The sequence below is a fragment of the Syngnathus acus genome, chromosome 23 (assembly GCF_901709675.1).
Source record: "Syngnathus acus chromosome 23, fSynAcu1.2, whole genome shotgun sequence".
NCBI lineage: Eukaryota > Metazoa > Chordata > Actinopteri > Syngnathiformes > Syngnathidae > Syngnathus > Syngnathus acus.
Window position 1 is genome coordinate 5911281 of NC_051107.1, and position 68604 is coordinate 5979884.

The 68604-nt window shown below is 50.8% G+C and overlaps 4 protein-coding genes and 3 long non-coding RNA genes across 10 annotated transcripts; 6 read left to right on the forward strand and 1 right to left on the reverse strand.

Annotated features, from left to right (window-relative positions):
* The first annotated feature begins 2194 nt into the window (after nt 1-2194).
* Nucleotides 2195-38342, forward strand: syt1a (synaptotagmin Ia). Of its 2 annotated transcripts, none has more exons than XM_037243422.1 (11): nt 2195-2309; nt 10845-10900; nt 18413-18555; nt 28564-28745; nt 29564-29736; nt 31175-31291; nt 32777-32944; nt 33244-33411; nt 34292-34409; nt 35168-35301; nt 35379-38342. In XM_037243422.1, the coding sequence occupies exons 4-11, from the start codon at nt 28574-28576 to the stop codon at nt 35583-35585; spliced, it is 1257 nt and encodes a 418-aa protein (XP_037099317.1). In that variant the 5' UTR covers nt 2195-2309; nt 10845-10900; nt 18413-18555; nt 28564-28573; the 3' UTR covers nt 35586-38342. The 2 variants fall into 2 exon arrangements, with proteins under 2 accessions (XP_037099317.1, XP_037099316.1); XM_037243421.1 differs by having other exon boundaries at nt 2196-2309; nt 31166-31291.
* Nucleotides 38343-38944: 602 nt separating this feature from the next.
* On the forward strand, nt 38945-41391 carry LOC119117252 (NADH-cytochrome b5 reductase 3-like). The gene is made up of 9 exons (XM_037243447.1): nt 38945-39112; nt 39380-39505; nt 39652-39724; nt 39799-39905; nt 39979-40108; nt 40390-40473; nt 40553-40638; nt 40706-40805; nt 40874-41391. The coding sequence occupies exons 1-9, from the start codon at nt 39092-39094 to the stop codon at nt 41044-41046; spliced, it is 900 nt and encodes a 299-aa protein (XP_037099342.1). The 5' UTR covers nt 38945-39091; the 3' UTR covers nt 41047-41391.
* Nucleotides 41392-41527: 136 nt separating this feature from the next.
* On the forward strand, nt 41528-48651 carry LOC119117277 (fibroblast growth factor 6-like). 3 transcript variants are annotated; one of them, XM_037243486.1, is made up of 5 exons: nt 41528-41995; nt 44659-45287; nt 45528-46161; nt 46224-46327; nt 46621-48651. In XM_037243486.1, the coding sequence occupies exons 3-5, from the start codon at nt 45846-45848 to the stop codon at nt 46795-46797; spliced, it is 597 nt and encodes a 198-aa protein (XP_037099381.1). In that variant the 5' UTR covers nt 41528-41995; nt 44659-45287; nt 45528-45845; the 3' UTR covers nt 46798-48651. The 3 variants fall into 3 exon arrangements, with proteins under 3 accessions (XP_037099381.1, XP_037099380.1, XP_037099382.1); XM_037243485.1 differs by having other exon boundaries at nt 44659-46161; XM_037243487.1 differs by lacking the exon at nt 44659-45287.
* Nucleotides 48652-48829: 178 nt separating this feature from the next.
* fgf23 (fibroblast growth factor 23) lies at nt 48830-51442 on the forward strand. Its single transcript, XM_037243434.1, has 3 exons — nt 48830-49457; nt 49534-49637; nt 50435-51442. Exons 1-3 carry the CDS (start codon nt 48899-48901, stop codon nt 50882-50884), a joined length of 1113 nt encoding a protein of 370 aa, XP_037099329.1. The 5' UTR covers nt 48830-48898; the 3' UTR covers nt 50885-51442.
* Nucleotides 51443-52911: 1469 nt separating this feature from the next.
* On the forward strand, nt 52912-54528 carry LOC119117307. The gene is made up of 3 exons (XR_005096473.1): nt 52912-53297; nt 53646-53707; nt 53788-54528. It is a non-coding gene; the product is annotated as an uncharacterized LOC119117307 (long non-coding RNA).
* A 12354-nt stretch (nt 54529-66882) lies between these two features.
* LOC119117312 lies at nt 66883-67372 on the reverse strand. Its single transcript, XR_005096479.1, has 2 exons — nt 67193-67372; nt 66883-67127 (listed from the first exon to the last, which is right to left on the reverse strand). It is a non-coding gene; the product is annotated as an uncharacterized LOC119117312 (long non-coding RNA).
* A 51-nt stretch (nt 67373-67423) lies between these two features.
* Nucleotides 67424-67669, forward strand: LOC119117322. The gene is made up of 2 exons (XR_005096489.1): nt 67424-67507; nt 67539-67669. It is a non-coding gene; the product is annotated as an uncharacterized LOC119117322 (long non-coding RNA).
* Nucleotides 67670-68604: the final 935 nt, after the last annotated feature.

A 68604-nucleotide genomic window follows, 5' to 3' on the forward strand; every position in this document is an offset into this window, starting at 1 on the left:
GCTATTTAAATGTTGCTGCTTTTGTTTGGCGGCGGCGGCGCACGTGGTCATCACCGCAGCGCTTAATTAGGAGCCAGAAATTCTTTCTCTGCCGTCATAACATTAGGTACACGTGGGTCGGCAACCTGGAGCCGCACGGCGTGTTACCGCGCTCGCCTCCAGCTGCACTCTGCGTGTCACGTGACCCCGCCCGACTAAAAATAAACCCTACATCATGAGGCTGAGTGAAGGTGATGCGCCTTGCGTGGCACACCAAAAGATGGAATGATTCGGCCTTGAGAGCCTTTGAGAGTGACTGTCGTGCTCAGCTAATTGACTCCTGAAAAATGGGAATGTTAAAAAATGCATAAAAAAAAAAAAAAAAAAGATAGAATCAAGATGCAACAATAATCCTCCAGAATTCTGTGCTGATTAAATCAAACAGGCCGCAATCTCCTCTGTGTGACCTTGTTGGGAGCATCCTGTCATATTCTGCCCCGAGGCATCTTGTTGGCACCGTGACGATACATCACCTCAAGGCCGCTCGCCCAGAGCCAACCTAGGAGGCGTCGTTATTTTTATGTTGGCTTCATTGACACACAGCTCCCTCATGTAGTAATTAAAAACTGATTTTTTTCCCAGCCCTCTAAAACGCAGCTCACGGCCCCCCGGTGGTCCGGGGCCCCTAGTTTGTCTAACTGCCCGTGTTGACACCACAGACCAGATAGCATCGCCGCTTGCTTGTTCAGTCAGAAAATGTGCTCATGATCTCCTCGACTCTTTTTTGGTCTGACAATAGGAGCCATTAACTGGTGCAGCTGGGGGTATTAGGAATAAAAGAAAAGAAATATATGCTGTCATTTCTATTTGTGCGCAAATGTGAGCAGTGGCAGCGTTAATTGGATTTATTTAGAGGGGGAATTGCATTGTATGTCTGCTATTGTTGAACTGACATGAAGACTTGGGAAATGAGGTGAAGTGGTCATTTGCATTCGCGGAAAAGTCTTCTCTGCTATGGCGTTCGGCGAGAGAAGAGGCAACAGTAATTCCCCACGAAATTTCTGCACATGACATTGTTCTGTTTCTATTGCTTGTGCCTTTTACACGGAATCTTTTTAAATGTACGCTACATAATACAAAATGCGCGGTTGTGTTGTTTGTCCATGACTTGCCGTACAAGCGTTGGTGCGCATGCGCAACAAGCGTCCAATTTCCGATATGGAGATTCCAAAATGGCGGACGCACATGTTGTGTATTACAGTACAGCGTGGACTCAATTAACGTCTTTTGCTATTTTCTTGACGTTTAAAGTTCATATGTTATAAATAATAATCAACCTAGATATGCCTTTTGATCCTCGTTTACACTCCTTTCGCCGTGGAACTTTGTTCGAAGGTAAGTTACGCTAATCAAGTCTGCCTGATTCCCTCATGATTGATTGCCTCATTATTTTGCAAATGTAATTAAAGTGTCATTGGGCTTGATGTCACGGTGATGATGGCTTCATTTTTTTTTAATCGTTTTTCCTATACCATGAAATATAACAAATGCCGAATGTGTTTTTTTACGTGTAGGCTGTCATGGTCACTTTTTGTGCGGGCTCGTGTCTTGCTAACCTTTGCGTCAAGCCGAGTGCAAAACTGCCGTCCGAGCACATTGTTACGACTGCAAATGTTGTGTTGCTATAAATAGTCGATTGATTATTTGACTGTGGCTACAGAGCTGCCTGCCTGACCTTTCTGAGCGCTGTGACAATCTTTTTTTTCTTACAGTCGTTAGCTGCCACAAGCCATCATTATACGTTGTATAATAATAAAAATATTGAATATTGTCGATACTGTATTATGTAATTGATGTCGCTTCTTCATCTGACCAGTTCCTTAGGTACATAAGTCTCCTAACACGATTTTGATTGACATTTTTTTTGGTGCGGTTGCCATTTTGCAGCTTCCCAGGTCACCACGGTGATGCAACGACCTTGCAGGTGGTTTTTCTGTTGCTTCTCTGGAGAAATGAGCCTGGGCCTCACAAACATGTTCTTACAAGTCCGCTATGACAGGTGAGGGAGGGGTCGGGGGACTCTCACATCCTCCTCTTGCAACCAATCACGGCTGAGCGCTCGCTGCCGCGGGATGCTGGAGGGATTCCGAGGAACCGTTCTCCGAGTGTCGTCATCATCGTCGCCGGCGACAGATCATCATCCAGGCGCCGCCTCCGAATTGCCCGCCCTCCCTCTCTCGCTCGTGTCCCATCTCGGCGCATTGCTGCCTCTCCAACTCCAGATGCCTCCGCCTCCCTGCAAGGAAGGTGCGCTCACCGCCATCTGTCAGGTAAGAGCAGCGACCACTCCTTTTTTTTTTTTTTTCCCCCTCCCTCTGCGCAGGAACTCGCGGAAGGTTCTGTCCCCATTGGCTTGTTTTCCCGACCGGTGTTGTTTTGTGTGCGTGCGGTCGTCTCTGGTTGCGAGGGGAAACCACGGTGTTGCTGTGTGTTGGATGAATGGAGAGGGAGGAGGGGGAGGGCAGCTTTCATCTCCTCAATCCCATCAAATTGTCTTCTTGTCCTTTTTTTTGTGCTTTTCCCAGGAAATGCTCAGTCGATTCTACTGTACTTTTCGCCCGCACGAGCGACTCGAGTGTAGTTTTCACTTTTGAAGGTGTCGTAGCGAGTCGTGGTCCTCCTGTGCCCAAGTCGAGTCGCGCAAAAGCGCTTGAACTTTGGCGTTTCAAAGTCCACTAGCTTAATGACTTCTCCCTGCCTCCCTCCCGGAACGCCCTCTTGCTCCTCTTGAGATGATGCAACATCTCGACGGGGAGCCGAGAGAAGGTGAGGAGGAGGAGGGAGGGAGGGAGGGAGGGAGGGAGGAACGCTGTCCAGGTGCAGCTGTTTACCGCCAGCCTCGGGAATACATTAACCAGGAAGCTCCCCGCTGGCCCAGCGTTACCAGGTGACGGACGCAAAAGAGCGTCCGGAGCCCGGCGCTGACCCCTCCCCTCCCCCAGACTATGCCTGTGTTGACGTTCTTGGAGACCGTGCAAAAAAACTCCCAGAAATCCCAAATGTAACATTTCATTTGAGCAAAATTGACTGCCAGTCAAGCAGAAATGTCTCACAAAATTGATGCGCTTTTGGCTTGATTACCTTGACAAGAATCAAATATTTGATATGGATGAAATTGTTCCATTTTCACCATTGGAAATTTAAGAGGAAAAAACTAGATGAGGTATTTATGTCTATAAATGTCCACCCCCCACGCAAGCCAGCGCTGTTGTTGAAATTCCCCGCTTGCTTCCCACATAAGTAGTGCCGCTGACGCTTTCTTAGCAGCTGTCATTTGAGCATCTTCCTTAAGAGGAAATTGCTTGTGGCCCCAGCGCATTTCTTTAATATCCTGAGACAGCGTGTGTGTTTATTAGAAGATGAGCGATTGGCCTGCGCACCCATTCAAAAGCGCGTTCTGGAATATCGTTGTACACGGCTGCTTCTGAAAGTCAACTCTGTTGTGATCGCACCAGCGTGCCGCCGGCCGCTCAAACTTGCCTCCGATATGAACATCCTTGTTTGTCGCCATGGCAACCAAGTCTCCCGCCGGGCTGTGGGTTGTCATGCCAGCCGCGCCGTGCCGCTGCCTCCCCGCCTCCCTTTTCTGTAGCCGGGTCGGGATTGTCCAGCTCGTTTTTTTTTGTTTTTTTAGGGGCAGCCAGATGTGTTTTCATCCCAAACATGTCCACCCAGTTTGACGGCAAAACACTTATTAGCGCGCGCTCGGGCTAATAAGGCGTAATCTGCTTGCGTTTGATATCAAGCATCTCGAGATTCACAGCTAGCACCCGGCTCGGCTCGGCCCGGCCCGGCCTCGGGCGCAACTTGCCATTTTCGCGCTGCCTTATTTACTGTTGTGCTAAGGAGCCGGCGCGCTGATAAGCGCGCAAAATTCAGCATCGCTTCTTATCTCCTAAATGAGCGTGTTACCTTGACGGCTCCAGGAAGAGATTGCGCTCCACTTTCTAATCAGCCTCGCGCCTGACTGCGTCTTCAAACGGTGGCGACGACGAGCCGGCCCGTCAATCACGTGCACCCCTCCCACACGCGCATGATCTTGAAAAGAGAGACCAAAAAAAGGTTAGCGTCTCGAGATCTATTTTGTTGAAAAAGTCAGATTAAAGAATTTAAAAAAAAATTAGGACAAAAGGTTAGTTTTTGTGTCAAAAAAAAATTGTAGAGGAAAAAGTCACACTTCTAGTTTTTTTTAATCAAGTAGCTCCCACAGTGCTGGCGTGATTTGTGTAGCCTGTTGAAGATTTTTGCTGATTGAAAAAGCGGGGCCAATCAGAGGCGGCCGCTGTCAATCAAGCGCGTCCCCGGAAGCCGACGCTAATTGCGTATGCAAATGAGGCGAGCCGAGTGACTTTGCATCGGCTCGGGGCTTTTGCTGATTGCCTGATAAGCGCCAATCTCCTTACGCCGTTTGCCGCCGTTGACGAGGAAATGGTAAATGGCCTTCAGTCATCCACATGGATTGATTAGACTTGGGTGCTAAAAAAAACATGAAGGCATCTGCCGCGTCCCGCCCCCTCTTTGACTCGCCACGTCGCAGGCAAACACGGCGACTCAGTCCCCGCGGCATCTTCGGCTTCGGGGGTCAGCTCGGAGCAAGCGGCTGTTTACACGCCTTCTTATCTTCTTCCTCTTCTCCGCGTTAGATTGACATGGCCAAGTCGAAAAGACGAGTGCCGCGTTGAGTGCACTTGGTTGTGGAGGGGAAGAAAAAATAAATAATACACCTGTCAGCATTCGTCATGACCATCACTAGTATCGAAAGAAATTCTGGAGCTGCTCACTTTGCTGTTTGACTTCCGCTTTAAGAATCTTATGGCCTTTTTTGGAGCCAAAAAGAGTGAATGCGAAAAATGTATTTTACCGGATACTTCCCGACTCCCTTGCACCAGCATCTCGCTTCGAATTGCCGACACCGATAAATCGAGTCAGCTCGGCCGTCAGGATGAAAAGCTAAAATTCGCCGTGCCATCAAAAATGTCAGCGTGCAGGGACGTCGATTCATGAAGCACGATCAAAAAAAAAAAAAAAAAAGGCATCATCGCCGGTCTGGTGTCATCTCGGTGTTCGTTTTATTTGACGTGTCGCGGTTGCTCGGCGGCAGAACAAAAGCTGCTCGCGCGCACAATGTTGAGTCAATTATGGAAAGAATTAGAATGTAGCCATCAATTATCAATCGGCGAATAATAGGACGGCGCCGGCGTCATTCCAAACGGGCTCGCAAAGCCGCAGGCTAAAAACCCCGCGGCCCCCGGAAAAATGTCAACATTTCCATTTTCCGCCTGCGCGGCGGGCTGAATTTCAAGGGCGTGCATTTTCAAGTGCCCCTCCCCGCCCCCCCACGGAGACGACCTTCACGCTATCACTCGCTTTCCCCGCATCTTCACAGGCCAAAGTGTGCACGCGTGAATCAGCACCTTTCAAATGCTGCATTTCCATGACAACTCTCTCTGCTGCAACAAACAAAAGTCAAATGCAGACCGTGGAATCGCTAAAAAACAAAACAAAAGCCCCAATAAAAGCATCCCGCCCTCGTTTCATCCGCCGTCGAATGATTTCCCGGGGCCCGTTCCGCCCAATGTTCATTAGGCGTAAAAAGTGAAATGAAACGCGAGTCAGGTGCGACCGCTATTCACCGCGCCGCTAATGAGCTCGACCGGGCCACATCAATGCGGTTCCGCTTCACCTCGCAAATTTCCGATTGTGTCCCCGGATGGGTTAGCCGACACAAAAATCGCTCCAAGCGCTTTGGATAATCTCCAGCAACAATGGAAGGTTTTCTGATGATTGTCGCTCGCTCGCTAGGTTGTTAGCTAATATTGGACATAGCCAAGCGACTAGCTTTCATCTGGCATCAAGCAACTTGACTTTTGAAAAACGGTTTGGACTATAAGTATGACTCTACAGTTCTAACTTTGATTCGCTAGCCGAGCGGCGAGCGCACACCGGCGACTGCGCGGCTCAGATTGGCTTTTTATCTGCTCCCCAACACGCCCCCCTCCCCTCCAGAATCCATACGTGAGCGCATCGATCTTCTCCACTTAGCAGCGCGGCGTACAAGTGTTATCTGCGGTCGCGCTGAATTGAGGCACTCAGACGCCCGGCATAGATTTTCCCAGGGTTCAAGGTCACCTCGAGGTGCAACGATAAAACCTGAGGACAAGTACTTTTTTCCTAGCTAACGAGGAGCTCGTTTTTTAACAAGCTGCTCAGGATTGCGGCCAAAGGAGGAAGAAAAGGGCAATTTAGAATTCACTCGTTTTCCAAAACATCATTCTTACCATCTCGGAAATATTTTTGTGAGCGTGGAATTCTTCAGAAAATCATATTAGTCTCAAATAAGTGAAATTGCCTCATTTCCACGAGCCAGCTTACGGGCTTGGGCCATTATCGCCGGCGATCGGAGCGTATGGATCCGGCGGATCCGCTAAACAAATCACGTCATGCCGAGTCGCGTTTGGCCCGTTGACGTTAAGCAAACGTTTGACGGCGCGCGGCTGGGCTCATCGTGTGCGCACGCACGCACGCACGCACGCAGCGTGTCTGCATCCATTCGCCTCACTTAGCGCTAATGGCGTGTATTGAACAACAAGCAGGCGTGCTCCAAACACAAGCCGGGGCCAAACAAGCACGCCTAATAGAAGCCGAGCGGACGGGTCGCACAACGTCCCGAGCCGTCCGGCTAATCGGCCTCGATGGGAGACGTGCGCCGAGCGCCGTCCCTCTTTGTAGACCGTTAAAGTGGATATGGATGGCAAAAAAAAAAATGGCGTGGCAATATTAACCTCTCGACTGCTTTATTTTGCCGTCGAGCGCCAAGTCGTGTTTACGAGCGACCCGTTCCGCTAGTTTATTGAAACGCTTATTGGCACGCAGACGAGGAACTCAATGGAATATTTATTGCGCGCCAGGCGGTGGGCAAACGGTGGCATAACAAGTGTGTTAATAATTAAAAAGGGCAGCAGGCAATGCAAACATTTGGCAGCCGGCGGTGCTGAAAGTGAACACGGTCCATTCCTGGGCCCAGCCGCCGCTCTCTTTTGAGTCTGTAAAGGTTAAGACCCATCCTCCGTTTGCCCTTTGCACTCACCAAGATCTCCCGTTGACCATAAATCAGAATAATCCTGGTAAGCTACGCTAACGCTAACTAGCTATCTGTTTGTCAGCGCACTTGTGTAGAAGCTCCAATGTCATTCAGACAAAATCTTGATTGTTTTCCATTTTTGAAATGATGGATTCCCGTGACGATAATGGCCGCCGCTCGGGCATAATGCGTAAGTAATAAACGCGTCTCGGCCAGCTGTTGTCGGTCCCGGGGGAATGGGAGGGCGCTCGAATCGGGCGGGCGCTCATCTGGAGAGTCGGCGGCGGACTTCTGGCTCGGCTCGGCGGCGCTAACTCGGCTTTGACCTAAATTTCGCCGGCCCGGCCGCCGTATTTGTCACGCCATCGATCACAGCTCGAGTTTTTTCCTCATCGGTCTTGGCGTCAACCTTTCCCGCCGGCCGCTCGATCGGCGATATCAATCACCCGTCAATGCGTTTCAAAAGTGACAGCGCCGGTGCACATCTGTATTTGTGACCTCCATCACGGCTGACGCGGCTCCCGGCAACAATCCCTAATGATTATTTATAATCCTTTCTTTGTATATCATTTTAGGCAGAGTGTCTCGTTTTAAGCAAATAAGCGGAACGGACATGCGGCGGCGCCCGAGGCGCGGCGCTAAATGCATTCAAATGCGCTAGCCAAGTGGAACAAAGTCAAGTTGAACACAGTCGATCTGTTGACACGAGAACTTTGCCAGCCTGCAGAATCTCGGAGCTAATATTTGTCAATTAATAGTCGCAAGAAACTTTGCACCAAATCCTTGTTGTTTGTTGGAAACCACTGGAATCACACGCTAACTTGCTAGCTCGTCAGCCTTGACCGATTGTGCGCCGCCGCGCTGTCCCGTGGAGGCTTCAAAAGAAATACAAAGCATCTTGCGGGTACAGTAGCAAGCCCTCCTTCCATCTCAGCCCTCTAATTTCCGCATGCAAATGTTTCGGCTGGGTGGCCGGCGCCGCATAAATTACATTTGCATGCCGTTGGGCGCAGGACACGGCAGAATTACAATTGAGGAGAGCCGAGGCTGATTGCACTCAGCTCTTTTTTTTTTTTTTTGCTCTCCATAACGCTTAGCGCCGGCTGCTGCGAGGACACCCTGCCAGTCTAGGAGCCCCCCCCCCCTTATTTGTAACGCTGCGGCTAAGTAGGCAGGCGGAACGTTTGGGGAAATAACGGCCATGTTGGTGTGACCCACCGGGCGAGGCACCTTTTTGCTTCCATCACAGAGACTTGGACCACTTTGATTGGCGGCCATTAACCTCCGGCCCGCGCTCTCTCATTCATCCGCTGCTTTTTTTCTCTCCTCTTGCCATCAAAGGAGAAATCCGAAAAAGGGAAGCGACGTCGTCTTGACATGTCGGCTGGAGTCGTCACGATGTCGCTCTGCTTTTTTGTCAGATTTGATGACCGGGCGGCGGCGGCGACAGCGACTCTTTTAATGAGGCGGGAAAGGTCAAAACGTGACGCTCGCTGGAATAACCAATGGGCTCCTGTGAAAGAAAGAAGTCCACCTGGCTAACTTTGATGTTTCCATTTTGAAATGGAGCTTTTGAAGCCGAAGATTGCCGATTTGCGAGCAATCTTTTTTTTCTTTCATACTTTTTGAGCCTCTTTTTGATGAAACGTAAACACGCCAACAGATCGAGCACTCTGACGTCGGAGCTCGCAACAATTTGGATGTAAACATTGAAAAGTCTGTTTTCCGTATGTCTCCTTGAAGCCGAAAGCAGATGCTCCCAAATAAGGTTTGCGTGCAGGCGTAATTGAATTGTCGTGTACTTTGAAGCCAAATGCGCCCCGGCGCTCGGGGCCGTGTGCTCGTCACACAAACTCGATTAAAGCGAGTCCAACCGGTGGCCGGCGAGCCGCTTCTGACGCACAAACGTCAGTCGGCCCCGCGGCGTATTTTTAGCATTTTCCCGAAAGCAAATCAGATTTTGTCGTACGACTGACATTTAGTAGCGTGAGCGTGCTAATTTCCACCCAACAAATATGCAAATTGTCTTCAAAACAAGCCATTAGGAAAAACGACTTCATTATGTGTGACTTCAGAATGAAACGGAGAAAATTGACTAATGTTGATAAATGTCAACCTACGCGTCCTTTGAACAGTCACAGAGTTCCATTTTGATAAAAAAAAGGATGCGCAGGTGAAGCAGCATGTGGCTCAAGTTATTTTTGGATGCCCGATTGACTGCCAGCAAGTTGTTTAACGCTTTTTGCGGTTTCTCGCTGCGATTTCTTCCCAACACCTGCGAGTTGGACCACTTTGAAAAGAAAGCGGCTTTTTGATGAATGCCAGGCAGAAAGTGGGTCGCCCTCCCCATGGAGGCATCGTGTGCAGTCATGCTTGTCTCCTCCAATAAACCAAAAGGGTGGGGGGCAATTTCTAAACTACAAGTTTGCTTTTCCATGACAAAAAGCCACAATTGAATAATAGTCCAGTCACATGTTGACTTTTTGATTTGCATGTGTTGATTACAACATCCGTGCACAAAATTCACTCCTGTTTTTTCTTCCCTCCTTTTTTATTTGCCTTTTAATGTCACCTAATTTAGCGAAATGACAACGGCGGCATAATCACAGCATGCTTTTTTTCCCCCCCCCATTTATTTATTTGATTCATTATTTTTAGGGGGCGATCACGACAGGTTTTCACATCAAGGCAGATTAATATTGAGTGGCAGGCTCGGCTCCACCACTAAATTAAAAAAACAAACAAACCAAAAAAAAACAATGGAAAATAGTGACTAATTCCCGTCACCCCAAACGAGCAAAATTATTCATGTCGCCTCGCCGCTAATACCCCGATGAGAGAACGGTGAAATACTAAGAAGGCTTTTATGCTAGCTTAGCAGGAAAAAAAACTGGTTTTTGCGTGACCTACTTTGTAAAGAGTCTTGGATGCGCTCCGCTTGCTCGTCCCGCCGAAGCTTTCATTTTGCTCATAAGCGACTCAACCATCTGTTTTTATCTCATTTGTCTGCCTCTAATTGGCGTCACTTTTACGGTAATTGCCTTCGAGAGGCGCCCGACTCCTCAACGATTGCTTATCAGACAGCGGGGCCCACACGCAAAACAAAGTCGCGTCTGGAGTCAAGTCGACGGACATAATGGAGGCCCCGCTCGGACTCCATTGTCGCAACGAGCCCAGCGTAATGTTTGCTGCGTAAACACGGCGGGCGGGCGGGCTCAGGCTTCTCGTGGTATGGCGGCGGCTTCATCACGAAGCGCAAACATGCGAGGAGCGCCAACAAGCGGACCTGGCTTGCCAGTCGACTTGGAAGGCAGCGAGGAAGTTGCACCCGCCAAAAGAGACAATGGGAAGACGCCAGCCCCTCCCTACCCGGTGTAATATCGCCACGCCGGATATTATGGCCAGCGTTGAACGCGCGGCCCGCCATTGTTCCCGTCCGCTCCTTCCTGATCAACAGATGCCGAGATGAGCCGACGCCTCGTATTGTCATTCCTCATTTTCCAAGCGGACGAGCTCATCCGTCAGACCCTCCAAACGGTGGCGGGAACATCCCCCAAACGTCGCGCTCCCGGCGACACTACCGCCGCTCGCGCTCGTTAGAAGGAATTGATTGCGTTAATTAGCCCATCCCGTCTGCCTTCGGGCCCAACGAGTGTTATTTAAAACACGAGCGCCCTCCTTGCACCGACTTCATCCTGAACCGCTTTTCCTTTGTGTCTTACAGCAAAGGCCTCTGTGAAGCCGGACCAGAAGGACCCCGCCCGACCCAGTCAACAAACGGTGAGTGGCTCATTGAACATGCAGACCCGGTCCTGTCGCTCGGCCTTAACGAGATCCGGAGGCGGGCGATCTCATTTGCCGCACGCAACACGGGGCCGTCGCGCAGCCATTCACACTGCGTCCGTTTTTTCACTGATTTGAAAGTTTTAGTTTAGATCCAATTTGCAGCGTAATATTCAAGACCGAGGCTGCGGCGCGGCAAAATCGCACGGCCTCGGCGGTCAGTCAGACGCCGTTGAGTGATTTGCAAGTGTACGCCGCCGTTCCCTTGATTTGCCACGTAATATTCAGCGCCGCGGGATGGCTCGGCCGCCGTGATTAGGTTAGGAAGCCGTGGCAAAATCGATCATTTTAAGCGACTTTAGCAAATTTAAAAACTATACTCCACACTCATAAATTTGCATTCTCAACACGGCCATTTCGAAACGCGCATAGTCGTGGTCAGAAAAAGCACAGAGAATGCATAACAGAATGGCAGCGCTAGCAATGCTAAGCTAGGTTTTATTTTTGCTCGTCTTTTGTCCATTTGTATTTTGATTTTTAAATTTCTTCTGGTCTCAAATCCAATTAATTGCAAGTGTCAAGTCTCGGTGCAGCTTTTTGACGTTTTGTCTTTCGCCGCTTGGGTCACAAACGACTAATTATCACTTTCTGACGCGTCGGGCTGTCATTTGTGATTGATGCGCAACGTGCGCGCTCGCCGCGTAGCTACCTTCATCCGGAAAACACCTCGGCCAGCTTCCATTAGCGTGCATATTAATCACCCGCCCGGCTTGCTAGTCCAACTTCCACGTTGAGCAAAACAATCTTGAGCTCTGTCACGAGCATCTTTTGGCCCGTGGTCAGCGTGTGGAAATGAAAGTCGCTGCCGCGTCTCCCTGTGCCCCCTTTTTAATCTCGCCACGCCGCTATTTCATTTCCTGCCCGCTTGGATGAATCAAAGCCATCTCGTGTGACTGTGGCACGCTTTACATTCCTAATCCACATGATGGCACCAGCTCGTGTTATCTCGGCCAGATAAACCAGCACCTGCGTCAGTCCTAGAAAGTAGAGCCTGCCTCTGCAACTCCGTCTTGGGTCGTGAAGGCTTCGAGTGGTTGCATTTTAATCGGGCTGCAATGAGGACGGCGATTCCTGGTCACTTGTCCGTGCGTGGTGCTGGAGGCCGCCGTCGTTCTCTAAGCATCAAGGCGTGACGCTGACACAGTGAGAGAGGACAAGGCTTGTCCTAGGGGACGGTCACCCCCCCCCCCCCCCCCCCCTTCCCTCGTGGTTGTCTGATGTGTCCCCTGTGAGCCAAAGCGTCTCGGACACATTGCGGTCGCCCTGAGCTGGAGGAGATATGACAAACACAAAAGGTCGACCCTGCTTGCCGCCGCCGCACGACACCCGACGCCGAGCTCCGCGCTCGCCCGGCTAACGTGTTCTTAGCTGGCTCGGTTCAACAGCTTATCGTTCGTTCAGCTTGCGTTACAAAGCGCATTTCATACACTAGCTAGGAAATAAAAAACGCGACCTTCAATGGTTCTCGTGGAGGCCGAAGCGGGTGGGCGGGGCCCAATCTCTTCGGCGGGAGCCTGCTTTAAGTCGGCCGGCAGCAAAGAGACGCGGCGTGTTTGTCTTTTCGTTCTTGAGATTTGCTGAGAGGCCGGTCCGGCACCAGAGCAGCTTGAGTGATGCGGCGCCAACTCGCCACAAAGCAGCACGACAACCTTGAACGGGACGACAACGGCCGAGATGCGCTCAATGCCCAACCGCAATCGGGGAGAGAGCAGAGATCTGGCGTTGGGGGGGGGGGGATTGGGGTCCCGCGCCAAAGCACGCAGATGCTTGTTTAATGTGGCGCTGGCCGCCGCTCGGCTGAAAATAATGGAACACGGCCTCGTAATTCATGTTGTCTGTTTGCGGCGTGGCGACGGCGGCCAACCTTCTGCCTCAAAGCAGCGCCGGCCCTCCTCTTCCTTTGTTTTCATCCGCGCCGACACCTCCGCATCGAAACGGGCCTTGTGAGAGTCGACCGTCGACGAGAACGCGCCGTCGGCCCGACTTGCGAGCCGTTGGCGTCACGCCGGCCCGGGTTGCCGCGGCAACTGAAAGCGCGCAGTTATTTCGGCAAAGTGCGTCAGGTTTCTCGCACCTTCCGGAAATAAACTCGCGAGCTGCGTCGTCGCCAGATGAGCGACGCCGACGACGGCATCGTAAATTATGAAGAATCTTTTGAAGAAATGATGCCCGCAGCAGTGACTAATTGAAAGCAAAACAATCAAAAAGCTTTTCCAATCTGCAGAAAAGCCAGAGAAGGTGCCATTTGAATTTTTGCGAGCCTCTCATGACATATTTGTCCGTGCGTGACTGAGAAGGTGCCAGGCGAGCTGCAAGTGCCTTCTTGAAAACGGAGGCGGAGCTCTTCACTTTGATCTGAGAGTCGCTTCATTTAGCCGACCGGAACCCGGCACGGGCCTCTCGCGCGCTTTTTACCGCCGAGTCTTTGTGACCTTGGCGGGACCTCCAAACATCCCGTCCAAATTGCCACGCTTCCCTCCCGTGACCCTTTGGCTTACTCCGAAACGCTGACCCGACACTTTTACAGCGCCAACAGGAGGTTACAGACCCGTCTTGGCACTTCTCATAATACGCCCTCGCAAAAAAAAAAAAATACTGTCTGATCTAAAACAGGTGCATCTGGCTCTTTAGATGCTGTCTCCGTGGCGACGATACCCCCCCCCCCCCCCCTCGCTGTCCTAGTTTGGCTAGCCTGCCCTCGCTGAAAGACGTTACGCAACTGCGCCGTTTAGAGCCAGATAGTGACCCAAACGTACTCGCGTGTTGGAAAAATGTCCACATTTCTCAACACACCGCTTAAAACCAAGCAAAAAAACAAATTCTCATTTATTTGTTGTGATTTATTCAATTGGAAATAATAAATACATTTTTAGCGCAAATATTTAATGACACAAATCAGTTGTAAAAAATACTAAAAATATTCCAATGAAGCTATCCAGGACTCTGAATAGAATTGAATTGCTCAGTGGTCCAAATTAAGGTCTGGAGAAGGCCATATGTGGCCCGGCAGCCATACTTTGAAACACTGGATGGCGTCTCGGAACTCCGACTGGTCGGCGTAATCTTGTTTGCTCAGGGGCATCGCGCCTGCGACAAAAGGTCCGCCGCCTCGGAGATATTTGTGAGCCCCGTCGCGATAAGGCACAGGATGTTTGCCGTAGATGCGCACCGGGCGCGATTAGCATTAGCGGCTAGCTGCTGGAGCTGTGACTGTTAAATTGAAGATGACTCAAATGATGTAAAATTGCCAATTGGTTGCTTCTCTTTTAAAAAAAAAAAAAAAAAAAAAAAAAAAGATCCGCATAAAAACGATTCTTAACTCATTCAAGTTGAGCAAAATAAAGAAGCCTTGGCAAAATGTTTACGGGCTGGAAGAACATAACTCGGGTTACAAAAAGAAATTGTCCTTGGCAGTGAAGCACTCGCTCCAAAACTGGCTCATCAGCTTCGAAGTGACTCCAATTACGGAAACCTTTACAGAAGCATTTTGAGAAGAAAAAAAGTGTATCAGGCTGACAAATAAACTCCCGAGGTTAAATTCTTCAAGGTCGGCCCGCTCCGCCGCCGCGCACCCCCATTTCCGTCTAGATTACGGCGGTAATATCTCTCCTGCGGAGTATGTGTCGATCCAAAGAGTGCCTCTTCTGCGTGTGCTTACATAAGCAAAGGCGGCGGAGCGTGAAGATGCTAGCCAAGCCGCGTCGGGAATTCTGCAAACGGCAACGATATTTAGCGGCCGGGCTAGACATTGCTTGAACGAGCCCTCGCTGCCATTGTTGTTGTTGTTGTTTTTTCTTTTTTTGCGGAAAGTGGCACGAGGTGATGAGCAGAAGGCTCGGAGGAGAAAATGTGAAAAGGCAGCAGGAATGGACGGAGGGAGGGAGGGAGGAAAGGAGGGAAGATGGCTGCAGATGGCTGCTGAAAGGCAAATCTTCTCCCGCGCGCATATTTAGCGGCGCATTTTTGAATGGCGCCACGTGCAAAGTCAAGAAGGATATTTGCGACTGCATTCCGCTTGTGATTTTTTTAGGTCAGGCTTGGGATTCAGGAGGAATGAATCATTTTCCTAATTAGAAGTTCTTTGTTAATGAATTCCAATCAGTCACATTTGATTAGCTTTGATTTACATTCAAGTTTGGCGATTATTCCTTTGTTTCCGCCTAATCTTTTCTTTTGTTCTCACTACGCGTGCGTCCAAGGTCCGAATCTCAGCGGGCCGCCGTAGTGTCAGTTCAGTCGGAGTTCAGAAGCGGCGCCGGCAGCGTCATTAAAGTCTATTTGGCTCGCGTCCCAGCCCGGCCCGGCCCGACCCGGCAAAGTGAGCGGGGCCCCGCCGAGAGAAGGCCAATTTCTCCTCTCAGATTGGAGCTGATGGATCCAAAGTGGCACGGCGGGCAAACCGGGAGAAGGCGAATGACGAGGCGTGTGCGCCGACTTCCTCTTCCCCCAATTTGCCGGGCCCGTGTCCATTAAGGCGCCGAGTCTCCACCGGAGCCGCTTCTTTCTATATTCTTCTTGTTTCTTCTCTTTTTCGGGGCTCGACTGTGTGAGTCAAAGCAGAGTCGGGGAGTCTGTCAAGGTGACCTCAGAGGGATGATGTAACGCCCGACCCCCTCCCCTCTGCTACCGCCTTGATCAGTTGTCTTCATTTTCCACCACGTCATTTGCGTTTGATCTCCCTCAGGAGCAATTTAACTCCTTAAACGTGGGCTGGCTCATCGAGAAGACGGCTAACAGCGTCGTTGGGGTCACTTCACGTGTTTTCCCCATTCCATTCCCTTAAGGATTTGTTTAGTCGCGCTGTGAAGGTGGAGAAAAGAAACGCCAAAAAAAATCTAAAGCCGAGGGGCTGTCTTCGCTTTCCGCACCTGACGCGCAACGAAGCCATCCATCATCGGACCGCCCGCCGCCCAGCGTGGCCGACTCCTCCGCACACGCACCGTTGCGCCGCGCAGTCAATTCCGCGTAATGAGCAATTGTGCTGCCACGTTTTTTTAGTTTTTTTTCTTGGTATCCGCTACACACGCGCTCACACACAGCGGGGATACGGACAACATTAGCCCGCTCCAGTAGTGATGTTGCCGAGTATCTGCGGCTAAGGTAGCCCCCAGGGGGCCGCTCCCTCCCACTTCCCCCACAATCCCCTGCCGGTGTAAAAACAACAACATTCACGCCATCAGCAACTTTGCGTGGACTAGGAAGACTCGCTCGCATCTGCAAACCACATGTTTATGCTTTAAATTATTCATATAGGCGATTATAAATATTCCTTGGGGGCATCCGTAAAAAAAAAAAAAAAAAGAAAAGAAAATTGGATTTGAAATGTCGCTCGGAATGTCAATAAAATATAATCATGCAGTAAATGAAAGGCTCTCATCACCTTGGCTGTATTTTGTTGCCGGGCGAGGACAAAGGTCGCCGAGGTAATTAAATTACGGCACCCACCACAGGGGGGAGGGGGGGGGGGGGGTGGTACAAGTAATTACTCGCTCCCCAAATCCAACTAATCCACCACCTCTCTCGGACGCACTCGGCTGCCCGAGGCATTACCCGCGCTCGATTTCTGTGGAAAGTTTTTGGCCGGCGCGGCGAGGCAAACATCTGCGGGATATCATCGGCGTTGGCGAGCGCCGCTGACCCGCGCAGGTGTTGCCGCGCGAACGCTGGCGGGCGGGTGTTGGCTGAAAAGGCGCACCTGTGCCCACTGAAAAGACGCCACCGCTGAATACTTCCATATTTCAACAGCCACTTATCCAGCCATCGGCGGAAGCGGGCGCGCGGGCGGGCGGGCGGGAATTGAAGGAACAAATGGGGAATATATTTCCGTCAATCATTTCATGCCTATTTCTGGCCCGTCTTTTGGAAGCTTGCCGAAACAAACCGAATGTCGTGGAAGGCGGCGATAAAAATACAAATGATTTCCAGAAATGGTTTCTGAGCAAAGTTCAAGTTAGCCAAGTAGCTTCACCGCTAGCTGTCCCTAAACTTAAAGTTAATCGTACGAGCTTCGGGTATTTCTGAAAAATGGCTGGACTGGACACGCACGCGCTATCGAACATCTGACACCAGAGGCGGGAATTTTCCTTTCAATGTCGCTTGTAGACCAATTACAGAAGCGAGCGCAATGTCACATTAGCCCGTAGCTTAGCAACAAGCATAAATACCGGACTACACTTGCGCGAGTGATTCTTTTCTGAAAGGAAACCTGTCATCTCCACAAGAAAGGACTTTGGAGAAGAAAGCTGAAGCCAAAACGCCAGCGCTCTAACAAAAACAGCCCAAATGTCAGCGCCGCTCCCGAGCGCCGATGGAAAAAAGATGACGCCGGCCAGTCTGCGCTAATGTCTGAAAGCAGACATCAGTGCAAGAAGTCAGGAAAGCATTATGAATCATGGCGCTGCCATTTTGCAATGGTTCAATAAGTGCAACGCAATTCTGAGCAGACAAATAAAATTGCACAAAACAAAAAGTCCGCTTTGCTTTGCTTTTAGTCGCGACAACGTGTCTTCAGTTCCCTCGACATATTTGATTCCCTTCCAATTAGGATGAAGGAATTAGCAAATATTCAACGTATCTTGATGCAGGTGATGTTGTTCGTCTGCCGCGTTTGCTCGTCCTCGCCGATGTCGCCCACCGCGCAGTGTCGTGCGTTCCTCGCCGCTGAGCTTTATTTAGCCTGACACGCGTCCGCACGTATGCCAACCCTCAGCCCCTCCTCCCCCCCTCTACCTGACACATTCTATTACTCACGACGGACGCGGCTGCCATTTTCCATGCTGATAATCCGCCCGGTGACACAAATAACACACAATTAGGAATTGTTCTTTTCAAACAAAGACCATCTTTGAATGCTTTCCACTCATAAAAATTGGAATACATTTTTTTTCTTGGAGCCCTGCAAGACTTTTTTTTTCTCATACCAAACTTTGTCGACATTTTACATCCAGTCTACTATGATAACGTGACATTTTAAAGCCGTATTAATTGGACAATCCACTCACGACTGCATTTAAAGTGGACATAATGACCACCATATATGGTGTTGGATGTCTCCAGGGGGGGACGCCCGGGAATGCCCTTGACCAGCTATGGTGGGGGTCAGCGCAACATCATATTCATGCACACACACACACGGTGATTGTTGTTTTCACAGTGCAAAGGGTGCGAGTGGGTGGGAGAAAATAGCCGGGATGGGGGGGTATGTGCATTTTGGCTGACAGCGGAGGAAAAGAGCCAGTGTGTGTAAGCGTGTGTGCGTGTGCGGGGGGCTTGAGTAGGTGGGCGGGAAGAGAGGAGCGAGTGTCACGGACGAAGAGAGAGAGAGAGAGAGAGACGAGGCAGCCGCTCGCTGGCCGGATGCTCAAGTGTGCCGTCAGGAGCGTCGTCGTCGCCGTTGCCGCTTTCGAAGTGCTTTTTCCTTTCTTTGACTTTGCTTTGGCTTGCGTACAGCGGCGCTTCGCAACTTGACGTCCAGCCCAGCCCCTCCCTCCTCACGCTACCGCTACGCAACCCCCTGAGCTCGCTGGGATTGGGAACAAGACCAGCAGCAAGACGGCCAGCCAGCGCTCCTGGGAAGACGAGACTGCTGCCAGGTACGTGATGCACACGCAAGGTTGCGATTGTTGCCAATGGGAAGTGACGGGAACGCAGCCACGGGTGTCCGATTGAGACTGACGGGATTACTGGAAAGGAAAAAATCCCCAAATGAGCTTCTTGGGTGTGTGTGGTAAACTGGAGAGCACTTTCATGTGCCCACTTTTTTGCCAAATGTTTACGCGCAAACAAATCATCAAACGGGTTCGTTATTATCGGATTTCAAAGAGGTGAAAATTGAGTCGTTTGACTGTCAACTCTGGAAACGTCAGAGCAAAGCCCAGGTGCCTTTCCATTTGGCCCCGCCCCCTCAAGTCACATGATTGTAGTCTTCTGTCCCTATAAAAAAAGTTTATTTTGCATGGTGACATCACGCCATGTAATGACATGCAAATTCCTCGCTCTGTGCTTTGACCTTGACACAACCTTGGCAGACATTTGTCAATGCCACAATTTTGGATTTCTTTGAAATTGATCGCAGATGTGATAATTGATCACTTTGTGCTGAATTTTTTTTTTAATGAATTTATCACGTGAAATGTTTTAATTGATTCAAAAATAACTTGGTGGCCCTCCTATGCAGTGATTGGCTGGCTTCTCAAGGGTGGGAAGGCTCCACCGTCATCTTGCGTATGACAGTGGATGCGCTGCCTTTTTACAGTTTCAGCACCGCGGACAGCCACAGTCTCTTTACGAAGAAGTCCTCTTGTGTGCTGATTACATAATGATGCCATATTTGAATATTTACTATAGGCATGAGTCATGCACACACACACACACACGTGTGCGATCACAATCAGGCTGCTTAAAGGACACCAGCGTGTGCTTGTTTAATTTTCGTGTCATCCTGCCGCTTGCTACGATGCTGGCTTCATTTTTTTTCAGCAAGTGGCCGTCTGATTGTGCAGCATATTTGCAACCAAAATAAAAAGTGAGGCGTTTTTTTGATTTTTGATTGGATGGCGTACCTAGTGTGGACACTGAGACCTCATGAGAACCTCTCCAGTGTTTACACACACACACAAATATGCAAACATGCACTCAGCGTGACATTGATGGGGTGCAACACCACACACACACAAACACACACATACACACAACAATAACGTCTTGCCCCCTGGCCTCACTTATCCACATCGGACAGCCAACCACCCTCTAGTCAACCCGCCCCCCTCCTCCTCCCCTCGACATGTCGCCTAATTGAGGCAACTAATAACCAGCCCGGGTCATTTGTTGTCTGCCTCGCCATTAGCATAATTGAACGGGCGCGAGACCGAAGTGGTGTTCATAACGCGGCGGACCATCCACAAACACGGCGGAATTAACGTCAAGTTAATGTCACGCCAAAGTTGCGCATGGGTCGCCACGATGGGCGCCGGCCCGTTACGATGCCCCCCACTGGTCAGCTGTTGTAAGTGCAAGCCGAGATGGAAGCGTTCCGGTGTGACACACTCGCGAGCGTTTGTTGGCATGACTGATGCGCAACTTGAATCAATCTCGATGTCTCACTTGGACAATCGACAATAAGCGTTAACACTTAACCAAAGTTGAGTATCTCTCCCGGCGTGTCGCTACGCTAACTGCACCTCCATCGGCGCCGTCTGCAGGTTAGCCGCAGTCAAAAGCTCCGTCGTGCCGAGAGGCCATCTGAGAGTCTGGTTATCTCCTCATCTTTGCTTTTTTTCCCTCAAATGGAGGCTAATCGCCCAAGTCGGACCGGAGCCTTTATCAACCCCGGGAACAGATCCCATTACAGATGCGTCCCGCGCCGTCTTTGCGGAACGCCGTGTGCATAATATTCAGCCGTCCTCGCTTCGCCTCGCCAGTCGTGACTGCAATTTGGGAGCGGAACGCAATCGCGCCGTCGCGGGTGAAAGGAGCAGGAGTGTGCGTGACACCTCGCCATTGAGATTCCAAACGCTCTCTGGGCTCTCGTCAGAGCGCCGCCGCCGTGAATGAAGTCCATGTCCTGGATTCATACATTTGTAAGAAAGTAACATAGTTGTTCAAAAATATGTGAAATACTTTATCCATAGCTTTTAATGTTCAAACAGATGCTCCGATCCCGGTTGATCTATCCTCAGGCGTCATTAAGCCCCAACGCGGTCCCCCATGCCACCCCTCCTCCTTTTCTTCATTGGAAGAAACAAATTACCCAGGATGCACCTGGGAGCGATTGCGGCGAGCGTGCAGACGGATTACGGCGGCAGGAGTCTGACATTCACTTCATACACTCCACTAATGGACTGTTTTGAGGCCCTCTTTTGTGTGTGTGCGTGTGCATGTGTGTGTGGTGCGCACGTCATATCATTATGAATTACTTGTTGTGGCGGATTCATGTTACCGATTTATTTTTTCCGCAAGTATAGAGTGACTCTTATCGTGATGACTCTTCACCTGACTCCGAACGGCTCTCCGCGTCCCGCGCAGGATTCATTCGACTTGACCATTTTGCATCCGGCACCAGAGCAAAATTCCTAGCTAGCCGCGTGACACTTTTTTATTTCGCATCCGGCGCAGCGGAGTTTTGTTCACGCTACCGCCCCCTAGAGAGTGTTTTTGAAATGAAGCGCGTGCGCTTGAATGGATGCGTTTCAATTTTTGAAATGGGAATTTGCGGCACGTCGAGTGTTGTTCCTCATCAGCAAATTAGCATATTTGTTGTAAAACAACGGCGCAGAGCAAGAGCGGCTGGCGCCTTGGAAGAATTGAAGCATCCGCATTGTTGATTTTCTCCCCCAATTTTGCCTCCTTAAGACCGCGCTAATTGTAAAAGGCGCGTTGTTAGATGTCCCAGAAAGCAATTATCTACTCTGTGCAGAAAAACAGCTTAAGCCTGCACCATTTGCTTTGGAGGGTCCAGCAGGTTGCCAGATAATTGAATACGTTTGACAATCAAAGGCGAGCGTTGATGTCGTGTCGCTCAAATAAATGTTTCGTTTTGGATCATGTATGTATTATTTTAATCTGGTTTTTAATATCATTCTTGTCATCTGCATTTATTTATATTTAATTTATCATTCAAATCCAGCACAACAATTTGGCTATAAATCAGCCTGCGCTGGCTCCGGCGGAGACTTTTTGATTCTGATCTGGCACCGGGCGCAACGAGCGCAGAGTGATTCACAGCCAGATAACGCCTCACCTTGCTATGAATCAGTCGGCACTCATTGTGGCCGATTGACGGGACCTTGAGTTTTATTTGCGAAGGCGGGCGCGGGGAACACGAACCACCTGGTGAAGGAAGCAAACGGCGTCCGCGGCTGAATTTTCACACTAATTCCCAACGTTTGCGCACACGTTCCAGATAGACGGCTTACGCATGTGCCATCCTTGGTTTCCATGACGACCGTGATCCCTGTATGATAATGGGATTCCCGGCGTAGCCGTGAAAGCGCTCATATCGTGCGGGCGAGGCTTAGTTGCTGTCCCTAATCAAGTGGCTCTTGTGGCTGTTACAAAATGGCAGCTTGTACGTTTTTATCCTGGAGATGAATGATTTTGATTGCTTTTTTTTTTTTTTTTTTTTTTAAACCAAGGCCAGAGCACATTCATCTCTCAGCCGGGGAAAAAAAGGGTTGACAACTATAGATCCGGCTCTCCTTTTTTTGCACAAGACAAATAACGTCATTATCTAACAGGAGCATTCAAAATAGGATCATGTCGGGGAAAGCGCCTCGGGAGAGAGCGCACGCAGGCACGCACGTCGCTTTTCTTTTCCGATTCTCCTTTCAACCACAAGACAAAGTGGTGCCCTCGTCTTGTAGTTTACGACACCGATTGGCTGCTCGGATGCATTTGTTTCACCTTAATGGCCGTCCCTCCCTCCCTCCCTCCCCCCTACAACAGCCCGCGGGTCTGATTCGTGAGCGCGGGAACACAATGTTCCCCCCCGGTGAAAAATTCCTGTCCCCGGGCATAATTACAGAAACGAGCCAGGTGCCCCGAGGCCGTTTTCTCCTCGACGACGTACACAAAATTCTGCCGCGCCTTTCCCAAAGCTGTCGATCAAGATTCATTTACATTAAAGACGAGCCTAAAGAGGCATCGGCGTCCAATCAGGAGCCAAGAAGTCCGATCGCTAACGTCGGCCGGTAATGACGCTCGGTGGTCTTCTCCGAGGCTCAATCTGGGATGCTGAAGCCACCTGTCAAAATCTCTCATCTTGACTTTTTATCCCCCCCCGCTGCCCCCCACTCATCCAGCGCCACCCACCTCCTCACTGTCAACGTGTGACAGGAGGAAGCAGGAAGCTAGTTGTGCTTTCCACTTTATCTCTTTTCTTTTTGCCTGCCACATCAGTCTGGAGTGTTTACACACAGCTCAAGGTCAAACTAGGGCAAACGCTCGCTCGCTCGCAAGCAAGCAAGCAGGCAGGCGAGCAGTCATTTGCATGAAAAAGCAATTTGGCTGATATTTTGGAGGAGGCAGCCGACATCTGGAGGGCGCTGGCCGGGCTTTCTCCAATTAGACGTAAATGAAAGGAAATGAAGGGTGGATTCAAGTCAGCACGCAGGAACCCCCCAGTTAAGTAACCAACTAAAAGAAAAAAAATCTCAGCTCACCGAAAACTATTTTCTTGGCCACCCAGTTGCATATAAAACGCACATCGTGGTCCTAAAATAGTCCGTCTCCCCACTCCGCCCCTTTGGTTGTCATGGCGATGTGTTATTATCTGTCAAATGCCGCCCCAACCTGTCGGCGGCAAAGATGGAGGCAACAGGCGCCCAGCGTGAGGTGCACTTAAAGCCGGCGGAGAAGATCCACCTTGTAATGCTCGCGCTGCCTTGGCTAAACGGAGACAAAGTGCTTGTCATTTCCTCGCTAACACCTTCTAATCCCGCAAATGTCACCGGCGCCGGCTTCACTTTGCGCCGTTTAAGACAATCAAAACGAATATTTTTTGCCGTTATTATTTATATACCAAATTTGCCGTACGTGTCACATGACGCAGGAAAGTCAACAAGCCAGCTCGCCAATGAAAAGTTTGCCTTCCCTCAGCCGCTCGTACTCAAGGCGCGGGCGGCCATTTCCCAGCCGTCGATAAGAAATCGAAGCGCTGTAATGGGACGTGCGGTCGCTGCCTCTGGCAATGAATGCGCGCCATAAATCATCGCTTTATCTCCGTCTTCCCGCAGACGCTCTGTCCCGAGCAGTAATGCTGATTAATTTTGTTTACGTATCAGAACGGGTCGTCGCCACCGCCGACCTCCGGCGTCGGCGAAAGCGCTCTCCTCTCCACCGCAATGGCGCTAATGATAGCGCCGGAGAGGCTCCCACTCCAAGCACAATGGCGCCTGATTGGATGGCCCTCGGTGGCGTTCGCCGCAAAAATCAGCGCTCCCTTGTTGCCTTTCGGAAAGCTCGCCGTGTAATGAGAAGCGGCCCAGGACGCGGTTCCGTCTTTCCAATCACGGGCGGTCACGGCGCAGGTTTCGACCAGCCGCAATTTTTGGCCTTTAATCACTTCAGCTCCTCTTAAGGCCGTATTGCCCGACATGCTCGGGGCGTGAAAGCCATTGATTATGATTACGGGGTCACAATCGTCGGCTTAGTACCTGAAGGTCACAGAATTTCGGGAACATTGCGTTCTACGCGAGCTCGCCTAAAGGTCCGATTTCAAGCGCGACGTAGGTTCTGTCCGCTCGGCGGCCGAGGCTCCGTCGACGCCGCTAGAAAAGTTGCAGCAGCCGGGCTCGTTCTTCTCTTCACGCTCCGTCGGCCTCCTCAGTCTCGGGTTGTTCTTCCCGCTGCCCAAAATAAGCCTCGTCACATTGTCACCTTTTAAATTAGCGCTTGTGTCGCCGTGGTTAACATGCTCGGTCGCATCCCACTCCCAAAGACCAAAGCGGGACTTTGAATGTGAGGCGGTTCATCCTGTCTGTCTCTCGACGTGGCTGCGTTGTTTTTTTTTTTCCTGGATTAGTTTCCTCCGGCTGCTTCCCGCTGTCACGCATCCGCACGTAACGTGGCAATCTGTGTTTTCATCTAAACATAACCTGATTCGGCCGTCGCCATTTTGCACCAAAGACTGCGAGTGTTTGTTAGCCGCCGCCGCCGTCGCAATGTTTTAGTCATCGCGATCCGTCGGCACAGCGCGCGAATGAGCAAACATCTCATTCCATTTCTTCACGCTTGCGGGGAAGGAGGCCAGGACGGAATAATAAGAAATAGTGTTGACAGAGCGGCTTGTGGAAATGGAATCGGCAAAGCTGGGCGACTCCCGCGCAACCGTCACGGCCACCTTCCTCGGAATTAAGACGAGCGGCCAGATCGGTGACGGAGCGGAGATCGTTATCTGCAAAGCGCACCGACGGGAATTCGTGTCGACAAGGTTGCGCGGCTTCTCCGCGGGCGCAAACGTTGGGGAACTCAGACAACCAAAATCTCCATTGACGTAAGCCCTGGCCAATAGGAAAGTAGTCATTCTGGTTCAAAAGGGTTTTTATGTGCGGGGTCAATATGTTTGCGATGGAGCAGCTGCAGGAGTTTCCGCCGCCGGCTCATCGCGGGCACGAACGGCTCGCCTGGTGGCTAATTAGTAAAAACCGTACTTGAGTCGAATAAACAGCCCCTCGTCGAGCTCATTTGCTTTAATAACGCCGCCGCCGCCGTTCAACGGCCAAAATTCATTCGAGCGTAACTTGGACGAGATCGGACGTCGACGGCCAGCAGTGATAATGAGGGTCCCCCCGGCAACAGATGTTTTGGGGCGAAGGCTTTTTTCCACCGGAGCTTATTGCTCAAGTATAATTTGATTATCGGGCAGATGGAGACAAAAGAAAGCGGAGCAGCCTCCGTCTTTTTATCTCCCCATCGCGGCGCGCGCCATTTCCGCCTCACCTTTCGATACGAGTCGCAAAAGCAAACTCGTCGCGAGTCTGCCGCTAATCAGCGCTAAAGCGACGAGACCGCCGTTATCTGTCACGACGAGCCACGGTGGTTTCAGTGGCGCTCTTCAAGCGCCGTTGTGTTAAATGATAAAGTCAGCCGGATCGGATGTGACAGCTCAAAGAAAAGAGCCGTGTTATTTATTTCCACAAAGCGAGCGCGTCTAAACGCTGACTTTGAAATGACTTTTGCGAGCGAGAGGAGGCAACGCAACACGTCGCCGCCGACGACGACTTTCTTTGTGTTTACACTGCGCCCCGTCGCGCCGCCATCATCTAATCACGCCGCTTATTTGCCAAAGGTGTTTGTCTCCTCGCCGTTCCCGCTATGACACCGCTAGCGGATTAGCAAGCATCCTCCCCTTGATGACATCAGCATCCTCAGAGCGAAACCAGATTCACGTCTTTCCAAAACCTCGTCGGTTCAGAAATGTCCAAGCTCGGCCCAACGGAATCCGTAAGGCAGCGCTTGTTGTGACTCCGCTTATCCGCCAATGCGTTTGTTTTCTTCCGTGCGCAAGAGGCGAAAAGGTCGCGGTGACACGAGAGCACCGCCGAGATTTGTCACATGGCGGTCGCCTCCCGCCGGCGGCGCATCTGGAGAAGATCACGTCGGGAGGTTAAAACGCAAACTTGAAATGACTCGGGCCCGCCGCTGCTTCCTACCTGCCCCTCGGTTGCCGGGCAGACGGGGCGGAGATTGAGCAAACTTCCGAGCGCGGCCTCCGACCCGAGGCGACTTCCCCCGGGGGCTTTGTTGGTCCTCGCCATCGGAGCGGAGCGCATCTCGGGTCAATGTCAACGCGTCTGTCAACATTTGACGGGCGGAAGCAGCCGCCGTGTTTAATCTTTTAGCCTTCGCCCGACTCCCTCGTCGTGTAGCGAGACTTCTCCAACTGCTGGCATTTTCTTTCCGGTGACTCACCCCGCTAATATTTTATGGCATAAAAGAAAGCAACATTGCGGCAGCCAAAAAGCGGACGGCGTTGGACGTCCATTTTGCGCTTATTGATTGCGCTCCACTTCATTCGACCTATTTTCCGCAAGGTGCCTTGTCCGTCATATAAATGGAGCGGTCGTCCCCTCCCGGCATCCGCCTGTCGCCGCGGGAACAAGAGAAGGGCGATAAGCATCCCGGCCTTCGCTTTTCTTCCCTCTACTTAGCTTTTGGAAGGCGTAATTGAAAACGCGGGCAAATCTTTGAGCTACGACCTTAATAGAGCTGTCGCGGGCCTGGCAGAAAAGCGCTCTTAATAACGTTTTTTTTTTTCCCCCTTCCCCATTTCCATTACCCCACGAGATTGGCTGCAGGTGAGTAAAGAGGCCGAGCCGCTTCCTTCCTCTTATCTGCCGCCGCTCAGCGAGAGCTTCCTCGGGCGGCGGCCCGCTCGTGACCGACAGCCGCAAACGACGGCGTCGGTTCACTAAGCGCGCCTTTTCCACCGACGGCGCCATTGACATTTTAGCTCTTACGTGTACATGATTTGCTACGATTGGCTCGGCAGATTGACTTCTTTTCCAGCAGAGTGACCCCGCCGCGCGTCGACACGCGTTTGGCTTGGGAAGCCGCCGATCCGACACGTTGTTAATTCAAATGCCATTCGTGTAGCGCTAGCTAGCAAGCGCGGCGAGACTGGATTTCGCAATCGGTGTAATTAAACTGTTGGCGTTCCCTTCGGACCCCAACAAGTGTCTGATTATTATCGGTTTATCCGGGTTTCTCGAGAAGTACCCGATTCCCGCGGCGGCGGAGCGTAATGAAACCTGCCGGCGATGTTGAAGTGATCATCAGCGGCGTCGCGACGACGCACTCGCAGGCAATCAAACTTTATTAGCGTGATTTTCACCGCCGCCCGGGGAATTTCAGCTCGGCCTCGTACCTTGGAATAAAACACGACTGGGTCCGGTCGGCGTGCTCCCTATCGATCGGCGTTATTGATCCTGCCCCAATTAAGCCTTCCTGTCCTTGTGCTACGCTGACAAAAGTATTGGGACAACGTAGAGGACACAAGCTAAAGTTGGCCATGGTTCGAAGCGGCCATTTTTTTGGTTGATTTTTCCAGAGCACGGTGAAAGGAAAGATTCATCCACGGCGCTTTGATCGAAGCCGACGTGTGCCGATAGGTAGCGAGCATTATCGATAAAAGGCTTTTAATTGGTGATTTACTGCACAATTAAGTCATCGAAAGCTACAAGACGAGCCGCTTCCCGCTCGATGGATCGTTTTCTACCGTCTCAAAAGCAAAGTCTGTGTGTTCTTTGTATTTTGGGGGAGGGGGCCGGTATCAGAGCGAGCTAAGGGAAGTGACCCAGATCCAGAGAAGCCACGTGTGTGTTGTCTCCGGCGTTGGCGCCGCGTTTGGGGACCTGCCGGGCCATCTGGCTGCTCGGTAATTGGGTTGAAGGGTTACTTTCAAAATTCTTTTTATCTATCTTGCATATTTTATTTTGGGCTTTTCGTGACATGCCGCTTGTCCGTATTTTCTATTTGGATTATTAAGTTTAATATATGTATTTTTTCCCCCCACGCGCTAGAAGATCCAATGTGACACTTCAGTGAAGTGGAAAGGATGCGGCGCAGTGATTCGCAGGGAGCGGCCATTTTGGGCTTGTGTCGCTTCTGGGTCAGCATGGAATTCACGCCATGCATGATATTCCCGCACTGACGTGAGCGCCCTCGGAAAAGGTCAACGCGGCTTGGGAAATGAGTTGAAGTGGATCACGAGCGTCGGTGCGCTTCTCGATGAGTCATTAAGGTGCAAAGGTAGCGTGACAACGTTTACATTCAAGCATTCCAGCTTACTCTCCTTTCAGAGAGTCAAGCAGGAGGCGGCACGGAACACGGCCGCAGCTGCCGCGTGCCGACACGAGAGCGCGGCGTCCTTACGGGCCGACTCGCAAACACTCCGTTCAATTAAGTCGGAAAGCGGCATCGACATTTATTGCCGCTGCCGCGCGGGGCTAATAAATAATCTCCTGTTTAAGCAAAGCGTGAGGGGCTTTGCCGTGACCGCGCGTGCTCGGGCAAATGTTTGTGCGGGCTTAGCCGGCAGATGCCATCCGTCCGTTCGAAAGATGGACAAAGAAAAAGGTGACGTCTCGATGTGTTTTCTTTAGGCTCGGCGAGATGAACGAGAGTCGGAGGGAAGCGCTGGCGGCGGCCCCCGCGCCCACCGCCGCCGCCTCCTCCTCGTCCTCCTTGTCCAACACCACCAACGTGGCGGGCGGCGCCGGACCCAAGGACGAGGCCTTCTCCAAGCTCAAAAACAAGTTCATGAACGAGCTCAACAAGATCCCACGTGAGTGGCGCCGCCGCTTGCTCTCAACGCGGCCCTAAAATGGCGGCCGGTGTTGTCAAAGAAGCACGAGTTGGTCAAATCCAAATTGAAGTCACCGCTTGAGATCTCTCGCTTGCCTTCACACCTCCGCGTCGACCGGCGTGGATAAATATAGCAACAAGCGCCGAGCCAGCGACTCCTTTTCACCGTGGGGAGAGAAGCTCCCGTGGAAGAGTAGTGGCCCCATTTCCTACAAATACGCACGGCGACATTTAATGCTGCCCGCGGAGAAACGGCAAAAGGAAATGGCCAGGCAAAGGATACAAACGTGCACCACTGACACAAAAACAAATGAGGAAGACAATTGATTTTTTTTTTAACGCATCTCGTCTTTTATTCCCCCGCCCGCCTGCTCGCTCTCTCCCTCTTGTGCTATTTTTCTCTGGAGAGACGACACTCGCACAATGCGCTTAATTAGGCGAGCCTTTCATTGCTTTGCGCCACTCGGGCCGCCTTTAATTAAGGAACAAGCCAGCGCCGACGTGCGCTCGACGAAGACGATAAGCGGCGTCCGGGATGGGAGCGCCCTTAGCATGCCGACAGGAAAACGCCATCCAATGTGGATGGAAGGAATCAAAACAAAAAAAAGTTGCTCCACAAATGAAGTCAGTGGAGGGCCAAGTCTTGAACTATTATTTTCTCTCTGGAAAAAAAGAAGTCATTGATTTTTGTCAACAGGCCATTGATCTTTGCACAGCATCCATCTCTCAAAAAAAATGAAGAAAAAAAAAAACAGTCCTTCCAGCAAAATGCACTTTTCGTCTTTCTGACCCTGGCAGTGCCGTCGTGGGCCATCGTGTCCATCGCCTTCGTGGCCATCATCCTGGTGCTGGCCTGCTGCTTCTGCGTGTGCAAAAAGTGGATCTTCAAGAAGAAGAACAAGAAGAAGGGCAAGGACAAAGGCAAAAACGCCATCAACATGAAGGACGTGAAGGACGGGGCCAAAACCGAGGTAACGGCCGCGTGGGCGCCACGCTTGCAAATTCACCTGCGTTTAGCGCAAAGATACATTCTTTGAAAGTATTCTGATTTCTTGTTTGTTTTTGTCTAATGAGGACCTTAATGAGGTAATGAAGTGGCACGCACCTCGAGAAATGACCAAAACGGGAGAAAATTCATCTGACTTTGAATGCTAGCCGTTAGCTCGCTTAAGCTATCGATCCATTTCCGCGAGGGGGGGGGGGGGGGTGAGGGAAAGGCGGCGTCTCATTTCTCGAGGTCTTGCTCCTGTTGACTCCTGTGTGTGTGTTTTTTTAATGTGTGTTTCTTCCTTCTATGTCCTCCTTATCTGTGTTGTGTCTGATGACTGTGCGGGATGGTGACTGGCGGTAGGTTTCCCAATTGCTGTTGGATTTTCTTACGCCTGCTGCTCTGATGTTGCGATCGTTTTTCCGATAGCCTCTTGACGACGGACGACCGTTGAGCCCCCCCCCGATAGATGTAACTATGCATATACAGTACACGTAGCTCCGTGGTACTGTCGCCCGCATATGCGCATACGCCCGTCCACGCCGCGTACGCGCATATACGGCGCAGCCACCATAAGACGGGCCCGAGCGACACCGATTGGTTGACGAGCCTTCCGCATTTTCAACACCGACCCACCCACCCAGTGTGAATTGGAAACAAGAAAATCTGAAGCGGGAGACCAATCCAGAGACCAATCAGCGTTGTTCAGCCCTTTGCTTTCACTGGAGCCGATTGAGTCACGAGAAGGAATTCTGGAAAGTAGTTGCGCAAGCACCCGTTTGCTGGCATGTGGCTTGGCATAAGAGACCGAGTGGCGAGGATGATGATGATGATGATGCTGATGTTGTTTGCGGGCGTGACTTGTCGCGAGCGATGGGGTCGGCGTGACCCGGAAGCACCACACCGAATGCTGTGCATGCCAAACAAGCAAAACGAGCCTCTTGGACGGCAACTTTTGATGCTGAATGACTTTGGAGCCTCTTCAATTGCATGTTTTAGGCACCGCCCCCCTCACCCGCACCCCCCCGCCACCACCTCCCGCTAACCCAGCAGCTCAGGGTTGCTCCGACTTGAAGTGACACCAAAGCCAGCGCTGAAGATTCTTTCTTTGTGTTTTCTTCTCACTCAATGCCTGCCCATTGCTCTCATCTGCGGTGGCCCTCCTGTGATCTTTCCTCCAGACGCCGCCGTCAGGGGAGACAGATTTTAGTGCATCTCAGAGCATGTTGCCGTGTGTTTTAGTGCTTGCTCCCCCCCCCCCCCCCCCTTGCTCCCCTTCAAATGTCATAAAACAAGCGGCAGCCTTTGCAGGAGTCGGTGGGCCGAGCCGGCGGAGGAGGGGGGAGCGGCGCCGGCGCCCGGGCGGCACTCGGGGCGAGGCGACACTGATTCTTAGTGGGTGTCTCCTCCAGGCCTTTAAGGATGAGGAGGACGCCGAGACAGGCCTGACGGAAATGGAGAAAGAGGCTGAGCCCAAGGAGGAGCAGAAACTGGGCAAATTACAGTACTCGCTGGATTACAATTTCACAGAGAACACGGTGAGATGCCGCCGGAACCGGCCGGCCTTGTTTGTTTGGTGTTTTTGGGCCAAGTAAGCTCGGGGAGGCCATGCCGACAGATACCGTCCCGCACTTTTGTTTTCCAACACGAGGGCCGTCGGTTCCCTTTTTCCCTAATAGACGATTGAACAAAGACTCTGGCGTTATTCTCGTTTGTTTCCGCCTGATTGCAAAGGTTCCCCCGGGCAGATCTCCGTCTGTTTTATTTGGTTCCGCCAGCTGATTTTTAAAAAGCAGACGATGCAGAACCGGCATCAGCCGGCCGGCCAGATGTTGCTTGACAGATAAGCGATGCGCTGACTGAACACGCCGCACTGGCCCGTCCTCACGGGACGGGACCGCTTTCCGGATTTGAGCGCGGCTGCCGACAGGAGCGCAATTAGCTCAGCTGCCGGATCCTTCTTGTTAGGAAACAAACATTTGTCGTGACGCTCGGCAAAATGAAGGTGCTAGCATAAAAAGGTCTTCCTTTATGGTGTCTCCAGATGACTGTTCAGCGCCGGGCGTCAGCACTCAAGTCAAAGAAAGAGCAGGCGATGCTTAACGACACTTGTAAAAGTCAAAGGAACACGCGCCATTAGCGCTCAGTGGAGGATTACTCGCACAATGACAAATTATGGACTCGTTTCGCTCAAAGGGCCTTTAATGTGGACAAAATGATATTTTACACAAGTGGCGCTAATAAGCCGTATCCCGACGGAGGGGGCTGCCATGATCGTTTTAATCTGGCGCATCACTCCACGTGGCCAACTGCAGTTGGACTACATTTGGCTTTTATCTGAGGCACCGGTGCGGTTAAGCCAGTCCGACGCGGCCGCCCAGAGAGAGCAGCGCAAACAACGCCGCGGCAGATGTGCAAACAAGGCCACGTGTGACAGGTGCCATTACGAGCACGGAGCCGAGCGCCCGGAGTCGCACTTTTTGCTCCATTTTCATGTGCGGGAGTCCAAATCAACCCCCTGCCGTGCTGAAGTTAAGAGGCTAATTAGGCACAAGTTTGTCGCTAAGAACTCTAAAAAGCCAGAGGATTGATTTTCTTGTCAGATCAGCCCCCGGTTTTTTTTTTTTTCCCTTCTTCTCGCTCTCCCCCTCCCTGGTAGGCTTCCAGGATCTTGATGGCGGCCTGATGGGAAGTTGATTGACTAAGCAGCTCGGTCGCCTCTCGCGGGGGCGATGACTGACAGGTCAATCGGAGCGGCCCGACCGCCCGGCGCACTTGACAATTATCGGCTTGGTCTCTGGACCGACACGCTGTCGCAACAGACAACTCCCGACCCCACAATGGGTGAAAATGGGAGAACATGTTAAAAAAAAAAAAAGCTTTGTTGCTGAAGTCACGTACTAAGCCACGCCCCTTAAGTCAAGGTGCCAAATAAAAACCCATTTAAAAAAAAAAAAAAAAAGGTGGCTTTTAAAGAACGCTTGGAATGATTTCTAGATGTTTTATCTCTTTCCTGGCTTCAGCTGATGGTGGGGATCATCCAAGCGGCCGAGCTTCCCGCCATGGATATGGGCGGCACGTCCGACCCGTACGTCAAAGTCTACCTGCTGCCCGACAAGAAGAAGAAGTTCGAGACCAAAGTCCACCGCAAGACCCTCAATCCCGTCTTCAACGAGCAGTTTACCTTCAAGGTAACGGATCTCCTGTTTTGCTCTCCATTTGCATGGCGGGTAGGGCGTGCAGACAGCAGCCAGCTGGCGCATTAACAAGCTCCTGACAAAAGCGATCACACGCCCGCGCCGCAGATGCTGAGCCCACACCGTCACGGATGCCAGACTTTTGCTCAGGAAACTTTCTATCTTGTTTTGCCCAATTTCTGAACGCAGGGAGGTAACGGTTGCCCTAGCGAGATGTGGGGGTGGCTGGATGCCGCCATGACCCAGCACAAAGCACCGCCCCTGCTTGATTGTTGTTGTTTTTTTTTATTCAGGTTCCCTACGTGGAGCTGGGCGGCAAGACACTGGTGATGACGGTGTACGACTTTGACCGCTTCTCCAAGCACGACGCCATCGGCGACATCAAGGTGCCCATGAACAAGGTGGACTTCAGCCACGTCACGGAGGAGTGGCGAGACCTGCAGAGCGCCGAGAAAGAGGAGGTGGGCGCTTCGTCGCACTTCCGCCTGCCTCACTTTCTTTCCCCTTCAATTAACACCCGACGCGGATTTGCCGGCTAACGGTTCAAGAGATTGAATTTTCACGCTAAATGTCACAGCGCGCCCTGGCACGTTGCCACGGCAACCTTCTTCTTAGCGCCACCGTTGCCCCGTTTAAAGGTTAATTGCGACAGCGCGAGGGGAGCGGGCCGCCGCGTTTTAAGTCGAAGGCCGACGCCTGCGAGCATTTGCGAGAGGCGGAAAGTTCCGCTCACTGTATGATGTGCTTGCTTGTTGAACTGTAGGCCAATAAATTGACTTTTCCGGGTCGAGTAAAAGAAAGCGAACGTCGACGAAGCGGTTAGCACGTGCGCCTCACAGTTTAGCGGTTCCGGGTTCGAATTTTGACTTGAGTTCCAATTTATCCTCTTTGTCTGAGTTCCGGCAACACGGCTTCCTACAGCCATGTTAGACGATTGAATCGATTCATTTCAATTACCTAATGTAGCTAATGATGGCATTTAATGGAGCCCAGCTTCAGCTTGTTAGTCAGATTTTTTTTTTTAATCTCTGCAGGAAATGAAATGTTGTCAAATGAACGCCGATGTGATTTTTTTTTTTTTTTTTTTGTGGGCTTCATTTTATCTCTATTATGGTTCTGCTCCGTGGGCGCCGCCATTAGTTGCTGAACACCCGTGCGTGCTTGATTTATGATGTCTTGGCTTTTATTACAAATAGACAAAGTTGCCAACTACAGCTCATTAAAAGCCAATAAACGGCTTTGGACTTGCTTGACGGAACGCCCGCTAATGACTACCGAGCGCCGTTTCTCAACCTTTAGTGACTCAAGACACAACGCTGACTTGTTTTGTTTCTGCCACAGCAAGAGAAGTTGGGCGACATCTGCTTCTCCCTCCGCTACGTGCCCACCGCTGGTAAACTCACCGTGGTGGTCCTGGAGGCCAAGAACCTGAAGAAGATGGATGTGGGCGGCCTGTCAGGTCAGCTTGGACTCCAAAGCAATATTTGCCCGGTGAACTCATGGTAGGCCTTCAAAATAAAAGCATGTCGAATAAATATGGAGCTGTGCTTTTATTTTGAAGGACTGACTTTTGACAGGAAGCTACATTCAGTAGTAATAGTACTTTTTTTTTTTTTTTAAAGTCTCACTCAGGCGGGAGACTTGACTTAAAAGCGCCTCGCCGAAGGTGGCAGCGTGCAGCTTTCAAGACATGTATAAGTGGATTTGCATGCGCGCTTGTGTGTGACGCCAGCGCGCAAAAGCGAGCCGACAAGTCACCCGCGGGCGCGCCGTGCGCCGCGACCAATCCAAAGTGACATGAGGGCAGGCGAGATGACAGGCCTTCTATTTTTAACCTGCTTTGATGTTCATTGGGCAAAAGCACCAAGCGTATCTCCCAGCATGCAACGCAGCCGTAATAATCCCACGCGTCGCCACCCGTGCGGAAAATGTCGGTGAGGAGATGAGCTCCGGCGAGATCCGCTCAGGTGTGCTTTCCTTGCAAGAGGTCACATGAGCTTGAAGCGCTTGACAAGTGGCTTGCGTGTGTGAAAAAAGGCAGATAAAAAAAAAATCGACCGCAATTCCGTTTCCTGGCGTATCACACCTCAGAGCCGCTGTGGTGTGTGAAAGGTAGCAGAGGCGTCGCAATCACCGAAAGCAATTGTCAGCGCCCGTCGCGGGCCGCCCGTGTCAAAGAGGTGCCAGACATTTTCTAAAGGCTCTGTTGCCCCGCAGATCCGTACGTGAAGATCCACCTGATGCAGAACGGCAAGCGACTGAAGAAGAAGAAGACCACCATCAAGAAGAACACACTCAACCCGTACTACAACGAGTCCTTCAGCTTTGAGGTCCCCTTCGAGCAAATCCAGGTACTGGCACAGTAGTTTGAGCCACCATTTTTGGGTCCCACTAGAATAATAATCCAATTTGAACTCTATGTTTGCAGAAAGTGCAGGTGGTGATCACGGTGCTGGACTACGACAAGATCGGCAAGAACGACGCCATCGGCAAAGTCTTTGTGGGCCTGAACAGCTCGGGCACGGAGCTGCGCCATTGGTCCGACATGCTGGCCAATCCCAGGAGACCCATCGCCCAGTGGCACGTGCTCAAGCCCGAGGAGGAGGTGGACGCGCAGCTCTCCAATAAGAAATAGGCAGGACCGCCCTCATGCCCCCGCCCCCTCCCGCCCATTGGCTCCTCCACGCTCCTGCCTTCTTGTATAGCAGGGGGGGCGGGGCAAAGCGTGACCCTGGGGCCACACGAGGACCGCCAGGTATTTATATCGTTGACCTGATGGCTATTCTATTAGTCAAGTGTTTTATGAAATAGTTGGTCAAAATCGGCAGCCAGTTGCGCTAACCACTAAGCTGTTGCTGCCTAAAATGTTGTTTTTTTGTTTTAACTCAAAAGGTGGCCCCCAGAGCAACCAATTTTGCCCCCCTCCCCTCCCCGTTCAATAGCCAGTCTGTGTAAATACCTCAGTGATATCCACGCCTCCTCTTTGCTTTAGCGCCGCATCCTCGCCATCAGGGTCTCTCTTGTCGCTTGCCCCGCCCCTCCCTCCTGGCCCCGCCCCTCCTTCTTTTAAGCAATATGATGTGCATAGATGACAGCATAGCGCATGACTGACACACGTGTACGAATATGACGTCCGTCCGTCCGTCCATCTGTCCAGGCACTGCACTGTATACTGTAAACGTTATGCAGGCCGCACATTTCCAGTTGACGTGTTTCTATGTTGTTCTATCTGGATGTTTTTAATAAGATGTTCTATTTTAAACGCGTGTACAAGGCGCACATACGTGCGTGCGCAAGCGTGTGTGGGTGACTCGAGTGTGAACCAGAGCCAATATGACGCAACCCAGGATTTACGAAGAATACTTTCTTACTGCATTCCAAGTTAAGATAAGATATGCTATACTTGTGCTAGCAGACGTCCCAAAAAAGTCCACCGACTGCTTTGGTTAATTGAGGGGAGGCTTCGACAAGCACATGATTTCGTATGACTTTTTTCTACTTATTCGTCAGTTTGAGGGTCCTCGCCTTTACTCAACCGAACGATGACTCTTTTCACCTTTTGCGCTACGCCCCCCCGCTTAAGTCGAGCCATCGTGATAAAAGCAACAAGTTGTCGCCGTCGTGTCCTTATCTCTTTACCCTTGTTTTGTATTTCTCGTATTTATGTATATTTTTTTTTCGCCTTGTAGGCCGGCGTCTCTGCTTCAGTTGCAAGCGATAAAAAGCGCCCTCTGGGGACGCCGGTGCATAAACACTGCCATGCGCCGAGAGGCTAAGCTAGCTTGCCGTTCTCTCGCGTCGCACACTTTTGGGAACAAAACCAGTCTTGGCTTTCAGTTGCCTCGGCGCGAATGCCGGTTTTTTTTCACTGCCAGTCGTTGCGACCATTTGCACTCTTGGAGTTTCGGTTGATTCTTGGTTTGCGAGAAGTCATCGTGACAAAACAAGCTAGCCGCTAGCTTCTTTCCGCCACCCTCAGAACGTTAACGCTCTCTCACCTGGTTCTTTACGACAACATTTCCTACGTGGAGGGTCAATTGTTGTCTTTGGAAAAAATCTCACAGCTCACTACCAAACAAAAATTGTGCTCTAATTAGTCAATGTGTATGATGGGTGGGTTTAATTAAACATGAAGCTATTCTTCTGATGTATAAATGGCAACTTCTGCCATCTAGTGGAGACGCATTTAAATGTTCTGCCGGTCATTATATGGCGCTGGCACTGATATATATATATTTGTAGTAATTAAATCATGATTAAGTAAAGGGATCATATCAGCGGTTGGGAATAACCGCTTTCCGACGTTTATATCTTCCAAATCTAGAGGCCGGGGGGCATTTTAAGCTTTTTCTCCAGTGTTCTTGTGTAGTTAGCGGAGCGCCATTTTTGGAGAAGCTGCCCATCACCATCATTCCGCGGGCGTCTGTCGTCGGACGCCCGCTTTGTGTATCACTGTGATGCCGTGCGTGTAGACGTGTAGACTTAGCGCTAATTTGTTGCGTAGTGACGTCGCCAATTTTCCCGCCAAGAGAGTTTGTTGAGCACTGTGCAATACTCTGCGTGCGTGTGTTCATTCCGTCATTCCAAAAAGGCGAAAATCCGAGCGAGGAAGCGGCGACGATGTTCCCCGCTTGGTTTGGTTTTCCTCTGGTGCGCAAGTGTGTGTTTGCACAGTTCAGGGAGTTAAATACCAAACAAGCTCTCCAAATGTGTGTGTATGTGTGTGTACATATTTACATAAAAATGTATATCTATAAGACATATGATAATCTAAATCTTTTATGTGTCGCCATCCTTTTCTATTGGAGGTTACAATGTTGAATGTACAGTATGGACTGTGTTGGTGTTGATTAGATGTACTTTGCACTTTTATTTTGTATAAAAAAACAACCTGTTACCCCAACCTTTTGCGTCATTTTCAAGCTCCGCCCCCACTTAAAGAAGAATAGCAAATGTTAAATCAAAAAAAGGAAATGTGTAAAGTAGAAAAGGGGCAGGAATGTGGCGACAGTGCAGGAAAACAAAAAACTCGACAAAATAAAAGCCATTCAACTGCACCGCCACCGCACCGAGCTCCGCCTCTTGACCATTCCCTGCACCAATCGGAGCAAAGCGGTGTAAAAAGTACGCGAAGATCCTCGTTGCCTTTGCTGTGTTTCAGAAACTGCCTGCTTGACTATTTTGTGTTTTCTCCTCTGTGATCTCGTAAAATTGTTCATTCTTATTTTTGTATTTAATTTATTTTCTTTTTTCTCTTTGTGAGCGTGTGCGTGTGTGTGTGTGTGTGTTGTGATTCACGCTGTGGAGTTTTTGACTGTTGTTCTATAACTTCATAATATACAAATGATCAATCAATAAAAAAAACATTTTATTTCCCTGTTGAGATACAGAAGCTCAACGTGTCCTCTTTGTTGTCGTCGTTTTAGCAAGTCATTGACATTGAAATCGACCAAACGGCACCACACGAATTGTTTGCTGTCCTCTAGCGGTCACAATCAAATCTAGGCAACTCATGGAGCACTACTGCCCTCTGGTGGCAGTATAACAACGTTACAACAACAACCAATGAAGAAGTGACGTTGTACGTATGTCGGCTAGAAAGATTATAGATTGATAATGTCGATTTTCATACTAACGCAAATAAATCACTTTTAATACATGCCATGTGTAGTGAGAAATTTGAGGAGGAATTGCGTTTTCAATGACTCGAAGCGCAACTAATAAGTCACCCGCGCCCTGGAATGCGGAAGTTGTGACGGACGGAAGTGACGTCTGATAAAGTTGCAGGTACTCATGGCAAACTATCCGGCTTGTAACTTCAAAGTGTTTTCTACCCAACTACACGACGCTATCGCAGCCTAATATGACTTCGTAATGTGTTCTGTAATGTAAATGTTATGTTAATACTATTGCAAGCGTGTGAATGGAGTGTTTTTGTAAAAATATAAGTGCTTTTGTCTGGCGCCGTGAGGATTTTATTTTGGAAACACTGAGCGGATCCATTTTTTGAATCGTGGCATTTGACTCGATTGTTTCCAAGCTGCAAGCGTTTGACAGCAAATGCCACAGACAGAGAGGAAGAGAGACAACTGGCCGCAGCACGCTTGCCTTAGTCATTTGTTTTCTCCATCAAAGTAGAAGATGCTGTCCTACATCATTGGGGTGAGTACACTTTAAATAAACAACAAAGTGTTTGTCTGTTTTGGGCTTCGCTGTCTTGCTAGCGTTGAGAGTGTAAATAGTGTTTGGGCAAGATGCCCGGACTCGCCCTCCGGAAAATGTGACTCACTTGACACAGTCGTGGAGCCCGCTTCAGCTGCTAAATGAGCCCGTTAAGCCGAGACAACGCCCCGCTCAGCTCCCTAGCTCAGACAGTCGGCCAATGCTAATGTCATTGCTAATGCTAAGTCCAATGCTGGTTCGTGTCAGGTTATTCGGAGCGGCTTTGATGGCCTGGTCAACCTGCTCTTCAGGCTTCTGTTCCGTCGGAGGAGGCCCGCCATTACCCTGGAGGACCCCAGCGTTAAGTATGCGCTGCGGCTTATTGATAAGCAGGTGAGGCGTTCACCGGCACACCCTCTTCCACGAGGGAGGTGTGTCAGTCAAAGTTTTGGTGACTTGATGTTGAGGATATTTTCAACATATGATTTAAAGCTTGATGTTTTTGTCACCTGCCATTGTGTCTTTGCATTCGGATCCAGATCGTGAGTCACGACACACGGAAGTTCCGCTTCGCTCTGCCGTCCGGCGAACACATCCTGGGTCTCCCTGTGGGTCAGTATGACATCAGCAGGTTCTGAATCCTCTTTTTAAACTCATCATTCCAAACGTGGCAATGTCATCTCCAGGACAGCACATCTATTTGTCGGCCAAAATCGACGGCAAGCTGGTGGTTCGCCCGTACACGCCCACGTCCAGCGATGACGACAAAGGTTATGTGGACCTGGTCATCAAGGTGATGACGCAGATTTGAATTTGTCTCGGTTCCTCATTATCGGATTCTTGATGTCATTGTCCGTCTTGTGCAGGTTTACTTCAAAAACGTCCATCCCAAATTCCCAGAAGGTGGCAAGATGAGTCAGTACCTGGAGAGTCTGCGCATCGACGACACCATCGACTTCAGAGGACCCAGCGGGCTTCTCGTCTACAAGGGCAAAGGTGACGGACCCAGCACCACCTTAGCACGTCCAGCGCATGATGAAGCACATGATGTTTTTGAAATCGTATATATTGACAAGAAGCTGAGACCAAGCGTGTCCCAAGTTCAATACCTTGGCGCCCTCTTGTGGCCATTCTGATATTGGCTATATTTTGGACTTCAATTCTCAGTTGCAAAAAGTGCTACTGAACATTTCTAACGGTGACATGGACTTTTCAATACGATAATGAAAATGTTGACATTAATGCTAATAATGACAATGGCACATTTTCCTGTGCAGGTGTTTTTGCCATTCAGGATGACAAAAAGGCTCCCGCCGTGACCAAGACAGCCAAACATGTGGGCATGATTGCGGGCGGGACGGGTAAATGTCCAACTTTGATCACAAGTTGACCACGTCGGAGGCATCCCGTGGTGATCTTTGAATCTTGCGGATATGTCAGGAATCACGCCCATGCTGCAGCTCATCACGGCCATCATGAAGGACCCGCAGGACCGGACGGTGTGCCACCTGCTCTTCGCCAACCAGGTCGGTCGCCCCCACCCCACCACCTCGCTCGCTGCCGCCCCTCATCTTCATCTTTGCCTTCCGCCAGACGGAGAAGGATATCCTGCTGAGGCCCGAGTTGGAGGAGATTCAAGTCAACAACCCCGAGCGCTTCAAGCTGTGGTTCACCGTGGACAGAGCGCCAGCCAGTACGTTCGCCTTCACACGCACATACGCACAGCCGTGACGTGATCTCATCTTTCTGTGCGCACGTCAGACTGGGAGTTCAGCGAGGGCTTCATCAGCGAGGCCATGGTGCAGGACCACCTTCCCCCGCCCTCGGCAGACACCCTGGTGCTAATGTGCGGCCCGCCGCCCATGATCCAGTTTGCCTGCAACCCCAATTTGGACAAGGTGGGCCATGCCGCTGAGCACAGGTTCACCTTCTAGACGCTCAGGTGTGACCCGGCCATCTTGTCCGTGCTACATGTTGTTGTATTTATATCATGTCACGCAGCTTGAGCGCTCACCCCAATAATGGTGCCTTAGGTATTTTTGGTATTATGCAGACTGATGATGTGTTATGCTGCTTGTCATGTCATCTTCCACTTTTCTGCCACTTGGATGTTCTCTTCATAATCAATACTTCAACCAACGTGTTGATTGATCAGGCACTTTAACGGAGGCCCCGAAAAGATAAGACATGATGACAAGTTTTGTCCATTTGTTTATTGCAAAAAAAGTGGAAATGTAGGCAGATCATGTTTGATAAAAAAACGTCTTGTCACAGAAGAACTTTTGCTGCCAGCATCTTCTTTCCTACTCTGTATATGCCACTTGTTTGCGTGCGTGGTCACGTGATGTACCGGCTCGTCGTTCCGGAAATGACGTCAAACACCGGTCGGGGCGGAAAAAAAAGACCCGTATGACGTAGGACTTGCTGCATACGTCATTTGGATTTTCAATGGCTCGCACACCTCGGCAAAAGATCGTCTAAAACTTCGACAATGAGTTTTTACGCGGAGCCGTTTGAAAGTCATAGCATTAGGTCACTTTTGACGTAGAGTTTTGGCGTGCTTACAACCGGCAAACAAAAGCTAAAAAGTTTAGCAACTAACGCGTTCGACGGCCTTAATTTTCACCCAAACTCATTTATTTGACGTACGTGCTGATAAAATGTATTTAGAACTGCAAAGCAGGCAGCGCGTGTAAATATTACTGTGAAATGATTTCGTAATTTTCGCAACAAACGTGCGTCGCTGCCCGTGTCACTCGAGCAGACAGTTGCACCACACCTCCAGAAGGTGGCAGCAGCTCTCCGAAGGCGTCACAGAGAGGATACCCGGCCGTCAACGTCACGCCCCCGCCGCCACCGCCACCGCCCACACTCGTGGTGCAAGTAAGTACTTTGTCATTTTCTCCGTTTGGTGCGAGTGGGTGGCTGGTTTGTCGTCTGAGGTTTGTCGCAATACTGCGCGCGGGGCGGGGCGGACCCGGAGCAGACGCTCCCTGGTGGGATGTACGCGACGGTCCGTGCTGTCTTTTGGTCCAGACACGCAACCAAATGCCCTGTGGTCGTGCATTCCAAAACTCCTCCAGAGCTTCCGACAGACAGCCTGGACCAAAATATCTGATCGTGCCGTGCCGTCACAACATCACACGGAAGAGATTATGTTTACAATGTCACAACATGCTCACAGTTGCGTCTTGGCTTCAGAACCCTTCAGTTCAATCAATCAATCCAATGTATCAAATAAATGTAAAATACCTGCTGCAAAATGTTTATTTAATGCATTTGTAGCAGTTTGAAATATGTCCGAGCAAAAAAGATGGCCTTGGCAGCGGCAAGGTCATCAGCGGCGTCCGTTTGAGTTTGTTGCTTGGAAGTGGTCAGGATGCTGGTGCCCCGTCCCACCCCCTTCCTCGGACCACTTACATGTGAATGCCATCATTATGTTGTGTGGCGGCGAAGGGGGCGCTCGCCTTCCAGGGCTTCTGCCCTTGTATGGTCGTTCCGCTGTTGTTATTTACATCCGCCGCTTTACGTGGTCATCGTCTGTCTGTGGAAAGTATTTTGAGTTTCTTCCTTTGGTCCTTTACGAGCGGCACGCAGCTGCCCGCGCCGATCCTTGACTGTCCCGGAGATCCGGCGCGCCTTAGACGGCCGCCACCCCCGGCTTGACCTTCGATAGTCCCGTTTGAGTCGGTGGCGACCGCGCCGGTGCTGGCGCTGAGACTGGGCAGACGCATCTGTCAATCAGTGGCTTCCGGAGTTTGTTTTCCGAGGTCTGGTCTTTCCCGCCAGGCTGATTGCTTGGACTCGTGCGAGCACACATTTGGGATGAAAAGTGGTTGAAAACGAAAAAAAAAAGTCTGCGTGGCATTAGTTGACTAGAGTGGAGTTGAATTTTTAGTCAGGGGCAGCGTTTCGAGCTGACAAGATCCGGTCGCCCCCCCTGAATGGCCAAGCGTTATCGATGGTCAGCGAAGGGATAGTTTTGTGCCGAACGTGCGTGGCCAGTGCTGCATTGCAGTCCAAAAAGACCTTCAGGTGTGTGCCGGGGTGTCTCGATGCCTCGGGCTTACCAGATGGGGGCAGTGGAGGGGTCCGGCGCATGTTTGTGGCTCTCCAAAGCGGGCCATGTGCCCAAACTTTTGATTAACTCTCGGTCGGGTCGGTTGCGGAGGCCGTGACAGAAATAAACGGTTTGCTCTTTGTTGTGCTGGCTGAGTGACAGGTCATCTCTTTGGCCTCCCTCGGCGTCTCTCCATTCCCCCTTGGCCTTGATCCGCCGCCGATGGGCCGCGTTCTCTTCATCCTATGGGGTGAGAATGCCACGAGCGGCGGGGCAAACACGCCAGCCGGATTCCTCGCATTCTCCCGAGCTGGCTTGGTGTCGGGTTCTGAATTGGCTGATGGCTCAGCACCTGACACCTTGTGTGATCTGTGCCGCTTCCCACCGCTGTCCCGCAAATCATGGACTTTAGCCTCTGAGCATTAGGCGGTCCACTTAGGTCTGGTCCAGTTTGACTAGCGCATGAGCGAGAGAGAGAGAAAATGCTTTGTCAGCATTTCGTGGCGCTGCTACTAAATGTTGAACAGAGTTGAGGAAGTCTATTAGGACAAAAGTAGTGCCCTTGCGCCATAGTGTACCGTCTTGTTGCCAATGAACCATGTCAAGGTTAGCTGCGGAGTTTCACTTCAATCAAAGGAGTGCTTTGGCGCCTTCTTTGGAATCACAGCTGTGTCCCTTCCTTAAACGGCGTGCTTAGGGTGATCTGGCGATGACGTCAGTTTAAGAGTCATCAAGGTAGTCGTAGTGGTGCTGGTGTTGCATTCAAGGACACCAAAGTGCTGCATCATAGGCAGGCAGCAAAAGTCACCTCCACCTTGCTGAGTCAGCCGCTGCTTCCTCATTTGGCAAGGATGGATGTGTCCTTGCGCCGCTATCGTTACCGGGAAAGACCCGCAACCTCGGTCTACGCATCTTTAAAAAAGACAATCTCCTGTGGCGAGTTTATTTATTTATTTATTTATTTATAAGTGGCAGAGCAGTTTTGTTTCCCCAGCTGCTGAATTAAACATCAGCTGACTCAGCAGGAACTCCAAGCCAGGCTGCATTTGAAATTCCTGTCGTGTCCAATTATTTATTTGGGATTGATTGATCGATCACCGCATTGCTGCAAAGCGGGTGTTAAAAAAAAAGTCATCCTGTACATTTAATAAAAGAAGACAAATGTAACAGCAATTAAATGGAGCAAATTGTTATTGGCCAAAGTCATTGACAAAATGGTGTCGTGCCCGCCGTTTTAATTGTGATTGTCTGTCTGTCCGTGTCAATGCTCGTGATGTCATTGCAGCTGCTGCGCTGAGATCTCCTGTCAAAGCCCGACTTAATCAGGCGCTCATTGCACGGGCTCCACTTACTTGCACGTCCACAATGCGCTTTGATTGGCTGCGCAAAATGGAGGCGAGAATTGCTAGCGACACAGCTGACCCCGTCTGTCCGTCAAAGTGCTTCACTTAATCGTGACCCGTCTCCATTTTTGCGTGTCTTTCAGATGACAACGCGCAGCTCGGCAGCCGCATCGACCAGGCGCTCCAAAAAAGCGTCCACTCGGCTTCTCTTTTGCTGAATCGGGCCTTTGGTGGCCTTTGGTGGCCTTTGGTAGCGCTGGCGATGCGCAAAATGATGGAGACGAACAGAAAGCGTCGATGTGGTTGCTATGGCCACGGAACAAACGATGACCCGCCGGGACTATCCCTCACGGGACGGAGCCGTGCGCGTCTCACGTTACTTGCGCTCTGCTGGCGATACGTCACAAGTGGAGCCTTGCCATGCCAAATATTTGCCACAAACTTCCGGTCTAAATCAAGCACTCGTGCAGGCGCACAGGACCCCCCCCCCCCCCCCCGTCCCCAATTTGGTGTGCAGAGATTCTATCTGTGCCGGTGTCCCGTGTCACAGGAAGACGAGTGTGTGGAGTGGAGGTGCACGCCAATGCAAAAGCCTTCACTCTTCCAGCCTCGCTGCAGGTCCCAAACGTTTCCATTTGATTGGCTGGCCACCAAAGGTAAACAAATGGAATATATGGGTGAGAATCGGCCCAAAGCACGCGGCGGGTCCCTTAAGGCAGGAATAAGTTCGTAATGGAGTGGCGGCGCAGTGATTCTTGCAGGTTGAGCACAGGTGCGTTTTATTTTGAAAGTCATACGAGGAAACTGTCCATGTGTGTGCTTGCTTGCAGGCTCGGGCTGTGAAGGTGCAGGCAGCGCCCCCATCGTGCTCATTTCAAGTGTCTCTCTGGGACTCTTGGACACCCCCCCCCTTCCCCCACCTCCGCATCCCCCACTCCTCTGTCTCTCTCTCTCGCTCTCTCCATTTATCTGTCCCTTCTTGTCCTCGTGCCATCTCTCACTCGTGACTCAGTGTTTGGGGCGGAGTGGGGGTCTGCAGCAGTGATGTCACGCCGCTGAGAGATTAGAGCGTCGGGGCCAAGGTGAGTACACCGCGGAGTCCCTCCACTGGCCGGCCTTGCCCGCGGACGAGGCGGCGAAAGATGCTCATCGCCGGCGCTGCCACTCCAAGCTCGGACGCGCTCCCTCCCTCCCGCCGCTCGGATCCCGGGCCATGGCGCCTTGAGTCGCCTCCCCCACCACGCCAAAAGCCTGGGCCATGCCGCAGGACAGGAAGTAGGACGAGCTGCGTTTCTAGGGCAGGTGTCCTCCGTGCGCCCCCTGCAGCTTCATGGCGGCTGCGCAAAGGCGCCTCCGCCGCAGCGTGACGCTGCTGGCCGCGCTGGTACTCTGGACTTGCGCGTGGGGGGCGGTGGCCCCGAGCAGCGGCGGGGCCAACGGCACTGAGGTGGAGCGGCGCTGGGAGATGCTTTTTGCGCGTTCCTACCTGGGCCTCGCCGGCGGGCGGGCGCAGCCCAGCTGGCAGAATGACTACCTGCGCGGCATCAAGCGGGTGCGCCGTCTCTACTGCAACGTGGGCATCGGCTTCCACCTGCAGGTGCTCCCGGACGGACGCATCGCCGGCTCGCACCTCGAGGACCCGCACAGTGAGTGAAGCGTCACCGGCGCGGCGCTGAAAGGTGCTCACGCTAACGCTGAGCTTCTTCAGGTCTTCTCGAGATCTCCAGCGTGGAGCGAGGAGTGGTCAGCCTGTTCGGCGTCAAGAGTGAGATGTTTGTGGCCATGAGCCGCAGGGGGAGGCTCTACGCTGCGGTAAGTGTGTGTGTGCGTGCGTGTGTGTGGCACTTGTGAGAAAGCACGTGTGCGTGTGTCCCCTGCACCAAAATGGTTCAAATGAATGAGTCCAAAATGGCCACTTTACCATCGTTGCTGTGTTCTTAATATTGTGGCACGCTGAAGCATCATTTGGCCAGGTATTCCCACATCTTAACGCTGACCTACACATTCGAACTTTTGGTGCTTGTTCAAGATTCTGACTTTTATTCTCAGCTCCCAAAGTATTTGGACATCACGTCACGCCAATTTCCTTCTTGTGCATGTCGTAGAGGCTCTTTGGCGACGAGTGCAAGTTCAGGGAGACGCTGCTGGCCAACAACTACAACGCCTACGAGTCTTTTGTTTACAAGGGCTTCTACGTGGCCCTGAACCGGCAGGGGCGGCCGCGCCGAGGCGACAGGGCCACCACCTCCGCCACCGGCACCCACTTCCTCCCTCGGTTGTGACCGATGCTGCTGGCGTTTGCACATGCAGATATTTCCCCCCCCCCCCCTCCCAGGTAACGCCAATGAACTTTGCAAATGTGAGTCTGTTAGTGTATCAAAGTATATTTGGAGAGCTGTCTTTCTATATGCGCTGCTTTCGGGGCCTTTGCAACTCTCACTCGGTGCTTGCTGCGCAACACTATATGGACACGCCTCTTGATCATTCTGTCCGACTTTGGTGACAGAGCACAAAACCTGACAGCATGCTTCGATGAATTAGCTTTGGGCACAGGACACACATCTGCAATTCTTCCAAAAGTCACAAAGTGGTGCCTTGAGATATGACTTTGCTTAATCTTTACAACCAATCATGAGAATTACAAATAGTGTATTTAGAATGAGCTGTAAATGCGCTTTGCTAAATGCTGTTAGTGACAATGCAAAAAGCCAAAGATGGGTGACGCAATAATGGAACTTTTCCCACAAAATGTGACGATTGTAGCTTACTGAGAATCTGTGACAGTCTGTGTCATTGCTACTGCCCCCTGGTGGCCAAGGTACACACATCAGAAGACACAGCCCAATGTCCATAAACTGGCAAAAAGCATACTTGTTATTGATGATTTGTATTTATTAATAGTTCAACATTGTATATAATAATATGATTTAGTGCACGTTTTGATCAAGTACAATATCATAGCATGCTTGAAGAGTGTTTTACATTGCAAGCGTGGTCTTGGAACAAATTCAACTTGTATCTCAAGGCACCGCGTGCAGTCCATATAGTGTATGTCGCTGAGACTGAAGAAGAGTGATTCAGCTTAAAATTCAAAGCAGCAAGTTCTGGATGAAGGATGCACGGAACAAATTTGCGTGTGCGTGCGTGACAGAATTTAAATGCACTACTTTTGCTGTACGATTTAAAAAGGTGCCTTGGTGCTCCCACTCGAGGCCCCCCCCCCCCCCTTCAACTTGCATGTAAAGAGACACCGGGGTGAGGCAAAAAATAGGAATGACGATCTGCTGCGGGCCTCAAGGAAGGGAGGGAGGGAGGGGTGGGGGTCCGTCTTTCTGATGTAATTAGCCCAGGCGGCCGCTCCGCCAACGCGGAATGACGACCGGAGGTTGTGGGACCTCCAAAGTCCAACACAATCTTTGATGCTAGTTATCCCCAAAGAGACACAATGCAATTGGAAAATGTGGCCTCCATGTTTGTGTTGGTGTGGTTCCTTGGCCTTCCCCCCAATATGTGCAGTAGCAGCCAGCAGTAAAAGACAATGCGAAAACAAATGCTCGTGTTGTCAACCCCCCCTCCCGGCTTTGCCCTTCGCTCAATTCTATCTGCAACAAACTTGTCCTTAGCCAAGCGCCATTGCCCTTCTATTTATTCCCTTCCTGTTTGGGCGGCAAGCTACTTGGGTGTCAGTTTATTGCACACCCTGCTGTTTGCCCCTGAATGACTTATGCCTCAAATTCCACATGCTCAACGTATAGGGTGAAAAGCATTTGTCCAACCTGTCTAATGAGAGCACCTCTTTTGACCTCTAGCTCTCCCCCCCCCCAGCCCTTCTATCTCTAACTTATTGACTGCATAATCGGAAAAAAAGAACCTGTCCTCAATAAAAGCATCTTGATCTAAAAGAGCGAAGTTTGCCAATCCAAATTCTTCCTCATCAGCTGAATGTCGACTGTCATGTTTGCATGAGCGCCTTCACCTGCTGCCTTAGTTTGAGTGTGGCTAAAAAGAAGGACAGAAAAGAAAAAAGATTGACTGCTGCGAAAGCAAAGAGAGTTGGAGTCTTTATTTTTGTATGTATGTGCTGTGCACAGCAGTCCACTGTATTCCTCAGATAATAAAAACTTTGGAAGAACTCACTGCTGCTCCCAGTGTCCAATCACGTGAGTCCCATTTATGCCTCGTTCCAATGCACGCTCAGTTCAGTTTTTGGAAAGCAATATGAAGGTTCAAAGCACGAAATTTAACTTTTCCCAACTGTAATTCTTGTTTACAAGAATTTTTGGTTGCACACCAAAACGAGTTGTCCTCCCCTTTGGAGGAGTTCAGTTTAGGAATGGCGCCATCTGCTGGCTAAACAGTGCAAGTGTTGGTCAGGTGCGTCAAATGACAGCAAAGCATAGTTCAAATCGCAGCATTTATTTGTTTATTTGGCCACCGGAACACATTTCCTGCATGCGTGAGGTGGGCAGGGAAGAGTCCATAAGAGACTTTAAAAAAAAAAAAAAAAAAAAAGTGCGGTGGCCCGGGCCGCGGGGTCGAAACACGCCCAGGTGGAAGTGGCCCTTCCGCCGCAGCAAAGCCGCACAGCATCTGCGTTGGTGGACGGATGCGAGCAAGGGTGGTTCGGGGTCCTTAAATAGGACCCGTCTGGCAGCCCAGTTCCAGAATGCTGCTCGCACCAGTGTAATGGCAGCTCTCCGCTTCGGGATGGAGGAGGCCACGGCCACACGGCGTCGCCGAGCAGGCGCGGCGGCCTGCATGCTTGCGCTCACCCTCCTGCAGGGCGGCTCCGTGGCGTCCAACACGTCGCCCTTGGCGGGCTCCAATTGGGGCAACCCGCGGAGGTTGGTGCACCTGCAGACTTCCACGGAGCTCAGCAACTTCTACCTGGAGATCAAGCTGGACGGCACTGTGCGGAGAAGCACCAGCAGGAATCCGTATAGTAAGTGCCATGCGTGTGTCGCGCATGCTTGTTTGGTTGTCTCGCGGTGGTGTTGATGTGGACTTGGCGCACGCAGGCGTCATCATGCTGAAGGCGGACACCAGGGAGCGCGTCGCCATCCTCGGCGTGAAAAGCAGTCGCTACCTGTGTTTGGACCTTAACGGAACCCCGTTCACCTCGGTGAGTCACCTCTTTTCCTCGCCATCCTCAATGCGCAAGTTGTCACACGCAAATCTTCCTTTAGAGACAACCACAAATGCAGGAACTTGTTGATGAATAAAGTTCAATAGAAGACAGTGTTAAGAAGAGGAAGAAGAAGAAGAAAAAGACGAAACACGTTAAAAAACAAAAAAAAAAAAACGAGGTAAAATAGCAAATACGTAGTTCTGCCTTTCAGGCGAGTTTTGCCTCCGTTGTTCACTACTCTTATTTTGAAAAGGACGCTTAATTCTGGCGGAAGTGATGTAAGCAGGAAGTGCGTGTGATTCGTTTGGTTAGCGTGTGGGAGGGAGTTTCGAAGTTCAGGAAGAAGACGCCAGAGACTTGTTTACATGCTCGTTGTGAACAAACTTGCGAGAAACTCCGGCTGAGGCACCGCGCGATATGTTCCAGGTCATATTTTCTTCTTTGCATGTCAAGTAGACCTCATAGTGCTAAGAATAGAGAGAATTAGCAGCTAATTTAATGTGTGTATCGTTGACAAAGTGGAACTACACGGCCGACATGAATGTAGTCTTTTTTAGTCCATTCATTCGGTTCATGGTGGGAATATTGAAGCTACAAAACGACCGAAGAACGTCTAGGCTCTTGAATTCAGAGTTTAGCTCGCTGTCTCGCTAGCTTGGAGTAAGCTAACAGCCGTCTTAGCGAGGACAGTGTGCAAGTCGAAGGGGGTGGGGTGGGGGCTGAGGGTAACCACTAAGCTTTAGGTTCGAATTTCCAATGAGTGTTGCTAATTGTGTGATAATGCCTTGCAGGCCGTGTGTCTGCGTGACGACTGCGTGTTTGAGCACCGGCTCCTGGAGAACAACCGTGACGTCTTCTACTCTGTCCGCACCGGCATCCTGCTCAACCTGGAGGGCTCCCGACAGGTGTTTGTCGCTGGCCACAACCTGCCGCCCACTGCGCTCTTCCTGCCCAAGAGTAGCTCGGTGCCCCTGGAGCGCCTCCTGCTGCAGCGGGAGAGGCGCAACCGACCGCTGGGAGAGCGCCCCTCCTCATCCCCCCCACTCGCCCCTGCCGCTGCGGAGAGCTCCGACTCCCGGGCCGTTCCGGAGGACGACGCGGACCTTGAGCTGCTGGAACTTGGCGACGACGGTACTAATGCGTCCCGGGAGATGCTGGGAGAGCTGCCGGCACATGACCCGTGGAGTGTGCATTCCTCTGGCCTTTCCAGCCCACGTGGTGGAGGTGGCACCCTGGGGTGACCCATTACCATCATGAATGAGTAACAGCCTTTATTGTTTGCTTTGATTTGAAATAGTTTCCATTTTGGACAAATGTGAGCTGAACGTTGGACATGTTGCTTCCTGCACGCTTTTATGAATGGGTTTGTTAGGGTTTTGTTGTTCCTGTTTGAGTGATTGATTTGGGATTAGCACTTTTACATCCCAAAGGTTTTTGTGGTTCTCACAGCTATGAGCTTTGTTCCCAAAAGCTTCAGTGATGAACTTTGTTTGTGACATTTGGTTGAGTCCGAAATGTTTCACTCCACTGTTTATGAAATGAAAAAAAGCCTTACCTTATGGTGTTGTTTTGACAAACCTTACTATACATGTTTTATCTGTAACTGTTGAAGTCTACATGTAATTGTATGTATGAGCTTTTGTAGCTCGCGTTAACTTATTTGTATGTGATCTTTTTTCCTTTCCTTATGTGTATGTAATTAGTTGCGGTATATTGTTAATATGAAGTAGTAAGACTTTGTGTTTGACTTTTGGATGTGATGTGTATATTTTGTAAAATAAAGTTTCTTTCATTATACACCAAGGAAAGCTAAGCTGACAATAGTCCTCCCAAAAAGAAATGAAGTACTTCGATTGGCCACAAGACGGCAGCATTTCATCAGTGTCGCTACCACGCCAAAAGAAAAGCAATCAAATGAATATTGGCGGTGTACCTAATGGAGTGTCTGTCTGAGTCCCTCGTTAAGCGCACCTGCGTGAAACGTTTTAGCGTCTGCAGAACGTGAAAGGAGCTAAAAGTTTTCACGCAGGTGCGCTTAACGAGGGTCACTTGGAAAACATGTTGGAACGCGGCCCCTCGAGGACTGGAGGTCCACACCCCTGGTTGAAGTGAAAAGTGCCCCACCCGCCCTCACCCCCACTTTCTGTGACGTCACACGGAGACTCCATTAGGTACAGCGCCATTTTCAAGTGTACCTAATAACAGGCCACTTTATTAGGGAAATATCATGGTCAAAGGTCACAGGTGTCAAGCTCTAGTCCTCGGGGCCGCGTTCCAACATGTTTTCCAAGTGACCCTCGTTAAGCGCACCCGCGTGAAAAGTTTTGGTCACTGGCTTTTGGCGTCTCCTCGGAATTTGGGAACCAGCGGAGCGATGTAGTTCCCCACGAAAGCTTGAACACTCGGACGAGCGTAGGACAGACAGTGGGTGAAGCCTTTTTTGGGGGAAGCTGGGTCGAACTGGACCGGATGCAGCTGTGCTTTCTGTTGCGGGAGAGTCCGATGGAGGTTTAGCTTTCGGGTGACTGAGGTCTCCTGATGGAGGTGTGGCAGCAAGTGCATCAATGCTCTTGGACGCTGCAGCTGGAGATGAAACTAGGATACGGTCGTGCTTGCGTTCGTTCCTCTTCCTCCCCTTGACTACTCATGCCAAAGTAACTGTTGCTGTGCTGGTCTAAAGTCTCGTAGGTCTCATCCAAGTTAGTTGTCTTGGAGTTCTTGAAGGGCTTTTCTGCAGCTTGCTCTTTGTTCTCATCTTGTGCACCATCTGCATCTTCTAGGGTGGCTTTGGTAGGCAGCGAGCCATCCATCCGGCTGAGTCGATGAGACCTTCTGGGCTTTTTCACCAGAAGCTTTTCAGCATGGTCGCTATCCACCACAGGGTTGCCCGGCTTGAAACGGGAGAACTTGGAGATGATGTCCGTGCTTCCTACTGCCTTGGAGACGCTGTCTAGAGCGATCCTGATCCGCGACGTGCGTCCTCTGGCTCCCTGGGAAACAAAAGCGGAGAGAACACGGGTTCCTTCCCATCCCGGCAAAATGACAGCGAGTTGCTGTTGCAATACACGAGACACCAATAGGGGGCTCTGTCACATTTCTAAAGCTCTTTGTAGTCATGGAAACAGACGAAGCAAAAGAAAGCCATCCGCACTCAAACCTCTGACAAAATGGATGATCGTCCACGATCTCGACTTCATTTACCGGTGGAGTTAAGCGGACTTGTCAAAATGCTGCGGGAGAAAGAACGGGACCCATACGAAGACCACATCAAGTTTTGCAAGAACAATTCATTTTGGGATGAACTATCGATACAAATATTTTCATTTGATTGAGGGCAATGGCGTTAACCACTCGACCAGAGCCTGCTCGGAAACGAAAGGAGATTTGGTCATATTGATAGGGTATCCATCCAAACATGTTTGGTGTTTAAAGTTTCAACGTATAGAGTCCGAAGCAACCCTTTCCACGACAGGTGGTGACCACCTGGTGGCGCCAGTGTGCCAAACGCCGTTAGACGATCAGGAGAAGAAGATTTGAATTGACGGATGTGACGTCAGGTCTTTAGGTGAATTGAAGACAGGTGTGCTCAAGGGGAGTTATTAAATGCAGGTGGCACCGAGCGCGTGGCGGCGGCGGCGGCGGGCGCTTTCTCAGGTAAGCTAGCATGCTGGCAAATGTTTGTCGTCTCCTGCCGTTTTTCACGACGGACGCCATGTTTGTTGCAGGATTTTCGCGCTCGAGGGGAGCTCTCGAATGCAGGTGCCACCGAGTGCGTGGCATTTTCTCAGGTAAGGGAGCAAATGTTGGTCGTTTCTTGCATTCTCTCACGACGGACGCCATGTTGGTTTGTTGCAGGATTCTTACATGGCGACTTTAGGCGTTGACGTGAACTGGAGGCCGGCCGCAAGGAGAGTTTTCAAATAGGCCCCAAAATGTGCGGTTTGTTGCCTTTTCCCACAAGCCTTTTTTTATTTTGTTTGTTTGTTTGTTTGTTTGTTGCAGGATTGTCGTACACTCGTGACTCGGCAACGAACGTCACGTCCACCGCGACGGTGGGCCTGGAGGTAAATTGTCGGCCGCAGGCAATTTAGCTGGCGAGCAAATGTTTGCCGTTTCTTACGATGCCATTTATTATTTCTTGCAGGATTTTCGCTGTCTATGGAGTGTTTGAGGTTTGGGCACGGCACGCCACAATCGACTTTGCGTCGCGTCGTTGCGCGTTTTGGTCGTTTTGCCGCTACGGTATTTCAAATGTCTTTCGCCTTTTTTAAAAAATTTTTTTAATGCTGGCCAGCATTTTTTATTCGTTTGTTTGTCGAAGGTTCGTAAATGACGCCGCCGATAAGCGCGTGTTTGTCTGACTAGAGGAAATGTTAGTTTGACTCTAGTCAATTAAACCATTCTTTATTTAATATTGTGCGTGTGCCATTTACGTGTTATGCAAACTGATGAATGTGACGAATTAGTTACGTCATGTCCAAATGAGACCAAATCTATTCAAAGATGGCGCCCGCCCGCCCTCGTTCCGTTACGCAACAAACATTTGCGCGGGTTATCTTCTCCCGTTTTGGACGCCGCTAACCTGGATCATCTGTCCAATGTGAGGTGAGTTGATGATGATAAAATTAAAATATGAATTATAATCCTGATAAATGATCATAATTTACTACAATATAATGATTATATATTTTTTAACTGTAAAACTCTACTTAGTATGTATAAAATGAAAATATTAATTATAATTCTGATAAATTATCATAACTTACTACAATATAATATATATTTTTCCAAATGTAAAACTCTACTTAGTATGTATAATTGTTGCAAAAATATCATGCCATTGGCACTCTACTCAATGTCTATTTTTGTTGCAATCATTTTTTTCTTTTGTAGCACTAAAAAAGGCCGCCCAGCCAGCATCCTTCTCTACAAAGCAAGCAGGAGGCTCTTGAGCCATTTCAGTGATGTTGACACTGAGGAAGAGTAGTCCTAAATCAGGTGAAAACCTGTTTTTGTAAACTTTCAGCTTCCCAACACACAATGGTTGTCGTGTTTTAGCTTCCCAACACCCAATTAATGGCTGTGTGTTTTTGCAGGCTGCAAGAGGAGCCGAATGGGATGAGGAAAACTATCATTCCATATCCAAAGGAGCAATGGCCATATCCAAAGGAGCAATGGCCATATCCAAAGGAGCAATGGCCTATCCAAAGGAGCAATGGCCATATCCAAAGGAGCAATGGCCATATCCAAAGGAGCAATGCCATATCCAAAGGAGCAATGCCATATCCAAAGGAGCAATGCCATATCCAAAGGAGCAATGCCATATCCAAAGGAGCAATGCCATATCCAAAGGAGCAATGGCCTAGGCAGAGGAGCAATGGCCTATGCAAAGGAGCAATGCCATATCAAGTCAAGAATCTCAAGCAGCGCGCTGCAAGAGTCGACGTGTGCGGATCATGTGCCCAGGAGGGGGCAGTGTGGTTGCCTTTGGTTATGGGTGCACGACGGAAAGGTTGCAGGTGTGGACAGAGTTTGGGGCTCTGATGGTTGGTCTTGCTTAAGAGGTGTGCTGTGGTTGCGGCTTGTCTGGATCAGCGTTGTCTTGCGCTTGGTTGCCATTGACGGCTCACTTGGGGGAGGACGTGGTTACGTGGATGGACACAAAACGAAACTCTGCCATATGACTTGTACCATTTTGTGTCTTTTTCTAACCTGCCACTGTCGTACTTGCTGCGTTCTTTGTTCTCCCCCCTCGGTGTAGGGCGGCGTTGGAGCGAGCCCATCCCGAATGTCCAGTTTTGCAATTTGACTTGACCTTTTGTCTTTTTCTAACCTACCACTGTTGCACTTCATCTAACCTACCACCACTGTGGTACTTGCGTTCTTTGTTCTTCCCTAGGTGTTGGAGCGAGACAGTCACATTTTGTGTCTTTTTCTAACCTACCACTGTCGTGCTTGATCTAAGCCTAACGATCCACTGCGCGTCCTTTGTTCTCTAGGTGTAGGGGGCGGGCGGTGTTGGGGCGAGCCGGTCCACAAGGAAGACATAATGATGCGAGCAGCGCCCAACTCATTGCATGTTCTGCCTTTTGCAGGCCGGACGCAAAATGGGGGGCGCACGGCCCGATCCGACCCGGCGACGGTCACCAAGAGTAGCTAGCCGCAGTGATCAAGTAAGCAAGTGACCTACAACTTGGGGTGCTCTTTGACTGTCTAACTTTTGTTTCTGTTTGTGCAGATGGCGACCGGGACGCGACACGATCAGATCAGAGGTGGACGGACTGCTGTGGCATCGCTCTGAAGTAGTAGAGTTCTGAGGGAGGCCCGCTTCGCTGGAGGCGTCAACCTGCGCAGCTTCAACATGTGAAATGGATTTTTTTTTTTTTTTAGTTAATTCATACCAGCGGTGTCCAAATGTCTGTTTGAGGGCTGCATACTGAAACAAATTAAGAATTCTTTGACACAAATTCATTAACTCAATCACGCAATTTTGCCATTCATATTTTGTCCTACTGCTATAAAGCGGTGTTGCGTTCATTCATGTGGTGTGTTGATAAAGTTGTCCCGAGGCTGCCATTTGGACACCCATGGTGACGTGTGTAGGGCTGCACGTGTATTGGAAAACTGCCACGTGGTGGTATAGGTTATTGACATGCACTTTAAGAAAGCAAAGATTTCTTTTTTTTAATGTGGCAAATGAAACATGTTTTCTTGCTAACTATTTGTAATGAGTTTCGAAGATGACAAGTCATTGATGCAAGTTAAAGTTAACTAATCTAACAAATAGTTCACCTCCATCCCAGAATTTTGCACAACTTTGCTCAATGCAACGGTCTGGCCCAACACTGCCATATCACTGATTTTCCAACATGTCGTGCAGCCCTGATTGAGTGCCAAACGCGCGGCGACGGCAAGCGACGGCAAGCGCAAGCGACCGCGCAAGCGACGGCAAGCGACCGCGCAAGCGACGGCAAGCGCAAGCGACCGCGCAAGCGACGGCAAGCGCAAGCGACCGCGCAAGCGACTGCAAGCGACCGCGCAAGCGACGGCAAGCGCAAGCGACGGCGCAAGCGACGGCGCAAGCGACGGCGCAAGCGACGGCGCAAGCGACGGCGCAAGCGACGGCAAGCGCAAGCGACGGCGCAAGCGGCGGCAAGCGCAAGCGACGGCAAGCGCAAGCGACGGCAAGCGCAAGCGACGGCAAGCGCAAGCGACGGCAAGCGCAAGCGACGGCAAGCGCAAGCGACGGCAAGCGCAAGCGACGGCAAGCGCAAGCGACCGCGCAAGCGCAAGCGAGACTTTTGTGCTTGTCTTGCAAGGTGGAAGAGACGATGCACGAAACGAAGAGCCGGCGGACGGAGGCCACCAGACCCGTGAGCGGGGTGCAAAGGAAGGAATCACCCAAAGAAAGCAGTCGCCAAGTGATGAAGAGGAGCCTGATGCATGGCTGGCCAAGGCTGGCCAGAGGTGACATGGCAATCAAATATGCAAGGGTACACGCTTGTTGGTTTTAATTTGGTTCCCTTATTTGTCTGCCTTTCAGGGTTGCCGGGGCAGCGGATGGGACGAGCGCCAGCCTGCACCGAGAGGGACCGGGCCGCACCCACAAGGCCAGGGAGGGGGCAGGTAATGAGTACGTCGACACAAGTGAACCGCATGCAACTGAGTGCTGTTTGTCTTTTTGCACTTGTGCGAGGCGGAAGACGAGTCCAACATCGGCCGGAGCAGACCCGGACCTTGGCCCGTGACGAGCGGAGATGCGGCGAGGACGGGAGGGCAAAGCGCCCAGCCAGCGTTGAGGGGGGGAGTATGACTTTCTTTTCTTTTGCTCCTTCCCTCCCTCCCTCCCTGTCTGTTTGAATAGGGTAACTAGCAGCACGCACGGGCAATTGGGTTGCCGTGAACCTCTAGATACGAATTGGCAAAGTAGACACCCCTCCCTCCCTTCCTCCCTCCCCCCCCCCTCTCTCTCGCTCTCTTTCTCTGATGCGCCCGGCAGTACCTGCATGGCCTGGTGCACTCAGGGTGGAACGTGGCTATACCTTGCCCTTTGTGGAATACCAGGGTATAATGTCTGCCTGCCTGGGTCCCAGTGTCGTCGACGGTGTCGAGGTCGATGAGATTCTCCGTGACGCCCTCCGTGACGTCACGTTTTCCTTTTTTTTCCTCTCGGGGCCAAGCCAGCTCTCCTGGCCGGTTGTGCTTTAGTGCGCACCAAAGCCTCTTATCTCTTGCTCTTGCTCTCTCTCTCCCTCCATCCCTCCCTTTTTGTAAGGGGTTAAACCTTTCATAACCCGGATGGCTCCAATGCGGGAGGGCCGTATGAGACATGCGCCAGCCCGTGCTAGTTGCCTGATTCAAACTTGCCTTAGTCAAGGTCGCTAGTGGAAATTTTCCTCTTGCCAAAACCACCACAATATGTCTGCCTTTCAGGATTGCCGGCCGGGGCAGCGGACCGGACGAGTGCCTGCACCGAGAGGGACCGGACCGGACCGCGAGACCAGAGGGTAATAATAAACTTTATTTGTATAGCACCTTTCATACAAGAAATGCAGCTCAAAGCGCTTTACAACAAAGAAAGAAATAAGCATTGAATGCTTCACATAGGAACGGCCATAAAAAGAACATGAACACATTAAAACAGAAACAATGTATGCATACACAATAAAGTGACCTTAAAATAGGAGCAAGCTTTAATAAATAGGTAATGAGTACGTCCACAGAAGCAAACCTCATGCAACAGAGTTCCGTTTTTTCTTTTTGCAGTTGCGCGAGGCGGAGGAGGAGTCCAAACGTAGAGTACCGGCCGGGAGGGGACCCGAACCATCGGCCGGCCGACCTTCGCCCGTGACGAGCGGCCTACAACAGACGGACGCACGGGTGCAGATGCGGCGAGGGCAAAGCGCCCAGCCAGCATTTAAGGAGAGTATCACTTTGTTTTTCCTTTGGTGCTTTCTTTCTTGCCCTCCCTCCCTCCCTCCACTTTTTCACTGGGTGTGCACACTGGCTGTCTGCATGATGCCTCTTTCTTTCTCAGCGCAGCGTCATTTTGCAATATTGTTTTATTGTGTTTTTTTAATACATGAAGAACTGTTTGGACTGTCATTGTGTGTGTGTACCTCTGAACCTGAATTAAACTGTGAACTGAATTCAAGTGGTCCATTTTAAACATTGGCATGGGAAGTTTATTGTGAGTCATCGGAGTTAAATGACAACATACAAACTGGAATCGTTTGAGACATTCTCAATGATAAGGCAATTGTAAAGTTAGTCTCAAACAAAATTGTCTTGTTAAATATGCAGTGTCGGGCTTTTTTTTTTTTAACTACACAAAGAAAAGCTGTATGCATTCTAAATGGTTGACAAAAGCCAAGTAGCCCGACACCCATAGATTCGAACGACAAGCCTCAGCGTACAGTCTCTGTTGCGAGCAATAAGTCTTTGGCAACCCTGCTTTAAAATGGCCACCGAACTCGGAATCTTGCTATATGTTGGTGCATTTTTCTGTATGAGTAAAAGTCTATTTTAATCAAGTCTGAGGCTTTTTTTTTCTTAAATCATGCCTCATGTGGGCATTCTTGTGAATAAAGTGAACGTTGGTGTGTTTTCTTCCTGTTTGTGGTCTTGTAAATAAAGTCAACTTTGGTGTCAGTCATCATTCACCATGCGCCGCAATTGATGCTGCATCTCTTCAATATGAAACTTATTGCATGTTTTGTTACAGGGCTTGGCTTCATTTGCTGGCTGACTACAAAGAAGACCGTTGCTGTACAGTCCAGGGCGTTGCTAAAGTAAATTGAATTTATAAACCCAGTGTGTAACGTCCAGGACCTTGGCTTTCAATTCAAAGCACAGTTGCATGTTGCTTAACAACACGGCCAGCCTTGGTGCATGTACTGGGTGCTTCCCCCCCCAGTTCAGAGTTAATTAAAGGCCACACCGCAACCTGCTTAGGTGGCACGCAAGTGAGGCACTCTTAATACCGGCATTTTTATTAAATTGACCGAATCAGACAGGCGAGATGAATTCCAGGTGCTGCCACCTAGTGGCGGCGTATTTGCCTCAACCTGTCTAACGCTCCATTTAACTGTATGCAATCTTTTTTTAATTTGAAACATTACAAATGATAGGTGCCCTAATTAGACAGCTGGGTCAATGCGACCCGTCTTTTGCGGTTTGATTTGCCCCAAGCAACCTAACAAATACACATAATGCACACTTGCTCCATTTTTGCTCAACTTTATTGTTATTTAGTCATCACTCTTATTTATTCATTGTGCCTTGTTTTTATTTTTTTTGTGTTTACTTGTATGTATATTGTGTACTATGTCTTGGGATAGTGGGAACGTTATTTCGATTTCTTTGTGTTTCTTGGCATGTGAAGAAATTGACAATAAAACAGACTTTGACAAGTACTGCCGCTATCTCGCCAATGTGCATGTGTCTAAAAAGTACAAAGCATCAAATTCATTTGCACGATAAACTTCTAAACCACATGCTAAAAAACATTCACCTGATGCAGAATGTCTTCTGTAGCTTGCTAAGATTTGCCAAATTGATCATTGCCGAACTCCAACCCGAGGCTGTCCTCAGCACTGCAAACCTTTGTGCCGGTACACCGTATGAAGTAAATGACGGGATTTATTTTTTACATCCATCTAATATGTATCAAGCATACCAGATGGTGTTTTAGAACAGCCTAGAATAGTCTATTACAAAAATGAAAAAAAAAAAAAACTTGCCAAAGTCCTAAAAAGATATTGTTTTATTTCTTTAATCGCTGCAAGGAGGGAGCATTGGCAAGCGTTAACCCGTTCATGGTCAGCGCAGAGCAGTATACTTGGCAGCGCGGCGTTGGCAGCGGGGGGCGCAAGCAGTATGGGGTGCAGGCAGCATGGGGAGCATGGGGCGCAGGCAGCATGGGAAGCAGGCAGCATGGGGAGCAGGGGGCGCAGGCAGCATGGGGAGCAGGGAGCGCAGGCAGCATGGGGAGCAGGGAGCGCAAGCAGCCGGGGTGGGGAATCGAACCCTGGATCTCAGATGTTCGAGCGCAGCGACGGAGCCACTCGCCAAGCGTGGCGAGCTCGGCAGTCACCCCGCTTCCACTTCGAGTCATTCTCATCTGCTTAGTGGTGCGTCCCGCGCGCGTTGGGTAAGTACAAAAGAGTGTAGACGGCCGAGGGCTGCCAGGTCGAAACAGCCGACTGGTTGGTGACACGGTCTCTTGCCCCGAAAGAACCTGGTTCGATCCCAGGGGGGAGCGCATTCTCAGAGCTCCTTTTGTAAGTGTCTGCCTATGTGCATACAGCTTGCATATTTAAGTATTTATTTATGGGTAAACACCCAGTGTGGCCCCGCCCACAAGTGGGCGGAGCAATGCAGCTGGGCCCGCCCCCAGCACACTGGCCCCGCCCCCGGGGGAAAAAAATCCAGTAGCCCCGCCCCCAGCACACTGGCCCCGCCCCTGGGGAAAAAAATCCAGTAGCCCCGCCCCCTGCCCTACTATGTGACAGTAGGGTAGGGGGCGGGGCGAAGCCCCGCCCCCTGCCCTACTATGTGACAGTAGGGTAGGGGGCGGGGCTTCGCCCCGCCCCCTGCCCTACTATGTGACAGTAGGGTAGGGGGCGGGGCTTCGCCCCGCCCCCTGCCCTACTATGTGACAGTAGGGTAGGGGGCGGGGCGAAGCCCCGCCCCCTGCCCTACTATGTGACAGTAGGGCAGGGGGCGGGGCGAAGCCCCGCCCCCTACCCTACTATGTGACAGTAGGGTAGGGGGCGGGGCGAAGCCCCGCCCCCTACCCTATTAAAAGACAATTGAAAGTGTATAGAAAGACAGTAGGGTAGGGGGCGGGGCGAAGCCCCGCCCCCTACCCTACTGTCTTTCTATACACTTTCAATACACTATTGAAAGACAGTACCCTATTAAAAGACAATTGAAAGTGTATAGAAAGACAGTAGGGTAGGGGGCGGGGCTTCGCCCCGCCCCCTGCCCTACTGTCTTTCTATACACTTTCAATTGTCTTTTAATAGGGTAGGGGGCGGGGCTTCGCCCCGCCCCCTACCCTACAGAAAGACAGTAGGGTAGGGGGCGGGGCTTCGCCCCGCCCCCTGCCCTACTGTCACATAGTAGGGCAGGGGGCGGGGCTTCGCCCCGCCCCCTACCCTACTGTCACATAGTAGGGCAGGGGGCGGGGCGAAGCCCCGCCCCCTACCCTACTGTCACATAGTAGGGCAGGGGGCGGGGCTTCGCCCCGCCCCCTACCCTACTGTCACATAGTAGGGCAGGGGGCGGGGCTTCGCCCCGCCCCCTACCCTACTGTCACATAGTAGGGCAGGGGGCGGGGCTACTGGATTTTTTCCCCCAGGGGCGGGGCCAGTGTGCTGGGGGCGGGGCTACTGGATTTTTTTCCCCCGGGGGCGGGGCCAGTGTGCTGGGGGCGGGCCCAGCTGCATTGCTCCGCCCACTTGTGGGCGGGGCCACACTGGGTGTTTACCCATAAATAAATACTTAAATATGCAAGCTGTATGCACATAGGCAGACACTTACAAAAGGAGCTCTGAGAATGCGCTCCCCCCTGGGATCGAACCAGGTTCTTTCGGGGCAAGAGACCGTGTCACCAACCAGTCGGCTGTTTCGACCTGGCAGCCCTCGGCCGTCTACACTCTTTTGTACTTACCCAACGCGCGCGGGACGCACCACTAAGCAGATGAGAATGACTCGAAGTGGAAGCGGGGTGACTGCCGAGCTCGCCACGCTTGGCGAGTGGCTCCGTCGCTGCGCTTGAACACCTGAGATCCAGGGTTCGATTCTCCACCCCGGCTGCTTGCGCTGCCTGCTCCCCATGCTGTCTGCGCCCCCCGCTCCCCATGCTGCCTGCGCCCCATGCTCCCCATGCTGCCTGCGCCCCATGCTCCCCATGCTGTCTGCGCCCCCCCGCTACCAACGCCGCGCTGCAAAATTAACTGCGCTGCGCTAACCATGAATGGGCTAACGCTTGTCAAAGCTCCCTCCTTGCAGCGATTAAAGAAATAAAACAATACTTTTTTAGGACTTTGGCAAGTTTTTTTTTTTTTCATTTTCGTAATTGACTATTCTAGGCTGCTCTAAAACACCATCTGGCATGCTTGATACATATTAGATGAGGTGTAAAAAAAAAATCCCGTCATTTACTTCATATGGTGTACCGGCACAAAGGTTTGCAGTGCTGAGGACAGCCTCGGGTTGGAGTACGGCAATGTTCAATTTGGCAAATCTTAGCAAGCTACAGAAGAAGACATTCTGCATCAGGTGACTGTTTTCTAGCAGGTGGTTGAGAAGTTTATCGTGCAAATGAATTTGATGCTTTGTACTTTTTAGACACATGCACATTGGCGAGATAGCGGCAGTACTTGTCACAGTCTGCTTTATTGTCAATTTCTTCACATGCCAAGACACAAAGAAATCGAAATAACGTTCCCACTATCCCACGGTGACAAGACATAGTCCACAATATACATACAAGTAAACACAAAAAAATAAAAACAAGGCACAATGAATAAATATGAGTGATGAATAAACAAATAACACAATAAATAAGAGCAAAAATGGAGCAAGTGTGCATTATGTGTATTTGATAGGTTGCTTTGGGCAAAACAAACCGCAAAAGACGGGTCCGCATTGACCCAGCTGTCTAATTAGGGCACCTATCATTTGTAATGTTTCAAATTAAAAAAAGATTGCATACAGTTAAATGGAGCGTTAGACAGGTTGAGGCAAATACGCCGCCACTAGGTGGCAGCACTTGGAATTCATCTCGCCTGTCTGATTAGGTCAATTCAATAAAAGTGCCGGTATTAAGAGTGCCTCACTTGCGTGCCACCTAAGCAGGTTGCGGTGTGGCCTTTAATTAACTCTGAACTGGGGGGGGGGGGGGGGGGGGGGGGGGAAGCACCCAGTACATGCACCAAGGCTGGCCGTGTTGTTAAGCAACATGCAACTGTGCTTTGAATTGAAAGCCAAGGTCCTGGACGTTACACACTGGGTTTATAAATTCAATTTACTTCAGCAACACCCTGGACTGTACAGCAACGGTCTTCTTTGTAGTCAGCCAGCAAATGAAGCCAAGCCCTGTAACAAAACATGCAATAAGTTTCATATTGAAGAGATGCAGCATCAATTGCGGCGCATGGTGAATGATGACTGACACCAAAGTTGACTTTATTTACAAGACCACAAACAGGAAGAAAACACACCAACGTTCACTTTATTCACAAGAATGCCCACATGAGGCATGATTTAAGAAAAAAAAAAGCCTCAGACTTGATTAAAATAGACTTTTACTCATACAGAAAAATGCACCAACATATAGCAAGATTCCGAGTTCGGTGGCCATTTTAAAGCAGGGTTGCCAAAGACTTATTGCTCGCAACAGAGACTGTACGCTGAGGCTTGTCGTTTGAATCTATGGGTGTCGGGCTACTTGGCTTTTGTCAACCATTTAGAATGCATACAGCTTTTCTTTGTGTAGTAAAAATAAAAAGCCTGACACTGCATATTTAACAAGACAGTTTTGTTTGACTAACTTTACAATTGCCTTATCATTGAGAATGTCTCAAATGATTCCAGTTTGTATGTTGTCATTCAACTCTGATTATGCACGATGGACTTCACATGCCAATGTTTAAAATGGACCACTTGAATTCAGTTCAGTTTAATTCAGGTTCAGAGGTACACACACACACAATGACAGTCCAAACAGTTCTTCATGTATTAAAAAACACAATAAAACAATATTGCAAAATGACGCTGCGCTGAGAAAGAAAGAGGCATCATGCAGACAGCCAGTGTGCACACCCAGTGAAAAAGTGGAGGGAGGGAGGGAGGTAAAGAAAGAAAGCACCAAAGGAAAAACAAAGTGATACTCTCCTTAAATGCTGGCTGGGCACTTTGCCCTCGCCGCATCTGCACCCGTGCGTCCGTCTGTTGTAGGCCGCTCGTCACGGGCGAAGGTCGGCCGGCCGGCCGATGGTTCGGGTCCCCTCCCGGCCGGTACTCGACGTTTGGACTCCTCCTCCGCCTCGCGCAACTGCAAAAAGAAAAAACGGCACTCGGTTGCATGAGGTTTGCTTCTGTGGACGTACTCATTACCTATTTATTAAAGCTTGCTCCTATTTTAAGGTCACTTTATTGTGTATGCATACATTGTTTTTGTTTTAATGTGTTCATGTTCTTTTTATGTCCGTTCCTATGTGAAGCATTCAATGCTTATTTCTTTCTTTGTTGTAAAGCGCTTTGAGCTGCATTTCTTGTATGAAAGGTGCTATACAAATAAAGTTTATTATTATTACCCTCTGGTCTCGCGGTCCGTCCGGTCCCTCTCGGTGCAGGCACTCGTCCGGTCCGCTGCCCCGGCCGGCAATCCTGAAAGGCAGACATATTGTGGTGGTTTGGCAAGAGGAAAATTTCCACTAGCGACCTTGACTAAGGCAAGTTTGAATCAGGCAACTAGCACGGGCTGGCGCATGTCTCATACGGCCCTCCCGCATTGGAGCGATCCGGGTTATGAAAGGTTTAACCCCTTACAAAAAGGGAGGGATGGAGGGAGAGAGAGAGCAAGAGGAGATGAGAAGAGGCTTTGGTGCGCACTAAAGCACAACCGGCCAGGAGAGCTGGCTTGGCCCCGAGAGGAAAAAAAAGGAAAACGTGACGTCACGGAGGGCGTCACGGAGAATCTCATCGACCTCGACACCGTCGACGACACTGGGACCCAGGCAGGCAGACATTATACCCTGGTATTCCACAAAGGGCAAGGTATAGCCACGTTCCACCCTGAGTGCACCAGGCCATGCAGGTACTGCCGGGCGCATCAGAGAAAGAGAGCGAGAGAGAGGGGGGGGGAGGGAGGAAGGGAGGGAGGGAGGGGTGTCTACTTTGCCAATTCGTATCTAGAGGTTCACGGCAACCCAATTGCCCGTGCGTGCTGCTAGTTACCCTATTCAAACAGACAGGGAGGGAGGGAGGGAGGGAAGGAGGGAGGGAGGGAGGGAGCAAAAGAAAAGAAAGTCATACTCCCCCCCTCAACGCTGGCTGGGCGCTTTGCCCTCCCGGCCTCGCCGCATCTCCGCTCGTCACGGGCCAAGGTCCGGGTCTGCTCCGGCCGATGTTGGACTCGTCTTCCGCCTCGCACAAGTGCAAAAAGACAAACAGCACTCAGTTGCATGCGGTTCACTTGTGTCGACGTAGTCATTACCTGCCCCCTCCCTGGTCTTGCGGGTGCGGCCCGGTCCCTCTCGGTGCAGGCTGGCGCTCGTCCCATCCGCTGCCCCGGCAACCCTGAAAGGCAGACAAATAAGGTAACCAAATTAAAACCAACAAGCGTGTACACTACCCTTGCATATTTGATTGCCATGTCACCTCTGGCCAGCCTTGGCCAGCCATGCATCAGGCTCCTCTTCATCACTTGGCGACTGCTTTCTTTGGTTGATTCCTTCCTTTGCACCCCGCTCACGGGTCTGGTGGCCTCCGTCCGCCGGCTCTTCGTTTCGTGCATTGTCTCTTCCACCTTGCAAGACAAGCACAAAAGTCTCGCTTGCGCTTGCCGTCGCTTGCGCTTGCCGTCGCTTGCGCTTGCCGTCGCTTGCGCTTGCCGTCGCTTGCGCTTGCCGTCGCTTGCGCGGTCGCTTGCGCTTGCCGTCGCTTGCGCGGTCGCTTGCCGTCGCTTGCGCTTGCCGTCGCTTGCGCTTGCCGTCGCTTGCGCTTGCCGTCGCTTGCGCGGTCGCTTGCGCTTGCCGTCGCTTGCGCGGTCGCTTGCCGTCGCTTGCGCGGTCGCTTGCGCTTACCGTCGCTTGCGCTTACCGTCGCTTGCGCTTACCGTCGCTTGCGCGGTCGCTTGCGCGGTCGCTTGCCGTCGCTGCGCGTTTGGCACTCAATCAGGGCTGCACGACATGTTGGAAAATCAGTGATATGGCGGTATTGGGCCAGAGCACTGCATTGAGCAAAGTTGTGCAAAATTCTGGGATGGAGATGACCTATTTACAAATAGTTAGGCAAGTTTCATTTGCCACATTAAAAAAAAGAAATCTTTGCTTTCTTAAAGTGCATGTCAATAACCTATACCACCACGTGGCAGTTTTCCAATACACGTGCAGCCCTACACACGTCACCATGGGTGTCCAAATGGCAGCCTCGGGACAACTTTATCAACACACCACATGAATGAACGCAACACCGCTTTATAGCAGTAGGACAAAATATGAATGGCAACATTGCGTGATTGATTTAATGAATTTGCGTCAAAGCATTCTTAATTTGTTTCAGTATGCAGCCCTCAAACAGACATTTGGACACCGCTGGTATGAATTAACTAAAAAAAAAAATCCATTTCACATGTTGAAGCTGCGCAGGTTGACGCCTCCAGCGAAGCGGGCCTCCCTCAGAACTCTGCTACTTCAGAGCGATGCCACAGCAGTCCGTCCACCTCTGATCTGATCGTGTCCCGGTCGCCATCTGCACAAACGGAAACAAAAGTTAGACACTCAAAGAGCACCCCAAGTTGTAGGTCACTTGCTTACTTGATCACAGCGGCTAGCTACTCTTGGTGACCGTCGCCGGGTCGGATCGGGCCGTGTGCCCCCCATTTTGCGTCCGGCCTGCAAAAGGCAGAACATGCAATGAGTTGGGCGCTGCTCGCATCATTATGTCTTCCTTGTGGACCGGCTCGCCCCAACACCGCCCGCCCACTACACCTAGAGAACAAAGGACGCGCAGTGGTACGTTAGGCTTAGATCAAGCACGACAGTGGTAGGTTAGAAAAAGACACAAAATGTTACTGTCTCGCTCCAACACCTAGGGGAGAACAAAGAACGCAAGTACCACAGTGGTGGTAGGTTAGGGTTAGATGAAGTGCAACAGTGGTAGGTTAGAAAAAGACAAAAGGTCAAGTCAAATTGCAAAACTGGACATTCGGGATGGGCTCGCTCCAACGCCGCCCTACACCGAGGGGGGAGAACAAAGAACGCAGCAAGTACGACAGTGGCAGGTTAGAAAAAGACACAAAATGGTACAAGTCATATGGCAGAGTTTCGTTTTGTGTCCATCCACGTAACCACGTCCTCCCCCAAGTGAGCCGTCAATGGCAACCAAGCGCAAGACAACGCTGATCCAGACAAGCCGCAACCACAGCACACCTCTTAAGCAAGACCAACCATCAGAGCCCCAAACTCTGTCCACACCTGCAACCTTTCCGTCGTGCACCCATAACCAAAGGCAACCACACTGCCCCCTCCTGGGCACATGATCCGCACACGTCGACTCTTGCAGCGCGCTGCTTGAGATTCTTGACTTGATATGGCATTGCTCCTTTGGCTAGGCCATTGCTCCTTTGGCTAGGCCATTGCTCCTTTGGCTAGGCCATTGCTCCTTTGGCTAGGCCATTGCTCCTTTGGCTAGGCCATTGCTCCTTTGGGGATAGGCCATTGCTCCTTTGGGGATAGGCCATTGCTCCTTTGGGGATAGGCCATTGCTCCTTTGGGGATAGGCCATTGCTCCTTTGGGGATAGGCCATTGCTCCTTTGGGGATGGGCCATTGCTCCTTTGGGGATAGGCCATTGCTCCTTTGGGGATAGGCCATTGCTCCTTTGGGGATAGGCCATTGCTCCTTTGGGGATAGGCCATTGCTCCTTTGGGGATAGGCCATTGCTCCTTTGGGGATAGGCCATTGCTCCTTTGGCTAGGCCATTGCTCCTTTGGCTAGGCCATTGCTCCTTTGGGGATAGGCCATTGCTCCTTTGGGGATAGGCCATTGCTCCTTTGGGGATAGGCCATTGCTCCTTTGGAAATGGCATTGCTCCTTTGGATATGGAATGATACTTTTCCTCATCCCATTTTGCTTCTCTTGCAGCCTGCAAAAACACAGACAGCCGTTAATTGTGTGCTGGGAAGCTAAAACTCGACACAGGCAGCCATTAGTTGTGTTGGGAAGCTG

What these genes read in the sequence shown, in the direction of transcription:
- fgf23 (XM_037243434.1), top strand. Translation starts at nt 48,899, where the DNA reads ATGACAGCAAAGCATAGTTCAAATCGCAGCATTTATTTGTTTATTTGG. An exon ending in CACCAGCAGGAATCCGTATA is followed by an intron (nt 49,458 to 49,533) that starts GTAAGTGCCATG and finishes TGGCGCACGCAG; the next exon opens with GCGTCATCATGCTGAAGGCG. An exon ending in ACGGAACCCCGTTCACCTCG is followed by an intron (nt 49,638 to 50,434) that starts GTGAGTCACCTC and finishes AATGCCTTGCAG; the next exon opens with GCCGTGTGTCTGCGTGACGA.
- LOC119117252 (XM_037243447.1), top strand. Translation starts at nt 39,092, where the DNA reads ATGCTGTCCTACATCATTGGG. An exon ending in ATGTGGACCTGGTCATCAAG is followed by an intron (nt 39,906 to 39,978) that starts GTGATGACGCAG and finishes CGTCTTGTGCAG; the next exon opens with GTTTACTTCAAAAACGTCCA. An exon ending in CATGATTGCGGGCGGGACGG is followed by an intron (nt 40,474 to 40,552) that starts GTAAATGTCCAA and finishes CGGATATGTCAG; the next exon opens with GAATCACGCCCATGCTGCAG.
- syt1a (XM_037243421.1), top strand. Translation starts at nt 28,574, where the DNA reads ATGAACGAGAGTCGGAGGGAAGCGCTGGCGGCGGCCCCCGCGCCCACC. An exon ending in AGGACGGGGCCAAAACCGAG is followed by an intron (nt 29,737 to 31,165) that starts GTAACGGCCGCG and finishes TGTCTCCTCCAG; the next exon opens with GCCTTTAAGGATGAGGAGGA. An exon ending in ACAATTTCACAGAGAACACG is followed by an intron (nt 31,292 to 32,776) that starts GTGAGATGCCGC and finishes TCCTGGCTTCAG; the next exon opens with CTGATGGTGGGGATCATCCA.
- LOC119117277 (XM_037243485.1), top strand. Translation starts at nt 45,846, where the DNA reads ATGGCGGCTGCGCAAAGGCGCCTCCGCCGCAGCGTGACGCTGCTGGCC. An exon ending in GCACCTCGAGGACCCGCACA is followed by an intron (nt 46,162 to 46,223) that starts GTGAGTGAAGCG and finishes GAGCTTCTTCAG; the next exon opens with GTCTTCTCGAGATCTCCAGC. An exon ending in GGGGGAGGCTCTACGCTGCG is followed by an intron (nt 46,328 to 46,620) that starts GTAAGTGTGTGT and finishes TGCATGTCGTAG; the next exon opens with AGGCTCTTTGGCGACGAGTG.